At 38.2% G+C, this 72,089-nt stretch overlaps 3 protein-coding genes across 6 annotated transcripts in view; 1 reads left to right on the top strand and 2 right to left on the bottom strand.

Annotated features, from left to right (window-relative positions):
* SMAD9 (SMAD family member 9) overlaps positions 1 to 1,898 on the top strand; it is a 42,514-nt gene extending 40,616 nt beyond the window's left edge. For both annotated transcript variants that reach the window (XM_070749919.1, XM_070749920.1), the window contains one exon: positions 1 to 1,898. This exon is cut by the window's left edge and continues 1,187 nt beyond it. The gene's annotated coding sequence lies outside the window, so the exon portion shown is untranslated.
* A 5,299-nt stretch (positions 1,899 to 7,197) lies between these two features.
* On the bottom strand, positions 7,198 to 13,956 carry RFXAP (regulatory factor X associated protein). Of its 2 annotated transcripts, none has more exons than XM_070749916.1 (3): positions 13,175 to 13,956; positions 9,951 to 10,058; positions 7,198 to 8,451 (listed from the first exon to the last, which is right to left on the bottom strand). In XM_070749916.1, exons 1-3 carry the CDS (start codon positions 13,721 to 13,723, stop codon positions 8,344 to 8,346), a joined length of 765 nt encoding a protein of 254 aa, XP_070606017.1. In that variant the 5' UTR covers positions 13,724 to 13,956; the 3' UTR covers positions 7,198 to 8,343. The 2 variants fall into 2 exon arrangements, with proteins under 2 accessions (XP_070606017.1, XP_070606018.1); XM_070749917.1 differs by having other exon boundaries at positions 9,951 to 10,025; positions 13,175 to 13,917.
* Positions 13,957 to 32,866: 18,910 nt separating this feature from the next.
* SERTM1 (serine rich and transmembrane domain containing 1) lies at positions 32,867 to 50,807 on the bottom strand. Of its 2 annotated transcripts, XM_070751707.1 has the most exons (3): positions 50,730 to 50,793; positions 43,581 to 43,696; positions 32,867 to 34,657 (listed from the first exon to the last, which is right to left on the bottom strand). In XM_070751707.1, exon 3 carries the CDS (start codon positions 34,583 to 34,585, stop codon positions 34,181 to 34,183), a length of 405 nt encoding a protein of 134 aa, XP_070607808.1. In that variant the 5' UTR covers positions 34,586 to 34,657; positions 43,581 to 43,696; positions 50,730 to 50,793; the 3' UTR covers positions 32,867 to 34,180. The 2 variants fall into 2 exon arrangements, with proteins under 2 accessions (XP_070607808.1, XP_070607807.1); XM_070751706.1 differs by lacking the exon at positions 43,581 to 43,696 and having other exon boundaries at positions 50,730 to 50,807.
* Positions 50,808 to 72,089: the final 21,282 nt, after the last annotated feature.

Below are 72,089 nucleotides of genomic sequence, written 5' to 3'. Positions count from 1 at the left end.
CTCTTCCTCCCACATTATGTCTTAATCATTGATAAGCATAATAAATGAGAGCAATTGTTACCAACAATGAATCTGAGTGGAAGGTAATTAATATAATTGTTAATATGTACTAGCCTTTGCTTCAGTTTATATATTACTTATTTGATCAATCAATATTGAATGATTTTCAAAAAAATACACTGGAATAGCCCCAAAGTAGTAGTCAATGCAAAAGGGTTCAAGTTTAATAAGATGAAGTTTAATAACAAACCTGAAAATACATTTGCCACAAGAGAAAAATCATCTGATAGCACTTAAATATTTAAGTCTAAGTACAACATCTGTACAATTTTGCTTATCAGAACATTAGTTTGGTTATGTTTCTTGCTCTTGAATGTAGTATTACCAAGTTAATTTTTAAAAATTATTCTTACTTTGGGCTACCCATGTCCAAATCTGACCCTTTGACAGATTGATACCTCCCCTCAATTGTTAACATAGAAGCAAGTGGGTTAGAGAAAAAATGGTTCATGACATCAGATTGTACAATCAAACACCTGAAAGAATAAGAGTGGGACTTAGGTTTCCTGTTATGTATGGATTTCTGCAGGGTGTCTTTTGAAGAATTAAAGATTTGACAGGAGATATGCTTTGTAAAATTGATAAAGACTGTAGTTTCTATACTATCAGAAATGGGAATAAACATCTTAAAGACAAAATAATAAAATTACGAGAAAGTTACCAAGGGATGTTCTAGTTCACTTTGCAACCAAAATAACAAGGGATTAGGTTCTGGATTGCCAATTTAAGTACAGGTTGAAAATGGAAAATATAAATATTATTGTTTTGAAGGAAATTCCAGTCAGAATTTTGAGCAAAATACTGATATCCTGAAGCAGAGAAAATTTGTATTTCATTGGGATAATTGGATTGGAAAGGGTAATTGCTTACCTACTGTGAGCAAATATTTAGCCTGAATTCAATAGAGAAAGGTAAGGATTTTTAAAAATCAGATATACCGTAAGTTAATTCCAGATCCATGTGGAGAAAAGAAGTTAGTGGTCGGACAAGAAAACCCCCCCCCTTTAAAAAAAAGGGGTCAAGCAAGACCCTAAAGTTGGCATAGAAGAAAAAGACATGGCAGAGGGAAGAAAGAAAGATGAGGCCAAGGTAATTGTACAGGAATCTAGTATAGTGCTTAAAGATGGAGATTAAGTCTATCATATGGAATATTAATGGGGCATAAAAAATTATTTCACTATTTGAGGAAACTTAATTTGAACATAGTCTGTCATTAAGAAATACAAATTAAGAAACAAGACAAGAAATATTTATAAATAAACAATTAGAAGAAGAATTTATATCAGCTGGTGTAAAAAAAATTAATGGAGTTGTTTTACATATAAAATTCAAATTCAAACCTAAGCTACTTAGCAGATGATCATGGTAGATTTATAGCAGTGGAAATAGAAATTAATGGGATTAAAACAATAGTGGTGGGTGTACAGTATACAGGCCAAATGATGATAGAAGCAAATTTTTTGATCACGTAATGGATCAGTTGCTGCCTTTTTCGTATGGAAGGGATAAAACCAATTTAGGAAAAGAAGGGGAAATATATTTGTCATAAACTGCCTTTACATGACATACTGAACCACAAACTAGTTAGTCATATTTAGCCTAGTGAATTATGCAAATCTAGCCCACAATTTAGTTTAATGAATGTAAATATAAGAAATTTAGTTGTGTAAACTATGGGTAACTTTACCTCAGTGTTTTGTGTGAACACAGTCATAAAGTAATCGGTGAGTAATATATGTTAAGATATGCATTCATAGTAGTTCCTTTATACATTTGTGAACAATATATTTATAAACATATCAAACAGTGGTGTTTCAAATAAAAATCTCAGTGACATCTACTACAGTGTGATATTTTCAACCAATGTGGGACAGAGGTAGTTTAAATCCTTATTAATATATGATTGTTATGCCTATAAGCCCACTTTGTTTTTCTGGTGTGGTAAAAAATGAACTAATAAAATGGGCGGGGGATGGGGGTGGATAGCTAAAATATCAGAATACAGCCTATATAACATTTAAAAAAAACTGCCCTAGGGAGTGGGTAAACCTAGAGCCCCGAAACATGGAGAAATGCAATGGAAAAATATTTACTGCTAAATTGTATTTTGAAAAAAAATCATACAATTAAGACTGCCTGCATAAAACCGATCCTTTTAGATTTTTCAGTGTCCAATTGTTTTTGTACAACTATTAAAATTTGTAAATTTAAAGCTATTAAATGTGTTCATAAATATGCCATGCCTTGAAATAGTCTAATGGAAAATTTAAGTCATTTGGCAGAAAAACCATTTATCAGCAACTAAGTTTAGGGAGAAAACCTTTCTTAAAACTGGGGAACAATCTGGAAGTAATGACAAGCTGTATGATATTCAAGACTGCTTCACGGAAAACCAAACGGGTCTGTTATTTATTTATATGCAGACCAACTATTTCCTTATTAAGAAATCTATAAGGAAAAAATTGAGATAAGTTTTTATTGATTAAAAATTGAACCTTATTAAGGATTATGAGGCTTCTTTATAAACTCTTTTTTATCAGGCTTATTTTCCATTAGTTGCTGATGGAGGAAGTAAACCTATTATTCATGAACGATCCAGATGGTGGTATCAAAGAAGCTCTCAACATGAATGACCTATTTGGTGCATTGTATACGGGAAAATAATCCAATATTACAGTTAAAAGAAATCGAATCTTATAAAAAGGCAGTTATAAATAAGGTACTTGATGGTCCAATATAGTAGAGGAGCAATACTGTTAAAGATTGAGATTGGACTAGTTTTATTTAAAGCCAGATGAAAAGAAAGATATTGTCTTCCACTTGCCTTATTTATGGGTGTGCTTGCTTTCTGATTAGTTGCAGCAGAGCTGCATAAATTCTGCCTACCCAGGGAAGAATTGACCAGGAACATTAAAAAGCACATGGATCCTATAGATCTAAACCGTAACCCAATAATATTAGAATTTTAGCATTAAAGAAACCACATACAGTATGTCACAGAAGTGAGTACACCCCTTCACGTTTTGTAAATATTTAAGTATATCTTTTGATATGTAACACATGTTATACAGCTTGTATAACAGTGTAAATGTGCTGTCCCCTCAAAATAACACAGCCATTAATGTCTAAACTGCTGGCAACAAAGGTGAGTATACCCCAAGTCAGTGATGGCAAACCTATGGCACGGATGCCACAGATGGCACGCAAGATATATCTGCTGGCATGTGAGCCATTGCCCTTGCTCAGCTCCAATGTATATGCCAGCTAGCTGATTTTTGGCTTGCACAGAGGCTCTGGGAGGGTGTTTTTGGCTTCCAGAGAGCCTCCAGGGGATGGGGGAAGGCCTCCAGGGAAGCCTTTGGAGCCTGTGGAGGATGAGACACAAATCTACTGGGCCCACCAAAAGTTGGGAAACAGTCCGTTTCTGGCCTCCAGGGGATGGGAGAAACTGTTTTCACCTTCCCTGGGCATTGAATTATGGGTGTGGGCACTCGCGCATGCACAATAGCGCACAGGCATGCTCTTTCGGCACCCAAAGAAAAAAGGTTCACCATCACTACCCTAACTTATAATGTCAAATGGGGCTCAAGTAGCCATTTGAGAGTCTCCGGAGATGGGTTGCATACAAATCTAAATAATAATAATAATAATAATTTTACCTCTCGAATTGTGTGGCTCATTAGAGGTACAAAGCTCAGGTGTGAAGTGGGAGCAGGTGCGTTAAATTCCATGTTGTTTAATTCTCTTGATGATGGACTGGCCAAGCACGTCTCCAGACCTAAACCCTATTAAGCATCTGTGGGGCATTCTGAAACGGAAGGTGGAGGTGCACAAGGCTTCTAACTCCACCAGCTCCATGATGTCATAATGGAGGAGTAGAAGAGGATTCCAGTGACAACCTGTGAAGCTCTGGTGAACTCTATGCCCAAGCTTAAGGCAATGCTGGAAAATAATGGTGGCCACACAAAAGATTGTCACTTTGACCCCATTTGGACATTATCGCTTAAGGGTGTACTTACTTTTTTTGCCAGTTTCGAAATGGCCGTGTATTGCATTATTTTGAGGGGACAGCACATTTACACGTTATACAAGATGTATACTCACTACTTTACATTGTAGCCAAGTGTCATTTCTTCAGTGTTGTCACATCAAAAGATAAATATTTACAAAATGTGAGAGGGTATACTCACTTTTGAGTATAGGTACCATTGTAATTCTACTTGGATTTTTTGAAAGTGTGTTTCAGAGCACTGAATGATAACTGCAATACTATATAGGATCTCAACCTAAAAAAATCTGGGTAACATTACACATTTTCTCTGCTTTAAATGGCTAGAACTGTCTTAAAATACGTTGTATTTTTAAAAGATTTCAACCTCGATTCATAAATTGACATTTGAAAAGCAGAATTGGGAAATTAATAGTGACTTACTTGTATCATTTCCTTTGAGTGATGTCATACTTTCCACAAATTTCTAAGTACTGTACCAGCATATGTAAATATCCAAGCATCTGATGATAGAAATCAGTTTTCCCCCACATATTTCCCTATATTCAAGGATCCATATCATGAAAAACCATATCAAGGATTTTGTACATCTAAATATGTTTTTGCCTTGAGGTTGTTGCAATGTGGTCTGGTAGAGGAAATTAATATCAATCCATTGCTTTAGAGCAATGCTTTAGAGCAGAGGTCTCCAAATTGCTTTAGAGCAGAGGTCTCCAAACTTGGGAACTATGCTGGCTGGAGAATTCTGGGAGTTGAAGTCCACAAATCTTAAAGTTCCCAAGTTTGGAGACCCCTGCTTTAGAGTCACAGAGACCCTGATTGTTTTCAATGTGAAGGCATTCATCTGCTCCTTTGTGGGAAGGTGGAGTTTATTTGATTGATGTATCCGCAAGAACTGATGGGCTTAATGCAGTGGTTCTCAACCTGTGGGTCGCGACCCCTTTGGCAGTTGAATGACCCTTCACCTACGACTATCAGAAAACACATATTTCCAATGGTCTTAGTAACTGAGACTGCTCCTCTATCCGTCTCCGGGTGGGTCAACCCACATGCAAATTGACTACTGCTTTTAAAAAATATATCTGTACCATGGGAACTTCTGAGTATGCACAGAAGTCAGATTTCCTGCACTGCGCATACATCACCATCTGCAGGAGGAAGTGAAATGGCAGCAAGGTAAGCTAGAATCCATCCCTGAGTTTCCTAATAATGTTATTATTTTATGGTTGGGGGTCACCACAACATGAGGAATTGTATTGAAGGATGGCATTAGGAAGGTTGGGAATCGACAAGGACCTTGGCATTTTCCATGGGGACCCAATAGATATGTCAGTATTAGAAAGTGAGGACTTGGATTATATTGGCAATATGTGACCTCTTCTAATGCAGCAATCCTAGGGTGTGCTATGGATTGCTGAGATCAAGGGGGTGGAGTTATGCCCTTACCTGGATCATGCACATGGTCACTCATGCCCTCGTCGTTTTTTTGGTTGGATTACTGCAAAACGCTCTGCATGGGAGAATATTTGAAAGCTGCAGCTGGTGGGAACCTCTAGAGTTATATACCTTTATTGGTTACCAGTTTGCTTCCGAGTCCAATTCAAGGTGTTGGCTGTTACCTTTAAAGCCTTACATGGCACGGATCCAGGATATCTGAGGAGCCATCTCCCCCCAATGAGATAAGAACATGGGAAAAATATTTGGGACATCCTCATTAAAATAAGGGCAATGAAACATCAATATTCCTCTAACCTTATTACATCTGACTTGCTCAGCAAATCTCTTTAAGGTGTGACCAGGTCCCTTTTTGCATCTTAAGTAATTGAGCTAATGGGAATATTTCACGAAAATCTGAGATCAACCATCCCTTTAATTTCCTCTTGAATATTGGCTTCCTGGAACTTTTTTGTAGCTTATGGGTAGTACTCTACTTATAAACTGGTCACTTAGCAACTTTTCAAAGATATGACAGATCTCTCAAAGTGCCTCTTATTAGATTCCAAAGTTCCAATAGCTGCCAGTCCCCTGTGGTAACATGACTCCATATCAGGCAGTTGGCAACCAGCTCATTTGGAGCATTCTATGGTCACATGATCGCTTCTTACAATAGTTTTGCTGAAAACCAGAATTTACTCCTGATTTTCCTGAAAACCATTGGTTTGCCCATTGACTGCAGTTGTCACTTTACAATCATGGCGTTCACTTAGAAAAGGTAAAATCGTGTTAGTCAAGTAAGTTGACCTATTTTATGACCATTATAATGGCTGTGATGGGCAGACTCCATTATGATCATACGTCAAGGCTTGGTCTTGTTTCTTAATTAATTTCAACTGCATTGCAACTAGACATTCTCAGTTAACAAAGGTGGTCAGCTAGTAGTGTAAGAGTGGCTTGATCCGCTCTATAGCCATGGTGGCGAACCTATGGCACACGTGCCAGAGGTGGCATGCAGAGCCCTCTGCTGGTATGCATGCCATCGCTACAGGTCAGGCCCCCGTGGCATTTCTTTTGTGAGCTGTTTCCCTGCAAACAACAAGACAGAAGCTCACGAAAGATCTTACCTCTTGCAGCGCTGCTGGTGTTGGGATGGCCCGCCTCTCGCTGGCCAGCTGGTCTTCGGGTCTATGCTGTGTGTGCCCACATGTCCACGTATGCACATGTTTGTGCGTGTGGCTTCAAATTTGGCCACACACTTGTATGTAGTTTGGGCATTCGGTGTCTAAAAGGTTTGCCATTACTGCTCTATAGGCTTTGCAGCACCCAAATATATTCCATTATGGGTCAGATCCAGTGAAGGGCTACCAAAAGTTTTACTACCACACTGTGGATGTGGCTTATGTGGAACGCCCTGCATTTTCTTTCAACATCCTTTAGTGCAAATTGGGTGCTCTGGGGTGAAGCTCCATTTTTGCTATACCACTACGTACGTACGTCCCCTGTCCCCCCCGTCCAGGCAGTAGCCTACCCCTGGTCAGATCATATGTTTACAGAAACGGACAATGAAACAGAATGTTGAATATAAACAGCAACTGAATTGTAACTTAGTTAAAACAATATTGAAATACATTAACCAATTGTTCGTTAAAACATTTAATGTAAAAGGGAAATAAAAAAATCCACACTTTAAATTGGTGTTTCTTGACAGATTTTTTTTAATCCTGCATGTATTATTTCTATAAGGCAGACAATGTATCCAGTACTCATTTCCTATTTCCTCCAAAACAGCAACATTGAGGTGAGTTGGGCTGAGAGACAGAGTGACTGGCCCAAAGTCACCCACTAAGGTTTTTGCTGAGAAATACTAAGTAATGAGGATATGATAACATAGAAGACAATATCAATTATACACAATGGCTTTGATTCAGACTTATAGTTACAACAGTACCATGTAATGACTGAGCCCTTGTATTGATTCATTTTATTGATCTTAACATTGGAGTCAACCTAGTTTGTACAATTAGAAAATCCTTAAAAAGTCTGATGTAAAAAAATTAACTTAAATGACATTTTACAAAAAGTTTTCTGTAAAAAAACTGCATGTTCAGAAAGCGTTCAAAAATTACAAATATACAAAATGATGCTTTAAAATAGTCTTATATAAACTATGGGTGTTCCTTAGTACAAATAAGTCATTAAAATGCAACAATAATATAAATAAATTTAAATAAATGCCTCTCAATGAATCTTGGCAGTAATATACTGAAATACACTAAATAGTCAACCATGTGTACAAAATGTACATAACATTAATACAAACCTGGAACACATTATTTATAATGTAATATAAAATTATCAATTAGATTGCCTGGGAGACAAATCTAACAACAGTAATGGGACTGTGAGCCAAATCTTGCTACAGTCCCCCAGTTAGTAAAATAAACTCAGATGTGGCTTCCTGAACAAGAAGTTACTGGAGTGGCTCAAAATTCACTGTTTAAAACTTCCATAGAAAGTAACTATTGTTTTCTTCAATGAATGTCATAAAATAATAACTTTATGCAAGGTTAGTTTGCATAAAATAAAAAGCAGCTTATTGTTTATCAGTTTACCTTTCCCAAAATCATCAATATAACTTCCAAAATGAATCAATGGAAGTTTGTAATTGATGGGAGAAACTGCACAAAGCTCCTAAAAATAATTTAAAACGTCAATTTCAAATAAAACCAAGGAAAAAAGCAAAAGGGCAGTAGAGAAATGAAGCCAACCACAACAGTTACAGAAATTCAGTAGACCCCATTATAATAGTGTTTACTTCTGCTATGAAACTGTTGCTGTTACATTGGTGCTTCTGAAAACTGTTGTCTTTGTTCCAATGCTTGTTGACTTAGCAGTTGTTGTCGTTTTTGCAGAAATTGTACAACTTCAGGACTTCTCAGAAGTGACTAGATAAAAACAAGAATGTAAGTCCTCCTATTCTAATCCTGGAACTGCATTAAATACTGCATTAAAGAATCAACACATGGCCACATTAGACCCATTGTGTTCAGTGGGACAAACCAATTAAATAAAAAATATTTACCCATTAGCTAAGCTTTCCCCCCCTCATTTTAAATAGTTTGCCCTTATTTAGATCTCATATAATTATGAATTTAAGGGTTCCTGGGACACACTATGATCTGGATAAGCTTTATTCTATTTTATAGTTCAAGAGTTAACTATCCCTCATCTCTTCCAAGATACAAACAGTGATTTAAAACCCACAAAATTTGGGGGGCACATAATCTCTACTGCTACTCTAATGTCCATCTTCCTCCATTTCCATGCTGGGGGATGAGTTACAGAATGGCAGAAACAAATTATGAATAAACTTCCCAAGCCGGATTTTCATTGGTACCAATCCTGTTTACACCCGTGTCCTTGTTTTTGTTGGGACTACGACTAACTGAGAGGATTATAAAAACAACAGGCAACAATGGTAAGTCATGCATTGCTGCTGCAGAAAAATGAGTCATTTTAATTAGGAAAGAGAAAAAAATGAGTCATTTTAATTAGGAAATGGGACTGAGTCATTTATGTTTTGTAAATGGTCAACAACCATCTGAGAAACTGTTACCTTCCCTGCTTTCTCTTTGCCTTAGAAGTTTCAGCTTTTCCAATTTGAACAGAACATTTACAGAATGTATTAGGTTATTGACTGACAGGAGTTGAGTGTATCGTGATACCTTGTCTTACGAACTTATTTGGTTTCAGGATGAGGTTTGTAAGGTGAAAAGTTCGTAAGACGAAACATTTTTTCCCATAGGAATCAATGGAAAAACGATTAATGCGTACAAGCCCAAAATTCACCCCTTTTGCCAGCCGAAGTGCCCGTTTTTGTACTGGTGGGATTCCCCTGAGGCTCCCCTCCACGGGAAACCCCACCTCCGGATTTTGCGATGCTGCAGGGGAATCCCAGTCGGGGAATCCCACCAGCGCGAAAACGGGTGCTTTGGCTGGCAACGGTAGTCCAGAGATGGGGTTTCCCAGCGAGGGAAGCCTCAGCGAAATTGCAGCATCGCAAATGCGGCGGGTTCGTAAGGTGAAAATAGTTTGGAAGAAGAGGCAAAAAAATCTTAAACCCCGAGTTTGTATCTCAAAAGGTTCGTATGACGAGGGGTTCATAAGATGAGGTATCACTGTATATAGTTCAGCAACATTGGAAACCTGTAACTTTCAGGAACAACAACCTGCCTAGCCAGCAGTAAGTAGCAAAGGTTAAAAGTTACAGTGCAATAACATCCTGAAACTCAGGGTTTCTCAATTTTGGGCTAACAGTACATCACAAATATGGGTCTTATTTTAAAAGTTCTTATGAAAGAAATATAGCAGAATAGTTTTACTCTGTTTTACTAGAATATTCATCTCATAAAATAGCTTGTTAGAAATTATTCATAGTACTTACCAGCCTTTTCTGATTTAGCACCTGTTCCAAAAGTGTAGGTTTTGCAGGCCGATCTCCGATATTACCTGTTCTTTGCTTTGATACAGAAACGGAAGTTTCAGTGCAATCCTTAGCATATACACAAACACAAAAAAGAGGAAAAGTAAATTGTATTTGTTCCATCAGAAAAACATCAACATTTCTATAAGTGAACCACTTATTATTTGACTATTTCATTTCTCTCTATAGTAAAACATATTTTGAAAATAGAGCCAAATGAGTTTTCTTTATGAAGCAAGTAATAGTCTACCGAGTTTATGGAGAGGGGCGGCATACAAATCTAATACATAAATAACATAGAAGAATAGATACATGGCATAACTTTAGCTATAGCCTAATTTCAGACTTTGAAAATAAATATTAGAAACTAAGAGTTAATCTCTAGTAAAGATAAGTATCAAAGGATTCTTCCATGGGATATATTTTATACTTTAATCATCTGAAATCTATTTTAATTTTAAAGTCAGAAATATTTCTGAGAAATTAGGAAACACTGTAAATGTAAGAATCCTACATAATTATTTTTGTAAATAGCTTCTGCTCTAGCAGTGAGGCTGTAACTGCACTGACATATTCCATTATGAAACTTGATTGAAATTTGTTTTTAAAAAATTCTTATACAGTACTGATATCCCTGGCTTGTAAATTCACAAGTGAATGAAAGTTTTCCCAAGTGTTAAAAAATCAGACAAGTTTCATTTAAAAATTAACTTGAAAGCAATCGGAAACTGCAAGCTTCAACTAGAACTATTTTCTTGTTCATCCAGATGAGTGCTAAATGTTTCATCATAGGCAACTGAATAATAATAGTTGTGAGCTACCCATAATAGCCCCACTCTATGTAACATAGAGTGATGTGAATTTTGGATATAATAATTAAAGTACCCATATCAGTTCTGGTGATTTTTTTCTGGTTTATGTGCCAAAAGAGTGTGTGTATGTGTGCCAGCACGCACACACATGCCCACACCCATTCCCTCCCCCCTCAAGCATGAGCACCTACCTATGCTGCCCCTGCATATGCACAAAATCCCCTCTATTCCCGCACATGTGCACAGGCCTCACTGAAGCCTGGGATGATGAAAAAATGGCCAAATAGACAAACCAGAAGTTCGGAAAAGAGACTTCCAGTTTGGCTGTTGTGCTGTTTTTCGTACTCCGAAGCTTTCAGGGAAGCTTCCTGAAGCCCTGGAGTGAGCTTCAGGGAAGATTACCTTACTTGGGGGTGGGGGTGGGCGCAAAACGGCCTTCGCCAAGGCCAAAAATCAGCTGGCTAGTGTGTGCATGTGCTCTGGAGATGACAAAGGGCAACATCTTGTGTGCCTTCTGATATGACTCCGCATGCCGCCTGTGACACACATGCCATAGGTTCGCCATCACAGATCTATGTTGTTGAAAACTAACATAAGCTATTGCACCAGTTGAAACAAAGCGGAATTGCATTATGTACCTGAATAGCAGCACCAATATCACAATCAACAAACCTGGTGGATTAGTTTGGCTCTGATGGTAAAGAAATAAATGATATTGCAACAACAGCCTACAGGCTGCCATTTAGAAAAAGATGGTATATATTTTAAACTATACAGGATTCCTTCCAGGAACTTCTGGACCATCACTACAGTGTTAAATGGAACAGACAGGAAGCGACAGGCGGGGGTTGTTACTTACTGCTGGTACAGGTGTGATGTACGGGCAGCTTCAGGTCGCATGCGCAGAAGCAAAATATTGTTGAAATCTCTCTCATGCACATCCTCTCACAAGATGTTGCTTCCTGTGCATGCACAGAAGCAAAATCGCGCTGGGACGCACACGCGCAGCAGCAACCCAGAGCTGTGCATGCAGCTCCATTTTTGCTACTGGTGTGCAGTGTGGTGCGTACCGGGTAGCAACCTGAAACTGGGAAGTGATATCTAAAATAGGTTTTCCTTGCTGTAAATTGCTTTCAAAAATCATGCCTGTAAATACGGGAGAGGGGGGGGGGGAGAAGGGGTTATGGTTTACTGAAGAACCCACTTTCTGGTCTAGCCAGCCTGGGTAATCAATTGGCCTAACACCATAGCAGTGAAGGACTCCCTGTCACCGGTGCTACAGGTGCACTCCCGCTAACCAGCCTGGGCATGTGTGCACACCAGCATGTGATTCCGCTTCTGTGCATGTCTGGAGACCCCTGGCATAAAGAAGCCTATGGTGCAACATGCAGGGAAGCAAAAAAAACCCACCAAAAATAGGCAAAATCTCACATGCGCGAAATTTCATTTCCTGCGCATGCACAGAAGCTGAATCTCTTGCGGGCGTGCATATACACACGTCGGGGATGTGGAGATGGGTGCACATCTCCATTTTTCCTACCGGGACTGCATACCAGACCGTCCATGCAGCAGCCCATTACTGCCACCATGTCAGAAATAAGTGTATTTCTGGAGGTAATATTAGAATGCAAGCAAATGGTTTGTAACCATGGGAAAGGCTAATGTAAGCTATAATCAGTATGTAATCATGGGTTTGCTTAAATGTGCTGCAACCTGATTGGCTGTAAATAATAATAATAATAATAATAATGCTAGATTTCATATTTCATCAGCAGTCGGGCGCTTCCCAAGCACCTAGGATGTGTGATGTATAATAATAATAATAATAATAATAATAATAATAATAATAATAATAATAATAATAATAATTTTTAAAAAAATTAGATCTGTATGCCGCCCCTCTACCAGGACTAGGGGCAACACTCTTGCATGGGTGTGGTTAGTTAGAGTGGTTTGGTATAGAGTGGCTTTGTGCTGGGTGGTTTGTAGTTAGTGGTAGTTTATTTAGAGAAGCAGTTTGATAAAAGAGAAGTAGATTTAGATTTAATTGGATTTGTATGCCGCCCCTCTCCGAAAATATAAAAAAATATTTTTACAAGAAAGCCTGCTGCTGTGTTTCATTGAAGAAGACTTCAATTAAGTATACTGTAGTGGTTAACTGTGGCTACTTGGTGACTTAACTTCCGCCGGCGCCAAAACTCTCCCCCAACACACCATAGGCCTCCTTATGCCAGGGGCCTCAAGACCAAGCGTGGCCACTTTGAGGCTTGTGGAATTCTGGAAGTCGAAGTCCACAAGCCTCAAAGCGGCCAACCTCGGAGACCCCCTGCTTTATGCCGTTAAACCCAAGAACTGACCGTTCCTCCGCCTTACCTCAATACGCCCACCGCTCCCCGAAAGGGCAGCTCCGGCCGCCGCCGCCGCCGCCGCCGCCACAACCGCGGTAGCCGAGCAGGGGGTGTTCCCTCCTCCTCCTCCGCCTGTCCCCCCGCCGCCGCCGCCGCCACTTCCGAGGGCCTGGTCGCTCTTCTTGCGCTTGTACTTATCCTTATACATCTTGTTGCGGTGCCTCTTGCACATCCACGGCTTGCGCTGCTTGGCCACTTGGGTGGTGGTCTCGTTGCAACCCTCGTAGGTGCAGTTTTTGCAGCCTCCTCCTCCTCCCCCCGACTGGGCGCCGCTCTCATCCTCGTCGTCCAGATCTTCCAGGCCGCCGACTGGACTACACGCCCCGTCCGCGCCCGTGGCGGCCCCGGCGCCGGCTTCGCCGTCCCCTTCGGCGTCTCCCGCGGGGCCCAGCTCGTAAAAGAGCATGAGGCCGCCTTGGGCCGATGGCGCCTTGGAGACCGCCTGCGCGGGCTGCACCACGTGAGGCTGCAGCATAGCGCCCACCGCCTCTCCGTCCCCGCCGCAGGGCTGCATCACCAGCAAGGTGAGCGACTGCGGCGGGGATGGGGAAGGGGAGGAGGAGGAGGAGAAAGCGGCCGAGCTGCCGCTCGTGTTGCCCGGGGCCTCCGTCCTGCCCGAACGTTTCACAGCCAGGCCCACAAAGGCCACGGCTGCCACAGCAACGGCAAACTGAAAAAGACGCGAGCGTAATGACAGCTCGCCAGTTAAAGCGCAGGCGCGACGGCGGGCGCGCGTCACTTCCGCTTCTCCATACCGGATATCGGAGGGGGCGGGGCAGCACAAGCTCAAAAGTTCGCGGCGGATTGTCGCGTTGGTGACTTCGTTGATTGAGCGAGGCGCGTCGGATCCTGCCCGCGTGACCGCATGGGAAGCTCCAAGTGACAAAGCCATCGGCGGACTGCCTTCATTAGCGTTGCTCAGAATCTTTTCTTACCTTTTTTAAAAATCCATAAACTGTAGTAAATTTGGATTTTTTAAAAAAAATCTTTATCAATTTTTAAACAATTTCTTTTAAAAAATTACAATCATCCTTTTAGTATGTCTGCATTGTTACATTAAAAAAAAGAAAGTTTCATATTTATTTATCATCACGGCACTCTTACATAAACCTTATTCTTTTAATATACACTGCTCAAAAAAAAAAAAGAACACTCAAAAAACACATCCTAGATCTGAATAAATGAAATATTCTCATTGAATACTTTGTTCTGTACAAAGTTGAATGTGCTGACAACAAAATGAAATTGATTGTCAATTTCTGTGAAATCAAGCTTCCTAAATGGACATATTGATTTCACAGAAGTTTGATTTACTTGGAGTTATATTCTGTTGTTTAAAGCAGTGTTTTTCAACCAGTGTGCCGTGGCACACTAGTGTGCCGCGAGACATGGTCAGGTGTGCCGCGAAGCTCAGCAAGAGAGAGAAAGAGAAAAAAAGCAAGACAGAGAGAGAGAGAAAGAGAGAGAAAGCAAGACAGAGAGAAAGAAAGAGAGAAAGAAAGCAAGAGAGAGAGAGAAAGAGAGAGAGAGAGAGAAAGCAAGAGAGAGAAAGAGGCAGGGAAGGAGGGAGAGATAGAAAGAGAGCAAAAAAGAGAGTAAGGAAGGAAGTGAGAAAGAAAGGGATGGACAGAGAGGGGGAGGAAGGAAGAGAGAGAAAGAGGGAGAGAAATAGAGTGAAAGGGAGGAAGAGAGATAATTTTTTTGTCCAAACTTTTTTTAGCCCCCGCACTCCCCCCCCCCCGCTCAATGTGCCCCATGATTTTGTATATGTAAAAAATGTGCCGCAGCTCAAAAAAGGTTGAAAATCACTGGTTTAAAGTGTTCCCTTTATTTTTTTGAGCAGTAATCATTTCTTTTTACATACTCTGTTTTTAACAGCTGGACTGAGCAATATGTGTCCCATGTATGCTATACAGTATTAAACTTCAACGTCCAAAATATTCTTTAAATAAATATATACATATATATATAGTGAACTCCATCAAGTGAAGTCCGTGGTCAATTTTGGGAGGTATCAAATTGTTTGAAACAGTTGTATTGTTTGAAACTGGAATAGGGGAATATCCAATTAAAACTTTTGATAACAGAGTTTGGTACAAATGTCTAAAATTTATGAACTGCTGTGCAGATCAGAGTAGCTTTTAGATTACTCTAAATCTAATCAGTCATTTTATAAACAATGAGACCGTCCTATTGTCCTCTTTTATCATTATTTTTTACTTATGTTTATACATGCTACTACTATTCGATACATGTTTGACAAATAAAATAACAATAAACAAATGTGTGTTTCAAAGATGGGAAAAAAGAATGTTGGTAAAGAAGATATTTAACAATACCACTGTAATGAAAAGTTGGATATTCTATAGCTAATAGCCATAAGAAACATATTAAGCAAGTTTCTTGGGATCCTAAGATGTGAGTACTAAATATAATAATATCTACATTTACTGAAGATCTCAAGAGAATATAAATCTGATAAATAAATAAAAATAAAATATTTTAAAGGGCGACTAACAAGTTGATAATATTGGAAGTAAAAATTGTGTGAGGGGACATTTATTGATGCATTTTCCCTACTTTAAGATCTAGACATTTGTCAATATTTAATACAGTAATAATAATTTATTTAATAATTTAATAGACATCAAGTCAGGTGGCATATACATTTAATAATTAGTTATGCTTATTCTGCAATATTCAATACACATGATTTCTAGTAATTACCAAAGAGAAATAGAATAAAAACATAAAAGACAAATAATATAAGCAGCCATGAAGCAGTAAGTCTACTGGTTGCTGTTCATTTTCCAGAGACTTCCCTGGCATTAAAGGTTTTTGGAAGACTAACAATGAGAGTGCCACTCTAATCTCAAGTGGGATGGTATTCTCAAAAGAGGGGCTGCAACAGAAAAACATAACTGTTACAAGCATTCATTCAATGATTCTTCAAGGTTAAGGGGTTGAATAAGAGGGATTTACAACTGTTTGCAAAGTTGGGACCCACTGAGTGTCTCCACAATCACACAGTAAAATGAATTGGGGGCTTGGCTACTGCTTACAATTTCAATGGTTGCAGCATTCCGCAGTCACATAATTGCCATTTGTGACCTCCCCTGCTAGTTTCTAACAAATATAATCAATAGGGAAGGCAGAAGATTGCAAGTCAACCTTGCAGTTTTTCCATACACCTATCAGCACTCCATAGTGTTTGCCTGCAGCACCTGCGCATTTTCCATAGCAATTGCCCACAATGCCTACCTGCTCACAGCTCTCAGCTGTTTGTCAGGAATTCCTGCATCTTCCATGTAGTCACTTGAGGTCCTCAGTTAACAAGTTTTATTTATTTATTTTATTTTTTATTTATTTGTTTTGTCCAATACACAATAATACACAAGGAGGGTTATAGAGGCTATAATCAGGTAGAATGTATTAAAGGGGGAATAGAGGAGAAAATAAAGGAGTAAAATATAACTATGAGAGAATAGCAGGAAAAGATATAGGGATAGAAGAGAAGATATAGGAGATATAGGAGAGACAATAGGACAGGGGACAGTAGGCACTCTGGTGCACTTATGTATGCCCCTTACTGACCTCTTAGGAACTTGGAGAGATCAACCATGGATAGTCTAAGAGTAAAGTGTTGGGGGTTAGGGGATGATACTACAGAGTCCAATAGTGAATTCCACGCTTCGACAACTCGATTACTAAAGTCGTATTTTTTACAGTCTAGTTTGGAGCAGTTAATATTAAGCTTGTATCTGTTGTGGGCTCTTGTGTTGTTGTAGTTGAAGCTGAAGTAGTCTTTGACAGGCAGGACGTTGCAGCATATGATCTTGTGGGCAATACTTAGATCATGTTTGAGGCATCTTAGTTCTAAGATTTCTAGACCCAGGATTGTAAGTCTAGTTTCGTAGGGTGTTCTCTTACGGGTAGAGGAGTGAAGAGCTCTTCTGGTGAAGTATCTCTGGACATTTTCAAGGGTATTAATGTCAGAAATGAGGTATGGGTTCCAAGCAGATGAGCTATATTCTAGGATGGGTCTGGCAAAAGTTTTATAAGCTCTGGTAAGTAGTGTGAGATTGCCAGAGCAGAAGCTATGTAGGATTAGATTAACAACTCTTAAAGTTGTACAGCCTTAAGGTTACATCGGTAACAGAGACTGCAAGGATTGTGACCCAGTTGCGTGATATTGTCTTGAAATCATTGAGACTGTGTTGCTATAGTCAAATCTGAAGTCAAATCTGTCATGCCTTGAATCAGCTGGAGTTGTGGTGCCTTTGTTGAAGCCATCAAAGCCAAACTGCCTTCCCAATGACCTGGAGTATGGGGAGTTGTGGTTCCTTTTGTTTGGCTTGCAATTGGCAGTTGCTGTTACCCTGCTTGTTCTTGGAGTTCACTGATTCCTTGCTGTCATCTACTGGAAGTCCCTTGACTCTCCTTGCCGTTGTCCTATCTGGAGTTCTTAATTCACCTTACTGCCATTGCCCTCGGGCCTTAGTCATGGAAGAGAGTGTGGCTTGTCTCGCACCCATTACTTTTGTTACATGAGGTTAGTATTTTCTGGAGAGGTCATCGAAACTGAGTATAAAGACAGCACCTGCAGAGTTGGGTCATGCAGAATGGGGGATTACTATGTGGTTGCCTGTGTGTAATGAACATACTTAACCCTGCTCGTACTATTTGTGTGTATGTGTGTACTGGGACAGGACATCAATATTTATTGCTTGCTAGTCCCAATGAGCAAAGGAAAACATAACTGTTATAGGTACTTAAGATTATAATCAAAATATTCAAAGGAGGAACAGTTACCGTGAACGGAGAAGAACCCAAATAACCTATGGCAGCAAAAAAAGTTAGAAAACAAGAAAGAATATAAAATATCTTTAAAAATGATAGTATATTTAGTTAGAAATAGCAACCAAATATGAAGCAGGCTCACAGATTTGAATCAATCTGACCCTGCAACAGAGCCACCAGATATTGGGCAAATACACTGCTCAAAAAAATAAAGGGAACACTTCAACAACACAATATAACTCCAAGTAAATTAAACTTCTGTGAAATCAAACTGTCCACTTAGGAAGCAACACTGATTGACAATCAATTTCACATGCGGTTGTGCACATTCAACAAAGTATTCAATGAGAATATTTCATTCATTCAGATCTAAGATGTGCTATTTGAGTGTTCCCTTTATTTTTTTGAGCAGTATATAACCAGTTCATATGAACGGGTGGCTCAATCTCCTCTTGAGCACCTCTCATTTAAAAATAAAAAATAATTATATACCATTAGATGGGAAGAAAAGGCAGACAATTAGCATTTGTGAAAGAAATGTTGATAATTATATACCAAGGTGGCAATTGTTATTAAAATTGCTTCCATCTGTTCCCTTTGGTGCTAACTGTAAAACTAGAACTTTGAATAATGATAGTTAATTATTTTCTTTTTAAAGAAATAAAACATAGAAACATAGAAGTCTGACGGCAGAAAAAGACCTCCTGGTCCATCTAGTCTGCCCTTATACTATTTTCTGTATTTTATCTTAGGATGGATATGTGTTTATCCCAGGCATGTTTAAATTCAGTTACTGTGGATTTATCAACCATGTCTGCTGGAAGTTTGTTCCAAGGATCTACTACTCTTTCAGTAAAATAATATTTTCTCATGTTGCTTTTGATCTTTCCCCCAACTAACTTCAGATTGTGTCCCCTTGTTCTTGTTCTTGTGTTCTTGCTGGTGGGCATGCACTAAAATTGGTACTATAATATTTGTCCAGCTATACTAGTGCTTTAACAACAGCCCATTCACACTGATGAAATATTCCCCATTTTTAGGATTTATTGAAAAATATGAGATGGTTAAAAGATGCTTCATAATATTTTACCTTGTACATTAGTTCATTTTGTTTAGTGTAAGAAAACAATACATACTATTGACTTCATTGGCTGAATTTCTCTCTTTTTTTGTTTATGTTTTCCATTTGGTTAAAGACAAGTTATCTGTACATTTTTAGAAGTTTAATATGAAGCCGTATCATTGGGCTCCAGCTACCCACTCTGGATGACATCTTCACATCTCGCTGTTCTAGGAAGGTGCATACCATTCTCAAAGACTCTTCTCATCCTGCTTTGAACTGTTGCCTTCTGGCAGAAGATACAGAATAACTAGAACTCGGACCACACATTTCCTGAATAGTTTTTATCCCAGAGCTATACTCGCACTTAACAACGAACTAAAGGGTCACCATCAGTGAACTGTTGGACAATATTACTCGGTTTGTCATGTAGATGGTTGAGCGGCTCAGGGTGGGGAATTTGTAGTGGGTGGGACATTTTATTTTATTTTTTATTCTATTTTAAAATTTACCTTTTCTGATTTTATGTATGGTGGGACTGGTCTCTGGGTGTTACATGACTTTCGTTGCCAATGACAATTCGTTGTTTTGACAATGACAATAAATTTTTTATTATTATTATTATTATTATTATTATTATTATTATTATTATATGCAAATGTTTAACTTGTGGTGAAATGGTTTCTTCAGGACCTACTTTATTGTCAAATTTTAACTCCAGTTTAAAGTATGAATGTGTGTTGTGTGCGGTGTGTATAAGTAATTTGACTGTGGTAACATCACATGAACATTCCTAATATGGACCTATTCAACATACCTAGGAATCCAAACAAAAGATTTTCAGGGTCCTATAGTTTTCCTAGGATTGTGAAAGATGCACAGTCACAAACCATCTTTTTTATAATTCTATTATTATTATTATTTTTAAAAAATGAAATTCAGAAACTTGTGAATAAATCCTACTCAATCAGCCAAACATATCACCAAATAAACATGAAAAGCTCTGATAATGAAACTCAAGGAACACAGTAAAAAATGATTAAGATAAAAATAAATTTACAAAAAGAAACCCGATGACAAGAGGGACAGCAACCATCCTTAGAATAGACAACGAAGACCTTGATGTGATAGATAGATTCTGCTTTTTTAGGATTGACTATCCATAGTAAAGGAACTGACAACCAAGAATACACCAGAGATTAATACTTGATAGGATAGCAATGAAAGTCATGGAAAAGATATTGAGATCCCATGATGTGCCGATGCTTATAAAGATCAGAGTCAATCAGAAAATGGCTTTTCCTATGGTGCTGTATGAAAGTAAGATGTGGTTTTTGAAAGAAGATACATTATTGATGGTTTTAAACTTTGGTGTTAGAGATAACTGCTGAGAATATGACTAGCCAAGAAAAACAAACAAATGAATTACAGTATATCAGTCCAAAATTCTCAGTCAAAATATTTTCAAATGGCTTGAATTATCATATTTTGGATACATTATATTAAGATCCTGTTCCGTTCTGAAGACCATAGTGCAATAGAAGAACATGACCAGCAGGATGGTGAGTGTACTTAGTCACAACAGCGATGGGTGCATTATTGGCAGACCTGAAAGATCTAATAAGATAAAGATCCTCCTGGATAAATCTGTCTTAAGGAGTTGCTAAAAGTCTAGACTGGCTTTACAGTCCATAAGCAGTCAAACATAAAGAGAAGATCAAACAGCACACCTGTGGCTAGAAATTCCAGTTATGATTATGTTCTGCTCTAGGGTGTTTATTCTCAAAATTATGTTTTGTGATTATGTAACCCTTATATGAAAGGGGTTCTGGAATGCAGCTGCCACCAACAGGATGTTCTTATGAATATTTCAATGATTGCTTATTCTGATGGTAGATCATAATCATTCACTCTTAGCTTTTCTTTTAAGTGCCTCAGTAGGATATGATATGATTCTGCTGAGATTATTTGTAATATCATGGAAAATTAAAATTGTCTCCTTAAATATTCATCTCACGCACAGACGATAGCCTCTCGTTTCATAGGCAAGGAAATGCTTCTAAGCCAATACTTAACCCTCAGAAGACTTGTTTTCTTCCAAATCCTTTGCTGGATCAAACCTTTCATTATCAAAAGCAGTCTGTTTCACTGCCATTGAACATCCCAAGATTCTGAACGAATGTCACAGTTGAGTCAAGTCAAATTAGTTGCTGATTGGACACAGATTGATAAATAGAGACTTAAAGGATTAGCTCAGGTTTTGTTTTTATTCTAGCAATTCAGAAATAAATGGATGTACTCAAGGTGGCATGTGGCAGGTTACCATCTAAATACGGGGAGAAGACAGTAGCAACTAATAATTTTTAAGTAGAAGAATTTGTTCCTAATTAAGCTTAACATCAGAGGATGTTTCCCATCAGAGGATGCAAAAAAATACACATATCTCTTCAATAAGTCTATACTGGTACAGTGGTACCTCTACTTAGGAACGCCTCTACTTAAGAACTTTTCTAGATAAGAGCTGGGTGTTCAAGATTTTTTTTGCCTCTTCTTAAGAGCCATTTTCTACTTAAGAACCCAAGCCCGGAAAAATTTCCCAAGAAATTTGAGAGAGGCACGAAGTCCGGCCAGTTTCCTGCCATTCCCCCTTTAATCTCAGCAATCTCTGGCTTTTCCGGGCTGCCAGAGGAGCTTTCGGTGGCACTTAAAGAGGCTTTGGCAGCCCAGAGCAAACAGAGCATTTTCCTTTCTCTGGGCACTTAGAGAGAGAATAAACCACTTCACTATGGTTCCTCCCATACACACCTGGCACGAGGTTGCCTCCCGGAGCATCTGGGCACAGAAAGGCAAAAGGGGGTGCTTTGCCCCAGCTAGATCAACTTGGCTTCAGCCAATTCGAGGAGTCAACACAGTGAAGCAAAGGCACCAACTACAAAGCAAACGACGAGAGGAGAGCCCTTCAGCGTGGGAAGGAAGAGGCAGCAGCAGCAGCTGCATTTCGGTCAAAGGAGCGAGAGGTTCCCCCCTCTCACCCGCCTAGGTTTCTCTCTCTGGTGCAATGTATGGGAGGCAGCCTCGCACTGGGTGTATGGGAGGCGCATGCTCCTCCTTGCCGCCTCAGAGTCCCTCTTTTTTTTTAGCCTTAAAGTTTTGGGGTTTTTTGATTCCCCTCACCTCATCTTCTTCCTTCAGCAGCGACTGTCCTCCTCCTCTTCTTCCTCCTCCTCCTCCCACCCAAATTCCAAACTTTTATTTCTTTCCTAATGGGTTTGCACGCATTACATTTGCTTTTACATTGATTCCTATGGGAAAAATTGTTTCTACTTAAGAACGTTTCTACTTAAGAACCTGATCACAGAACGAATTAAGTTGACCTATAAAGCCCTTCATGGCATCGGACCAGAATATCTCCGGGACTGCCTTCTGCCGCATGAATCCCAGCGATCGATTAGGTCCCAAAGAGTTGGCCTTCTCCGGGTCCCGTCGACTAAACAATGTCATTTGGCGGGTCCCAGGGGAAGAGCCTTCTCTGTGGCGGCCCCGACCCTCTGGAACCAACTCCCCCCTGAGATTAGAACTGCCCCCACCCTCCTTGCCTTTCGCAAACTCCTTAAAACCCACCTCTGCCATCAGGCATGGGGGAACTGAAATATCTTCCCCAGGCCTATACTGTTTATGTATGGTATGTTGTGTGCATGTTTTTTAAATTATGGGTTTTTAGCTTTCTAATTATTGAATTTGTATTACATATTGTTTTCTGTTGCTGTTGTGAGCCGCCCCGAGTCTGCGGAGAGGGGCGGCATACAAATTTAATAAATAAATAAATAAAGCTACCTTGAGCTCTGGGAAGAGAATGAGATGCAACACTCAAGACAACATTATGATGTCTTTTTAATGTTCCTTATGTTATAATGAACTTCCATAGGGTCCTTTAGTGACTCTTTTATAATGTACATCTACTATTGGGGTATAATTTAATTTAATTTAATTCATTTGACTTCTATGCTGCCCAATCCCTTGGGGCTCAGGGCAGCTTACAACAATAAAAATGTGACACAATGTTACAAAAGTCAAATACTAATTAATAAAAACAATAAAACCCCATTATAAAACAGTAGAACCCCGTTATAAAACCATAACCAACTATCCAATCAAATACCCATACATAACAAATCAGTCACAATTTGGCCGTGAATAGATGTTACATTCACGGCTCCCAAGCCTGCTGGCAGAGCCAGGTCTTTTTTTATTTATTTATTTATTTATTTATTTATTTATTTATTTATTTATTTATTTATTTATTTATTTATTTATTTATTTTATTTGATTTGATTTGATTTGATTTGATTTGATTTGGATTTGATTTGTATGCCGCCCCTCTCCGTAGACTTGGGGCGGCTCACAACATGTAATAAAACAATTCACAACAAGTCTAATAAATTTAAAAAATTAAAAAAACCCATTATTAAACCAGACACACACACAGACATACCATACATAAATTGTATAGGCCCGGGGGAGGGGGGGAATGCCTCAATTCCCCCATGCCTGACGGCAGAGGTCAGTTTTAAGGAGTTTACAGAAGGCAAGGAGGGTGGGGGCAGTTCTAATCTCCGGGGGGATCTGGTTCCAGAGAGTTGGGGCCGCCACAGAGAAGGCTCTTCCCCTGGGACCCGCCAGACGACATTGTTTACTCGACGGGACCCGGAGAAGGCCAACTCTGTGGGACCTAATCGGTCGCTGGGATTCGTGTGGCAGAAGGCGGTTCCGGAGATATTCTGGTCCGATGCCATGAAGGGCTTTATAAGTCATAACCAACACCTTGAATTGTGACCGGAAATTGATCAGCAACCAATGCAGACTGTGGAGTGTTGGTGTAACATGGGTATACCTAGGGAAGCCCATGATTGCTCTTGCAGCTGCATTCTGCATGATCTGAAGTTTCTGAACACTTTTCAAAGGTAGCCCCATGTAGAGAGCATTACAGTAGTCGAATCTCGAAGTGATGAGGGCATGAATGATTGTGAGCAGTGAGTCCCGGTCCAAATAGAGCCGCAACTAGTGCACCAGGCAAACCTGGGCAAACATCCCCCTCGCCACAGCTGAAAGATGTTTCTCTAATGTGCGCTGTGGATCGAGGACGCCCAAGTTGCGGACCCTCTCTGAGGGGGGTCAGTGATTCCCCCCCCCTAGGGTAATGGACAGATGGAATTGCCCTTGGGAGGCAGAACCCACAGCCACTCCGTCTTATCCGGGTTGAGTTTGAGTCTGTTGTCTTATAACCCTGATGTAAGGCTGTCTTGAATGAGAATATAATTAAATGCAAATAATATAAAACGAAAGAGAAGTGGTTGAGCAGCAGCAAAATGAGTGGACTCATTGCATGGTGCTGGGTGACCTCAAAGACCTGATTTGGGACAGATTGTCATGGAGAGAATCTACAGGATCTAGAGGTCAGAATAATAGTTTTGATAGCACTAGTGACATTTGTTTGCATATTTTCAGGAGAGCAAACTGTTATTTCAGCTTCACTAAATATAAATGAGAAAGCAATGCATGAGGGAAATCATGACATTTGTAAATAGAGATGAAAACATTTGTATCTACTGCAGATTTTGATAAAAAAAATTCATTTGCCATATGTTGCCCTCCTCTGACAGGATTTGGGGCAGCTGATTAACCTTGCAGCAGTTGAAAAAAAATTACATGAATATAGGAGATATAGGAGAGCATGTTATCTCTCCTATATTATAGAAACATAGAAGATTGACGGCAGAAAAAGACCTCCTAGTCCATCTAGTCTGCCTTGAGCCAGGGAATTTATTTATTTTGTTTTTATGTACAGTGGTACCTCATCATACGAACTTAATTGGTTCCAGGAGGAGGTTCGTAAGGTGAAAAGTTCGTAAGATGAAACAATGTTTCCCATAGGAATGAATGTAAAAGCAAATAATGCGTGCAAATCCTTCAGGAAAATCCCAAACTTTAGAAGGGAGGCGAACAGAGGGCAGGGAGGAGCAGCTAAAGGGGGCGGGTGGAAGAAGCAAGGCTAGGCTAAAGGGTGAGTGGGAAGGAAGAAAGGCAAGGGGGGGGCGCCCCTCCATTTTCTTTCTTCAAAAGACACCGTTTCAGTGCCTCTGCAAGCAAGCTGTTCTCTGCAAAATCTTCCTTCCTCCAAGCCGCCCCTCCCTTTTCTTTCTTCAAAAGACACCCTTTCAGTGCCTCTGCATGCAAGCTGTTCTCTGCAAAATCTTTCCTTCTCCAAGCTGCCCCTCCTTTTTCTTTCTTCAAAAAAAGGGGGGGGAAGAAACCCCTTCATCCCAGCAGCAGCTGCTTGGGTTCGTAAGGTGAAAATAGTTCAGAAGAAGAGGCAAAAAAATCTTAAACACCGCGTTCGTATCTTGAAAAGTTCGTTAGAAGAGGCGTTCGTAAGATGAGGTACCACTGTATTTGTTTTGTCAAGTACGTATTATCTCTCCTATATCTCAATTATCTCTCCTATATCTCCTATATCTTTTCTTACATTCATATATCTCTCCCTCTTTTCTTCATCGACGTATTTTATTCTCATATCTCTTCTTTTCCTTGATATATTTTACTACATGTATATTCTCTTCAACCTTCGTTTTGTATTGGACTAACTAACTAACTAACTAACTAACTAACTACATACATACATACATACATACATACATACATACATACATACATACATAGAAACATAGAAACATAGAAGTCTGACGGCAGAAAAAGACCTCATGGTCCATCTAGTCTGCCCTTATACTATTTTCTGTATTTTATCTTAGGATGGATATATGTTTATCCCAGGCATGTTTAAATTCAGTTACTGTGGATTTATCTACCACATCTGCTGGAAGTTTGTTCCAAGGATCTACTACTCTTTCAGTAAAATAATATTTTCTCATGTTGCTTTTGATCTTTCCCCCAACTAACTTCAGATTGTGTCCCCTTGTTCTTGTGTTCACTTTCCTATTAAAAACACTTCCCTCCTGGACCTTATTTAACCCTTTAATATATTTAAATGTTTCGATCATGTCCCCCCTTTTCCTTCTGTCCTCCAGACTATACAGATTGAGTTCATGAAGTCTTTCCTGATACGTTTTATGCTTAAGACCTTCCACCATTCTTGTAGCCCGTCTTTGGACCCTTTCAATTTTGTCAATATCTTTTTGTTGGTGAGGTCTCCAGAACTGAACACAGTATTCCAAATGTGGTCTCACCAGCATTCTATATAGTGGGATCATAATCTCCCTCTTCCTGCTTGTTATACCTCTAGCTATGCAGCCAAGCATCCTACTTGCTTTCCCTACCGCCTGACTGCACTGTTCACCCATTTTGAGACTGTCAGAAATCACTACCCCTAAATCCTTTTCTTTTGAAGTATTTGCCAACACTGAACTGCCAATACAATACTCAGATTGAGGATTCATACATACATACATAAAATAAACTGTAGAGATAACGTTGGGTTTATAAATTCTTTTGGGAGGGGTATACATTTTTTATTGTTTTTCATACCTTTCATACCTTGTCAATAGATTCCAATTGACATTCGTCAAATTAAAATATAATACAATACAATATCAAATGCCAATGTCTTAGTCAAATTAATCAATTTTTTCTAATTATTTTTGGTATATATATCATTCCTCCTGTGCTACCTCCTTTCCAAATGCTATCGTGGAATTCACTACTGGACTCTGTAGTATCATCTCCTAACCCCCAACACTTTACCCTTAGAATATCCACGGTTGACCTCACCAAGTTCCTAAGAGGTCAGTAAGGGGCATACATAAGTGCACCAGAGTGTCTGCCGTCCCCTGTCCTATTGTCCCTCCTATATCTCCTATATCTTCTCTTCTATACCTATATCTTTTTCTGCTATTCTCTCATAGTTATATTCCACTCCTTTCTTTTCTCCTCTATTCCCCCTTTAATACATTCTACCTGATTATATCCTCTATAACCTTCATTGTGTATTATTGTGTATTGGACAAAACAAACAAATAAACAAATAAATAAATAAATAAATAAATAACTTATAGTGTTTCACATAAAGGAAGCAGAACATACCCCTAGAGCAGCAGGAGTATGAAAAGTTCTTTTGCTACTCATGCTTCATACTTTCCAAAGAACTGCTGAGAGCTAGTTTGATATAGATGCCAGGCTAGAAATAGAGAATTCTACTCCATTCTTAAGTAAACAGTAGTTAGATCACTAACAACTGTAACAACATTGCCAAAAAAGCATTAAGGGTTATCAATCTAATCTTATGTAGCTTCTTCTCTGGTAACATCGAACTGCTAACCAGAGCTTACAAAACATTTGTCAGACCAATTCTAGAATACAGCTCACCTGTATGGAACCCACATTGCATATCAGACATTAATACAATTGGGAATCCAGAAATATTTAACAAAAAGAGTCCTTCACTCCTCCTCCCACAACAAAATACCTTACTCTACCAGACTTGAAATACTGAAATTAGACAATTTACAACTACGTCGCCTCCGAACTGATCTAACCATAGTTCACAAAATCATATACAGTGGTACCTCGGTTCTCGACCACAATTCGTTCCAGAAGTGTGGCCGAGAACCGATTTGGTCGAGTACCGAATTAATTTATCCCATAGGAAATAATGGAAATGGATTTAATTGGTTCCCAGCCCCTGTTGACTAGCTGGGAACCAATTAAATCTATTTTCTTTATTTCCTATGGGATAAAAAATCTGAGGAGCTCTATAAGCGCTCCAAGCTGCAGGAAAGGTGGGGGCGGCTGCAATCCCGGCAGCTTCAGGGGGCTCCTTTCCTCAGTGCTTCGTCTTGCTACCTGTTGGCAGCTGCACCAACTTTCTCCTTCCCGGAGGCGGCAATGGCATCGGCTTCCCTTCGAGTAGCAACAGAGCCGGGAACGTCACGTAATGAAGGGAAGCTACTGGAGTGGCGGCAACTGCTGAGATGGCTCCAGCTCAAGCCAAACTAGCTGGCTAGACGTACTTGCACTGCCTTCTTCAAAATGGAGGCATAGTTTTCAGCTGATCTTCTTGCCCTTACTGGCACTGCTCTAATCCAAACAAAGAGTGTTTAAGAGTAATGAGAAAGATAAGATTTGTTGGACTTTGTGAAAGAAATTCAGCTTATAACTACGTCGCCTAGAACATGATCTAAGCATAGCCCATAAAATGATGTGCTACAGCATCCTTCCTGTCAACGACTACTTCAGCTTCAACCTCAACAACACACAAGCACACAACAGATTCAAACGTAATGTAAACGGCTCCAAACGCGACTGCAAAAAGTATGACTTTAGTAATCGAGTGGTCGAAGCATGGAACTCACTACCAGATTCTGTAGGGTCATTTCCTAACGCCCAAAACTTTACCCTTAGACTGTCCACTGTTGACCTCTCCAGATTCCTAAGAGGTCAGTAAGGAGTGTGCATAAGCCCCTGTCCTATTGTCTTTTTATGTTTTACTAGCATCATGTATATGAATACTATCATTTCTAATGTTTTCTCTAATCTTTTATTCATGTACCAGAAATTTGGAAACCAGCCTTAAACAAAAAAAACACTTCATAAAAATCACCATGTCAATCCTTCTAATAATTATGATTTTGGAATTTTGAAATTTGAAAACCAGCCTTAAACAAAAAACACTTCATAAAAATCACCATGTCAATCCTTCTAATAATTATGATTACACCAACCAATCAGATCACTGAAACATAATCACCCAATCTATTTGCTACATTCAAACCAAATCTCCACCCCCACACTATATACTAGGAAGAAATGACAGTTGCAAACATTCCATTTTACAACAACACGAAGCTTACAACTTCAGCCTGATGATGGTGAATGAGATTTCACCGAAACGTCGCATAGACATGCAAAATATTACACAGGGCAAAACCCGAACTCAGAACAATCTACATACATATACCCGTGAAAATTTACGAAAACTAATATGATTATATCTCCACATATCTACATTATGTACTTGACAAAAGAAACAAATAGATAAATAAATATTCAAAGGAAGAAAAAAGTTCAAAAGAAAGGGCAAATTGGGGACAGTGAAATGGTATAAGCATAATCTCAAACTCTTCCAATGAAAACTGAAAATGACAGTTAAACAAGTGCAGCTGCATCGACAGTGCTCCTTGAGGAGTTAGTTGAGCCTAAAGGAAAGTATTTGTAGGCAATTGACAGAGAACTACGTAAGCACAAAGTCATACAAAATGAAAGAAAATAGTACAAAAATGCTAACAATATGTTCACTCTTGCTCAAATGACAGGATAGAAACCATAAGACAGAGAAGCAAACCTATACTAAAATTTAGGAATACTGTACCTGCCAACTAAGTAGTAAAACTTTTTAGCACCAGAAAATAGTTTTTTTTTAAAAAAAAATTCTGGTTTTGCAAAGCGATTAAATAGCATTTGTCATGATACAGAATGCTGCTTTATGCAGAGAATGGCAGCAGTTGACCTTCAAGGTATTTTATAATTTTAAATTAAAATACAAGGTAAACCTGTTAGCTTTGTTCCTATCTGTGAAAAGTGAACTCAGAAGTGTCAAACTGACAGGCCAGATGCGTCATATGAAGACTATGCCCACCCAGCTACATGAAGGGAAAACTGTCACGATATGTGACATGATGCAGCAAATTTGTAAGTGGTAGGACAAGTAACCAAAGAACCTCTTAGTCTTTGGGGATACTAATAGGAAGACTTTTCCTATGGTCAATTATTTTAATTTATTTATTTTCTAGGTTTATATACATTTCCAAGTACAGTGGTACCTCTGCTTACAAACTTAATTCGTTCCATGACCAGGTTCTTAAATAGAAAAGTTTGTAAGAAGCAGCAACTTTTCCCATAGGAATCAATGTAAAAGCAAATAATGCGTGCGATTGGGGAAAACATAGGGAGGGTGGAGGCCGTTTCCTCCTAGGAGATTCCTAGAGAGGCCCCACAGAGGCTTCTCCCTGCCTTTTCCGGCCCTTTTTCCTCCCAGGAGATTCCTACAGAGGCCCCACAGAGGCTTCTCTCTGCCTTTTCCGGTCCTGTTTCCTCCCAGGAGATTCCTAGAGAGGCCCCACAGAGGTTTCTCCCTACCTTTTCCGGTCCCGTTTACTCCCAGGAGATTCATAGAGAGGCCCCACAGAGGCTTCTCTCTGCCTTTTCAGGTCCTGTTTCCTCCCAGGAGATTCCTAGAGAGACCCCACGGAGGCTTCGCCCTGCCTTTTCTGGTTACAGTTTCAGTGGCTCCGGTTTGTAAGTGGAAAATGATTCTTCAGAAGAGGCAAAAAATATTGAACACCTGGTTCTTATCTAGAAAGGTTCGTAAGTATAGGCGTTTGTAGGTAGAGGTACCACTGTACTCCCATTTTAGAGGCTTACATATCTCATCCTGATAGCAAGGTTAAAAATGCTAAAAACAGCACCACTCAGTTAACATTCCACTTCTGTACAAAGGCCAACAGAATTCAGTTAAAAATAAATACCCTAAACCCCCGAGGGAATGTATGTAAGAGTTGGGATCATACAGATCTCAGGATGACAAAGTTCCAAAGAAAGGGGCATTGATTAAAAAGACTGACTTTTGAAGTTCCTGCTAACATTCTTTGATTTGATTGCAGGAACAATTTGGAGAAAATTGTTTGAGGATGCTTAGGTCTTGAGCTCTGCAAGGACATATGAGCCATGGAGGTTTAAATGCTTGCTCCTTGCCTGGAAATATTTTCCCAGTCTTCTTTCTTTGCTTTATATTGCATTAGGAGGTACAATTATCCTCTATAAATGTTTTTTTGTTTTCTTGTAAACAAATTAAGCAACATCTGCTCTTTTGAAGTTTTCTTACAAGGAGCAGGAACAGATTATAGGAAATTCAATCTTACTTCTAAATGCTACCAGTATTGTTCTTTTCATTGTTTTAACTTCTCTCTATAATATTGTTCCTCACAAGTGGCATTTGCCGTTTCATTTTTGACCAAGAAAGTATTTACAGTTCATGAAATTCAACAAAAAACAGCGGAACTCATTAACATATTTTATTTTTAATACATAAAATTTCAATTGGAATATTTAAGAGATTGGAATTAATACATTCATTCTCAATGCATAACATTTCTAATGGCATATCCCAAAGTTATTTATGTAGTGTTAGCTCATAGCAGTATATGAAAGTAGGGTATAAATTAAGATATAAAAATAATTTTAAAATCTTTGAAGCATCTTCATTAGAATTTTCATCTGGAGGGTAGGATTCCAAATGATTTTCTAAATTTATTTCTTTAATGTATATGGCTGGCCATGTCATACAAGTGACTGGGTAGCTATCAATTAAAACAGAATTTTAAAAACCCAATAAAAATAATTGAAGTCATAAACAAATATAAATAGCACAAAATAGCAGCAGAGAACAGTCGTAACATTGCACACTCCAAATAACTACGAAATGGGTTCGTCCACAGTATTAGAGCCTCAAGCTTGATGGCAATGATGACAAAATCAAATTTTTAATGCCTTGCAAAAGGCCAGCAGGGCTAGGTCAAGTCTGATGGGGGCTGAGTATAATGATGTTCCCATTAGTCCAATCTATGCTTAAATGTCTCGGTATAAGAAATCTGCTTTGCTCTTGGATAGCTCTTTGTATTAGGTAGCTTTTCTGAATGTTCAGCTTCAGAGCCTGCTTCTCTGCAGGTTATATCCTGCTCACTGAAGCAATATAGCTTCTGCTCTGCTTGCAGAAGCAACAAAGAATAGTGAGTTTCCATTTTTTTACAGTCTTTCACATAAAGATATTTACAAGAACCCTCAAGCTTCTTTCTTCATATTTTCTCCAACCAAATAGAACCAGATTTTTCAGTTGCTCCTCCAGGACTTCCTTGCCATCCTTGTACACTCATCTTAGGATCATAGGTATCCAATATAAATTTTAATTAAAAAAGAGGAAGATGCAAACCTTGGCCTTTTATACATGTATATCAACATTGAGTACAAGTACTTAAGTCATGGGAAGGGAATGTTGTGATGTAACAACAGCACACTCCATAACTTGGCCAATTTTGAACCCAACCAAAACACCTATGTTTAAGGTATTTTCTAGTTCGTCATTATCAACCTGGGTGCCCTCCATACCTGTAGACTTCAGTTCCCATAATTCCTCAGCCAGGATCATCTTTGCGGAGAATCCTGAAAATTGAAGTCCACATGTTTGGGAATTGGGCTCGGGCAACCAACAAAAACAACAATGGCAGCTTGTCCTCAAGTCCATTCAGAAAGATAAAATTGTACTTAGATTAATAGTTCATTGATGTAAAATTAAACCTTTTGTCTTGGCCTATTCTAAAACATGTCTTCATGGCACTTTTAATATAACAAACACAAAGGAAGTTTGAAGTTTCAATAAAGATTTCTTTAATAAATAATTGCTCATAATTGTTCATGAGTTTCAGTCTTATTTTTTTTCTGATAAAAGGGCCTCAACTCAAAATTTGTTGGAAATTGCATTTTTTTAATTATACATAAATATATTTTTTTATATTTATTGGGGCCAGGCATCTACATGGGTTTTTTTTTTTTGAAAAAGTCAAGATAATAGCCCTGCCCCCTATAAATGTACATTATGTATGTACAGTCTATAGCAGTGTTTCCCAACCTTGGCAACTTGAAGATATTTGGACTTCAACTCCCAGAATTCCCCAGCCAGCATTTGCTGGCTGGAGAATTCTGGGAGTTGAAGTCCAAATATCTTCAAGTTGCCAAGGTTGGGAAACACTGGTCTATCGGTAATCCTTGACTTATGGCCATTCATTTAGCAACTGTTTGAAGTTGCAACAGACATATGACAAATCTTTACACTTACAACTATTGTAGCACAGTGATCAGAATTTGGAAATTTGGCAGCTAGAAAACATTTGACAGGCGAGTATCCCAGGTTCACCTTCCCAGCGAACGTTCGAAATCCCAGCAAGCAAAATCAACAGAAAAGCTAGATAAACAATGATTCACTTAAAATTACAGTGGTTCAATTAACAATTGACAAAAAGGTCATAAAATCAAGTGTGACTCACTTAACAACTGCTTTGCATAGTAACAAATTCTGGTCCCAATTGTGGCCGCAAATCAAGGACTACCTATGCTGGCATGGTTTTTAACATCTCTTTCTGCAGGACCACTGTCTGGGATATTGTTGGAAACACCAATTTCACATTAGGTTACCTTCCCTTCCCGTTCCTTCTTTTTTCTTTCTTTCTTTTTTGAAAACAAAATTAAATAGATCAGTGAGTGGTGATCATCACAAAACATATTAAAAAGGATATTAGATTGGGGATGCATAATCTAGAAAATTATGTAATTCCACAAATCCAACAAATGCAGTAAGCCTGAAGTGATGAATACATACATTAATTATAATTGCTCTGCTAAAATATAAAGATCAGGCAGCGCAGGGGAAATATGGTTATTAACTAGATTTTATATTAGTTGTCTTTGTTTTCACATTTACAGGAAAATTGTCTTTTCTTGTGTTGCAGAATGGTCTTGGTATGGAATACAATTAAAGATACTTGAGCTTTGACATCGGCAAACAGAAGCAAGAAGCCAAATATTCCCACATACAGTTTAAATAGTTTTATCTCCTTTATGGCAGGTGGTAGCACCTTTAAAACTTAGATAATCTTGAAATCCTAAATAGAATTTAACCTGGGTAGTACTTTGATGAGACCACCAAAAATCATAACCTAGGGCTGGGAAGTTGGAAAAAAAAATCTTGGAACAGGTCAAAGGCAAACAGTTTTTTAAACGTTATTGAAAAAAACAACAGATACTTTCTTATAATCATTTCAGCAGCAGATTGACTTGAGAAAGAATGTACTTTTCATTATTTTTCAGACGGGACTGGGAAAAACTACAAAACCCTAAGTCTATTAGAGACATAGCTCCATATATGATCTTAAGCGGAAAAGTTCAGCTATTGTCTCTTCTCTGAAAAATCTTGCATGCCTTAGTCTTCCGACCATGTTGAAGACCTTGCCTGAGATGCTATTCCATGGAGAATAGATTTCCTTCCTTGGTTTCTCATGATGAAAGGTTTGAAAAAGCTGATCTCTGGGAAGAAATGCTACAGACTTCTAAATTTGTGAAGGAACTTCCAGCATCACTGGTATATTCTGGATAGGAGGAACTAGAGGAGATGATGTTTTTCAATCTCTGAAGTGCAATAATTAAGAGCAAAAGAAGGAATGCCAAGAGGCTAAGGAAGATTGAAACATAAACATAGACGTTTGACATGCGATTGGAAGGTGAATCCATAGATGTTGAGAGGGAGGTGGGGTATAGCTCCAAAAAAGTTCCATTTTCAATATTGGCTATTAATCCAGATGTGGAGTTGAGTTCTGACATTTTTTTTAAACAAAATATTAATGTGTGTGTTGAGTAACACAATGGAAAAGACTTATTAGTCAAAAAAATTCTGTAAAACATGTGGCATCTTGAGCCATTTTAGTGGTGATTAAATCCTGATAGCAGATTTTAGCAGCATGTTATGTCTTGGTGCTGTAAAAAGATAAAAATTGAAGGAGACAATGAAGCAATAGCATTTAAATATCAATTTCTGTTGACAGTTTCTTTCAATATTATTTTGAAATGATACATTGTTATACAGTATATAGAAAACAATTTCTATTTCATGTAGATTAAAATGAAAAAAAAACCCCCAAGCTATGGATATTTTGAATACATATTTTACATTTACAACCATGGAAGTAATTTAATAGATAATAAAGAGTGAGAATCAGAGCTCTGCAGCCTGCTGTATGTCTTGCAATTAACCCACGGTAAATTAATTTCTATAATGCTATTATTTAGTACTGATCTGGGTGTTTTTTTTTGTTAAATATAAATACAGAACTACAAATCAATTAGCACATTTCTTTGAGATATTTGAGAATTGCCTTTTTGATCAAAGAAATGGTAATTCAATACATAGGTTTATGATTTGGAAGCTACATTATTTTTTCTTGTTCCAAACATGATTTTGCTCTTCAAATCTTTGTCTACAACGCTCATCGTCATATTAGAATGATAGAAATAATATCTTCGGTTGAGAGAGATTTTAAAGGAAAAATATACATGGAAACAGACAGACCCAAGGATCACAAAGATTAACAGGACCGTATCAAATTAATTTCACTTATAAAACACAAAAAATAACTAAAATAGCCTTTGGCTTTGGCATAACCCCAAATAAGAACTTTATTTTTATTTTTCTTCCCAGAGTTGTTTTCATGGAGATAATCTGCATGGAAATAGATGGCTGATCTATAAGCACAAAATGCAGTATAGGACTTTTTGCTTTTATGTAGAGGGCGTCTTAATTCTCTTAAATGTAAATGTTTTAATTTAAGCAAAGGTTTCATATGTAACTGGTCTCTTGCTGCGAAAGTTGACAAAACGTTGGTTTCTTTGTGGTCTTTTATAGTTAGGTTTGGGTTGGAGTTTTTATAATGCTTTTCATTGTGTTTTTAATTACACTTCTCTTTGGTTTCTTTAAATACTATGTACTGGTTCTTAAAAAGCATGTAATCTTTAACAAGAGGTGATAATAACATGCCAAATTTGCATTGAAACGATGTATTCAGAGAGACAAGAAAACATTCACTTAAAAACCCTAATTGTTTTGTATGTTTTGGGACTTTAGGGAAGTACAGTATAGTTATTGTAATATGTATGTATGTATGTATGTATGTATGTATGTATGTATGTATGTATGTATTTATATTGATTGATTGATTGATTGATTGTGATTGATTGATTTCCCGTGTGGGAAGCTGGGAGAAATAATGGCAACTACACTACATCATTCCTTAATGGCAGCATGGCATTCACTTAACAATGGCAAATAGCGCCAAAAGTTCTGTGATCAAGTGACACAATCACGTGACATCATGCTTTATGATCCTGTAACTTAGTAACAGAAGTTCCAGTCCCAATTGTGTCATTAACAAAGGGCCACTTGCACTCTAATATTTGATTTAAATGTACTGTAAGTTGAAAGATCTGGGCCTATTTCACACTAAAGAAACAAAACTGAATGAGGCTTATGATCTCTTTTCAAATACTGGAAGAATGTAAACCCAAAAGAAAATTAAGACTTCAGAGTATAATATAGGGAATGACTTATTCTACAGATTGCAGCTGAATACTAGGAAAAACGTCCTAATAGCAAACAGTAGTTTAAACTAAAATTTAAAGGTTGTTGACTATCTATAATGGCAGGAATGGGAAACACTGCATTTGGGAAGTCAGTAGGGATATGGTATCCATGATTTACCATATGGAATTCTGGATTGGTTGGAGAATGCTCCATTGCCCCTGTATTTGTTACTATTTATTTATCCAATTTTCCAATCAACAATTGAAACTAAGCAATAAAATGGTTCTCCTTGTGTTATATACAGTTGATACTACGTCATATCTACTTGGTAATGTTTTGCTTTATTTTATTTTTATGCTACCCTGATGAATCTTATCCACAAAATATGAAATGACAAGGCAATAAAAATTATTTATTTTTAAGTGGCAACCTTCTCCTTGTGATAGCCCAGGAAGGTAATTTAAACAATTACATGCAACCATACTATGAATTGCATAGATTTCAATACCTATACTGTATATTAAGGCAAAATTGAGCAAACATATTCAAAGAATGCAGGTGAAATTGAATTTTTCATTTAATACATTTAAAGAGGATAACTAGCATTTAATAATTAAATATGACCCAGATATGAGAATCTGAAATAAGATTCTGATAGGATTATGCCACTCTTCTACTACTGCAATAAATTGGATGTTCATACAGATAACTTTGTCTGTAGAGTGATATAAACTCTCTTACGTTTTTAGTTTCATTCATTCCTATCTCCATAATTTGATTCCCTTTATTTATCCACCTGTTTCTGTGAAAACACAACTTACAACTTAGTGATTTGCAAAGCTTGTCCACAAATTGTGTGCTGAAATACAGTACAATTTGGGACTTTGCCTGGAAAAGAAGTTCTCAATGCAAGTAATTTGCTATACCATCAGGTCTTGCTCTATCACCTTCCAATCAGGATCAGACTAAAATCTGATGAATCTACTGGAGAATTCTATCAATATTCTTTTTTTCCCTAACAGTTAAAACTGCTTAGTTGCATTTTGGAGCAAATCTGCATTAAAACTAAGTAACTTTGGTCCTCCAGGATAAGCTTTAAAAATAAAAAAACAAATTAAGTATTGAATCTAGGAACACCCCAAGCTATATGATCATGCACCGCATAAGATAAGTCTAGCAATCCCAGTGGTAACATTTCCTCTAAGCAGAGTAGCATGTGCCAATTCAATGTCTCTAGAGATTCTCAGTCATCCAAGTCATGGTTGTCCCAAAGGTGCTTTTTTCAGGAGGATACTGGACTTTGTTTTTGTCTTCAAAAGAAAAATGTCTCCAAGAAAAAAGAAAGTCCAGTTGCCTCCTGAAAAAGCACCTGCGGGCTGGCTAATGTTTAGTAGATCCCAAATTACATAAGCCATCTTTAGTTAATAACAGAACAGATTTTCCAATGAGATGGTGGGATCTATTTCATTGGTTATATTTAAGAAAAATCTAGCCAGCCATCTGTTCTGGCATACAACCAAGAACTGAACATTAGTCTAAATGACTCCTTACAGTCCCTGGTTTTACAATTATATGAAATAAAATTTCTTGGCTTCTTATTAAATTCAGAAATGAACCATGTCTATTTGAGTTTTACACAAGTTTTTAAATTCTCTGTATAAGAAGCGCCAGTGGCCTGATTGACGTTTGCAGAATTTGCACAACAGCTACTATAAATTTTTAATTAACTTTGGGAATTTAGCAAGACAGATGAAGAGACTCTCTGCCTGAATTTTGAACAATGTATATATTTATCCTTTTAGCAATTTTCAAGCATTCAGTAAACAAAAGCTATAAATTCATGCATCTTTAATGAAAATTGGGGACATCTTCTGATGTCATGAGAACAAAAAGCAATATTCACAATGAAGGAGAATTGGTGATACATATGAAGCACATGCTCCAAAGATCCTTGATTGTGGATATCCATTAAGATATGGGAGGTAATTTTTCATGTCACATAGAAGCATAAATGTCCCTAATGTAAACATTATATCTTTACTGCAGAGTGTAAATCTCATTACCCCCAGGCAAATTGATCAGCAAACAAGTTATCTGAGAATGATATGCTGATGTTCAATATGAGTAAGGACACAGATTCTTGACAGGTTTATAGGACAGGAAATTCTGTTGAAAACCAGATCCTGGAGTGAGAGTTAGAGGTACAATGTACGTCGACTAGTATTTTTCAACTTAGCCACTTTAAGATGTGTGGTTCTCGATGCTGGTTGGGGGATTCTGGGAAGTGAATTCCACACACCTTAAATTTGCCAAGATATAGGCATATCTTATATGAAATGACAATATTTGAGTGTAGGGAAGATCAACTCATAAATCAGTCTATAGATTTTTCTTCCAAATTTCCTGGTAGAATCTCTTTAAGCTGTAATGGTTTATTCTGTAAACATATTTAGAATCAGATAACAATTATCTGGGGCTAGATTTGAATCCCTTGTTATGTCGCTTTTATCCCTTTTTGTCTTGGAATTGCTTAACCCTAAAACTGCCCCAAATGTAATAAAGAAAAATATCTGGTGTAACAAGAGCTACTGCATAATACATCATTCATATCGAACACTCTGGATAATTGCATTTATTAGTACAGAGTACCATTCCAAAAAATTAAAGATAATGGAACTCAACTCACCCTCTGTTTTAGAACTGGGAACTGATGATACTTTCAAGTTTAATTATGAAAGCCTTACTTCATATAATAGAAAACTACAATTCATCATGCACACAATATACACGCAATCTACTCCCCAGATGCTTCAAATCATTTCCCAACCCACTTCCAGTTTTCACTTCATTGTTTCTATTTTCAACCAATGAAATTCATTAAGAATGAACGTGTGCATCATTGTCACTATATGAAAAAAATTAATATAATTTTTTCCCCTTTGCTTCTTTTCTTCTTCATGCCCTATAAGTCGTTTTAACAAATTCTTTTCACATGCTACACTGCATTTGAATATTTGTTTCCAACACTGAAAGTAGCATGGCAGTTTTCAATCGCAGCTGAGACAACAATTGCGTGAATGATTACATGAGCTGGTCCGGGAATACAAAATGAAAACCGAAAACAAAACCATGCAGCAACATACTTTGGGATAAACATTTCTTCATTCATTCTAGTTAAAATGAAATGTATAGAATTATTTTAGCAGAACACTCTGAAAAGCAGTTGGATTATGTTGGAGAAGCAAACCCAAATCAAAGTTAATGGGAATACCTACAATTTGTCAAAGGTTGGATAAGATATCTAATACAGTACACTATTTATCTGACATATAATTCAAATAAATAGATGGATGGATAGATGGATAGATAGATAGATAGATAGATAGATAGATAGATAGATAGATAGATAGATAGATAAAGTCGCACATTATGCGGAAAGATGGGCCTTTTGTCAAACTCTATAAGTGTTTGGCTTTTGTAATAATACAGGACACTGTTTTTTAAGAGCCTTGGAATTTAGAAGAGCTGAGTTTACCTATACCATTGAATTATGTATCTAAAGTATGTGTAACTTCAACAGAAAATAACCTAGTAGCATACATCCTGGAAAATCCTAAATCCACAATTTTTCAGGGAAAGTTTATCACACATCCTAAAGTAAAATGTATTAATCTAGCTTCTGATTAAAGGGCTTGCAACACAATTTTTACCATACTTTATTGTCTGATTCTCCTAGCCACCATTCTCTTGCATCTTTTAATCCTTCTGTAAAAATATAAGTCACATCTTCTCAAAATGCCATATTGCTCTACTCAAAAGCAGAATATGGACTGTTTCTCTAAGAAGCTTCATTATATATAGTTCCTTCGTTTTCCAAAGATTACAGTTATCTGTCTAGCTATAGAGTCCTTCGTGGTCTCTGAGCTTGGTTATTTGCTTGCAGACATTTTATTATGTCTAACTAGGTAACATGAAGGTACCAATGACACCACAGTTCAACCCTAAAGTACACATATTCTATTTTATTGGAATTTGCGTGTTAAGCAGAGGTTATGCTGATGGCAACAGACATGGGGATTATTTCACTACATTTTTAGAAAACTATAAATGACTTACTGCTACAAAACCAGAAACCATTTTATAGTAGTGTTAATTTTTAATATTATTTTGATACATGTTAATATTAGGTTGAATACAGATTTAAAATTTAGAATCTTATCCCCTTAAATTAGAAAGTTAATATACAGAGTGTCATTGAATTTCTCACTGCATAGAAAGAAACTGTTGGGAACATTCACAAATGTTTGTGTACAGTTTATGGAGAATCTGCAGTCAACAGAAGTACGGTTAGTCGCTGGGCACAGAGGGTGAGGCCATTACAGTGCAGAAATGGCTTGGTGACCAGAACAAAGACTAGTTCCGACAGGGCATTCACGTCCTCGTGTCTCGCTGGAGCAAGGGCTATAGAACGGGATGGAGATTACATGGAAAAATAGAGAGTGTGGAAGAAACATCATTCTTTCTTGTGTGTAAGTTTCATTGTGTTCAATAAATAATTGTTGAAGAAAAAAAATGTGGTGCATTACTTTCTGGGCGACCCTCATAAATGTGACAAAAAAAGATCATAAAATTGTGTGCTCACTTAGCAACTGGAAGACAACAGGAGTTCATAGTTCCCTCTAAGCTGAGCAGTGAGCAATCGCTCACTTAAAAATCATCATCAACTCAGAGTTTTCCAAACCTGCCCAGAAGCCGAGAGGGAAAGAGTGAGAGGGAAGGAGAGAGAGAGGAAGAGAGAGAAACAGATAGAAAAAAAAGAGGAAGGAAAAGAGAAAGAAAAAGAATGGGAGTAAGGAAGAGAGAAAGAAAATCAAAATCTAGTTTGAAACTAGCTCAACTATTTAAGTGGCATTTTGATATTGATAGAGTTGCCCTATTATGAGCTCACTGTTATAGACACACAGTACAGTATTTTATTTTGAAATTCTCTGAGGCAAAACAGGGTGGGTTTTTTATTTGTTTGTTTGTTTGTTTGTTTGTTTGTTTGTTTATTTATTATTTCTGTGCCGCCCAGTCCTGAAGGGACTGCTGCTCAGACACTATACTTTTCCGCCTACCCCCCCCAAAAAAAAATTAGAGGGAACACTGCAACAGTTAACTTACATTTCTTAACAAACACCCCACTTCAAGAATTATCTGTAGTAAAGAAGGAAAGTCAATCCCTTTGAAGCAGCAACACAAGAATGCATTTTATGTGGGAATTACTACACGTGAAAGGATTTGACCTTCATGGTCCTTTCCAACTCAATGAGTCTGTCTTATTTCCAGCATTGAAACTGTGTCATTCTAAATGTTCAGACTGGCATGGAGTGGTAGCATATAATTTGACACATGATGAAGCATTCGGATATCCTATTCACCTGTGGCACAAAATGCATCATAAATAATTCTGGCACTTTCCTAACAGGGGCCATTAATTTTTCTCCTTGCCGTGTAAAATGTAGATATTTCAGATTTATCCATGAGATTTCTGTGCTACTGCATGACATTTAAGGCATTATAAAAAATACTATAAGGACAGCTAATGCAACTAATATTTCAATAACGTAACATTTGAAAAGACATATGCAAAGGGAAAATATGTAACAGGCAAAAAATGCACATTTAATTAAACTGAATGTTTAAATGAAAGTACAGTGGTACATCTACTTAAGAATGCATCTACTTAAGAACTTTTGTAGATAAGAACCGGGTGTTCAAGATTTTTTTGCCTCTTCTCAAGAACCGTATTCTACTTAAGAACCTGAGCCTGGAAAAATTTCTCAGGAAATTTGAGAGCGGCACGAAGGCCCGGCCAGTTTCCTGCCATTTCTCTCTCTGGCGCAGTATATGGGAGGCAGCCTCATGCCGAGTATATGGGAGGTGTGTGCTCCTCCTCACCTCCTCAGAGTCCTTCTCTTTTTTTAAGCCTTAAAGTTTTGGAAATTTTTTAATTCCCCTCACCTCATCTTCTTCCTTCGGCAGCAACTGTCCTCCTCCTTTTCTTCTTCCTCCTCCTCCCACCCAAATTCCAAGGTTTTATTTCTTTCCTAATTGGTTTGCACGTGCAAATGGGAAAAATTGCTTCTTCTTAAGAACTTTTCTACTTAAGAACCTGGTCACAGAACGAATTAAGTTCTTAAGTAGAGGTACTTAAGTAGAATGCAGCTGCAAGAGCAATCATGGGCTTCTCAAGGTATGCCCATGTTACACCAACACTCCGCAGTCTGCATTGGTTGCCGATCAATTTCCAGTCACAATTCAAAGTGTTGGTTTTGACCTATAAAGCCCTTCATGGCATCGGACCAGAATATCTCCGAGACCGCCTTCTGCCACACGAATCCCAGCGACCTATTAGGTCCCACAGAGTTGGCCTTCTCCGGGTCTCGTCGACTAAACAATGTCATTTGGCGGGTCCCAGGGGAAGAGCCTTCTCTGTGGTGGCCCCGACCCTCTGGAACCAGCTCCCCCCTGAGATTAGAACTGCCCCCACCCTCCTTGCCTTTCGTAAACTCCTTAAAACCCACCTCTGCCATCAGGCATGGGGGAACTGAGATCACTTCCCCAGGCCTATACTGTTTATGTATGGTATGTTGTGTGCATGTTTTTTAAATTATGGGTTTTTAGCTTTCTAATTATTGAATTTGTATTATACAGTGGTACCTCATCTTACGAACGCCTCTTCTAACGAACTTTTAAAGATACGAACCCGGTGTTTAAATTTTTTTGCCTCTTCTTCCGAACTATTTTCACCTTACGAACCCAAGCAGCTGCTGCAGGGATGAAGGGGTTTCTTTTTTCCCCTTTTTTGAAGAAAGAAAAGGGAGGGGCTGCTTGGAGTAGGAAAATTTCACCAAGAACAAGGTGCTTGCAAAGGAATTGAAAGGGTGTCTTTTTAAGAAAGAAAAGGGAGGAGGGAGGGGCTGCTTGGAGTAGGAAAATTTCGCCGAGAACAAGGTGTTTGCGAAGGAATTGAAAGGGTGTCTTTTTAAGAAGGATTTGCAAGCATTACTTGCTTTTACATTGATTCCTATGGGAAACATTGTTTCATCTTACGAACTTTTCACCTTACGAACCTCCTCCTGGAACCAATTAAGTTCGTATGATGAGGTACCACTGTATATTGTTTTCTGTTGCTGTTGTGAGCCGCCCCGAGTCTGCGGAGAGGGGCGGCATACAAATTTAATAAATAATAATAATAATACCACTGTACATGTGTTTTAAAAAGGCAGTAAAGAAGATGAAATGTCAGGGAAGCTCTTTCATTGAGTTAAACCATTCTACCATCTAGTCCAGTTCCGATGACACTGAATGCCAGCAGCTCCGAATGATTTCAAAGATGCATTCCTCCAAGCTGCCTGGAGACATCAGAAGTTGAACCTTGGCCTCTGCTGTGCAGCCTAAAGACACAAATCACACAGTAAAACTAGCTGAAAGATGGAACAATTCAACAAGCTGAGAAAACGAACTCATCTTCATTTGATGCCAAGAGGCAGGCATTTAAAGAGGACATTCGGTAGCTGGGACACTAAATACCACTACTATGATGATAACAACAACAGCTAGCTTCTCTCCTGCAATAGTGTCATATTCATTTGGTAAAAATACCCAGAAAAAGCTTCTACATCATTTAATGATTGGATTTAATGAAATAAATTAATCTTATTGTTGTACTTGGAATGGAACCAAAATGTCAAAGAATAGTGTATTACAGCATCAGAAAATGGATGGCTTAAGAAAAGTATTTCATGCCCAGTTTACTAGCCTAAGATGAGATTCTTGATTCTACGGTGTAGAGACCCCCTTTATCTTCAATGATACAGATGGATCAGTGATTTCAAATCAACTCCATTGTTGGCCAAAATCCCATAATGGGTTCCTTCTCTTATGAAAAGATTTCTAGATCCTCAAACAGCAAAAGCAGGAGACCACAAATATCATGTTAACTACATACTATTTGAATACCGGGAATGCTGAATGAACTGTAACTACACTGCTCAAAAAAAATAAAGGGAACACTCAAACACGAATCCCAGCGACCAGTTAGGTCCCACAGAGTGGATCTTCTCCGGGTCCCGTCAACTAAACAATGTTGTTTGGCGGGACCCAGGGGAAGAGCCTTCTCTGTGTTGGCCCCGGCCCTCTGGAACCAACTCCCCCCAAAGATTAGAATTGCCCCCACCCTCCTTGCCTTGCGTAAGCTACTTAAAACCCACCTCTGCCGTCAGGCATGGGGGAATTGAGATCCTCTTTCCCCCTAGGCCTTTACAGTTCTATGCATGGTATGTATGTATGTTTGGTTTTTACATTAATGGGGTTTTAATCGTTTTTAGTATTGAATTACTATTGTACACTGTTTTATTGTTGCTGTTAGCCGCCCCGAGTCTCCGGAGAGGGGCGGCATACAAATCCAATAAATAAATAAATAAATAAAATAAAATAACACACCCTAGATCTGAATGAATGAAATATTCTCATTGAATACTTTGTTCTGTACAAAGTTGAAGGTGCTGACAACAAAATGAAATTGACTGTCAATCAGTGTTGCTTCCTAAGTGGACAATTTGATTTCACAGAAGTTTGATTTACTTGGAGTTATATTGTGTTGTTTTATAAGTGTTCCCTTTATTTATTTATTTTTTGTGCAGTATAAAATGTCCCACGGGAAAATTGAAATAAGAGGCTTGGTAGCTCCACAGACTGGGCCTATCTATCTCTATTACCTCTCAAGTCTGCTAGTTGTTTCCCTCCCTCATCAAATTTCTCCTTATGGCCACCAAGATTGATTCAGATTTTGTCGCCTTTATACCATGCTAAGCCATTACTTCTTTAATTGTGTTTCCCTGAAAGAAAACACAACAGCTGGCTTTTCATAACATGTTCATCCTACACCATACAAACATTATGAGTTACGTGAAATGTCCATGCTCCAGCTCCAATACAATAAATAAATTCCACCTCTAGAAATACTCATGGGCCATCCGTCCACCAGCAACACATTGCTGACTTTGCTTCCTGTGATTTCTAATGCAATTAAACATTCCCCTATAGTCATTATACAAACAGCAGCCTAGTGGCTCAGTTAAGACACTGGGCTTGTTGGCCTGAAAGCCGGCAGCCGAGGTTTGAGACCCAAGCACTATTATTATTATTATTTATTTATTATTTATTGGATTTGAATGCCGCCCCTCTCCGCAGACTCAGGGCGGCTAACAACAGTGGTAAAACAACATGAACAATCCAATTAATAAAAACAACTAAAAAACCCTTATTATAAAAAAACCAAACATACACACAAGCATACCATGCACAACTTGTAATAGCCTAGGGGGAAAGGATAACTTAACTCCCCCATGCCTGGCGACAAAGGTGGATCTTAAGTAATTTGCGAAAGACAAGGAGGGCGGGGGCCGTTCTAATCTCTGGGGGGAGTTGATTCCAGAGGGCCGGGGCAGCCACAGAGAAGGCTCTTCCCCTGGGGCCCGCCAAACGACATTGTTTGGTCGACGGGACCCGGAGAAGGCCAACTCTGTGGGACCTTATCGGCCACTGGGATTCGTGCGGTAGAAGGCGGTTCCGGATGTATTCTGGCCCAATGCCATGTAGGGCTTTAAAGGTCATTACCAACACTTTGAATTGTGAATGCGATGGCGTGAGCTCCTGTCTTTCCTCCAGTTCCTGCCAACCCAGAATACAAATGTGAGTAGATAAATAGGTACACTTTGGTGGGAAGGTAATAATGCTCTGGCCACATGACCACAGAAATGTCTTCGGAGAATGCTGGCTCAATGGCCTTGAAATGGAAATGAACACAGCTCCCTGTAGTCAGCAATGACTAGCATAATAAAATCTGCAGGGACTTCTTTATCTTTATACAAACTGCCTTTATCATCTTGCTATTAGCCGTTTTTGGAAAACTTTATGCAAATATTTGACAGCTCCTTTGAGAAACGTGTGGCATTTTTGTCGTGTTTTTGTTTATTTGCATAGTAACTATGGTTGAAAATGTTTGCATTAATTATTTGCAAGTTAGCTTAGAATCAGAACAATGTATATTGATGAGAGAATTGGCTCGTATGGAAGCAGTTTTCCTACTAATACCCACTTGTCCTATCCCACTTTGTACAATAACAGCCAACAACTGTAAATTCCGTTTATTGCCTGCTATTATCTTTTGACCTTTTAAATCTGGATAAATTATGGCAGACAAATGCTTTACAGAAAAAGGATCGTTGCTTAATTAGACTAATTAGAGTTCTTTATCAAGATCTTATTATGAGGACAATCCTAAATGAAGTTTCAATAGACCAAATCAGCTGCGCCAGAATTTCTGGGAAGTTTTGCTTAGCCACTGTGCAATTCTGCTGAGTATAAATAATATACTAAAAACAGTCTGAGAAGTTGTTTTCTAGAAAACTGAAATATAAAGATTTTCCTTATACAGAATGAAAATGTCATGATCCTTCCTGTCACAATGCAGAAATTATAGTGATACGTGTTCCATAAATTCTCTTGTTGTTAGAAAACAAGAATGCAGCAATGCTTCTGGCAAAATGCAATGAAAACATCTTAAATGACATTCCAATCTTTTTAAATCTTTTACTTTTCTCTCCCTTTCTACCAATTTTCTTCCAAAATAAGTTGGAAATGCCAGCTGGATTAAATCAAGAAGCTCAGAAGCTACATAAATATATTACAGAAGAAATAGTGAGTAAGTAGCCAAAACAATGATAACTTTTTAATAATACCACCTTATTAGTGTATTTTATTATTTTAAAATACTACTTGGTTCCTTTTTCTTTTTCAACATACATTTGTAATGTAGAAACAGAATCATTTGTGATGTGAAGACAAGAATCTTCTAATTTATGATTGGCTTAAATTGATAAGACTCTAATTTAACAAGTTTAAGAAAATTAAAACACAAATACTGAAAATCTACAAAGGATTTTTATATATATCCATAGTACTGATGAATTAAAAAGTATATTTTTCAGTGCAGCAGTAGTGTAATCTCAAATGTTTCCTAGAGTATTTTTAATCTTGCAATCTGTTATAAATTATAATTATAAAAAGACTGTCAGGTATTCGCAGCCACAGGAAACTCATACGTATGTATCAGTTACAATCTAATTCATATTTGAGCTTGAAGAACACATATTGTTTAGGATAAAACAAGGAGAACTTTGTGTATACCTTTTAGTATGGTTGTAAATATTACCTGATATGTTAAGTTTGGGGGTGATTGTCAAAAATACTGATACTGATAAAATTTCTTAGAATGACAAGATCTGCCATAAAAGCATAAATATTCAAAAGCTTTTTATACTTTAAGCAATGTCATTTATATTATGCCCTGTAGTCAAAACAATAACCTGATTCATATAACGTAATATAATTTATGTAACACTCTTAACTCTGATTAGAACAATGTAAAAAATACTGAAATAAAACAGCTGTTCCCTTCCACCGCCACTGTTTTCAGAGTTCACGCTCTCCACTCTATGTAAGTGCATGAAGCATGTTTAAGAAACTTAAATGAGATCTGAGATATCAAAAATATTATTTCAAAATTCATCATATTTTTCTTTCTGAGATCTTTTTAACTAATCTAGTGTACTCCTAATTACATAATTGAAAATAAGAATGAAAGATCAATGTTTTAATATTGATCTTTATGCTTTTATCTATTGGAAATACGGCTCCCTGTAAGAGAAGTTTCCACATTTATATTCAATAGAAACATAGAAACATAGAAGTCTGACGGCAGAAAAAGACCTCCTGGTCCATCTAGTCTGCCCTTATACTATTTTCTGTATTTTATCTTAGGATGGATATGTGTTTATCTCAGGCATGTTTGAATTCAGTTACTGTGGATTTATCTACCACGTCTGCTGGAAGTTTGTTCCAAGGATCTACTACTCTTTCAGTAAAATAATATTTTCTCATGTTGCTTTTGATCTTTCCCCCAACTAACTTCAGATTGTGTCCCCTTGTTCTTGTGTTCACTTTCCTATTAAAAACACTTCCCTCCTGGACCTTATTTAACCCTTTAACATATTTAAATGTTTCGATCATGTCCCCCCTTTTCCTTCTGTCCTCCAGACTATACAGATTGAGTTCATTAAGTCTTTCCTGATACGTTTTATGCTTAAGACCTTCCACCATTCTTGTAGCCCGTCTTTGGACCCGTTCAATTTTGTCAATATCTTTTTGTAAGTGAGGTCTCCAGAACTGAACACAGTATTCCAAATGTGGTCTCACCAGCATTCTATATAGCGGGATCATAATCTCCCTCTTCCTGCTTGTTATACCTCTAGCTATGCAGCCAAGCATCCTACTTGCTTTCCCTACCGCCTGACTGCACTGTTCACCCATTTTGAGACTGTCAGAAATCAGTACCCCTAAATCCTTTTCTTCTGAAGTATTTGCTAACACAGAACTGCCAATACAATACTCAGATTGAGGATTCCTTTGTTGGATAAATGCAGGATCATGCTGTAGCACTGATGATGCTCATGTGTGAAACAACCTTCGCAAGTTGAGGATGACCAAATTTACTTATGAATCGCTTAACAAAATCTCCAGCAGTTAAATACAAGGCAGTTCATGCTGCTACCAAATGAAGTTTTTTAAATTTAATTTAATACATAATCTGCTTTAAAATAGGTGCAGCTAAGCGTAAGGATGCTAAATCTTAGATACAAGATGACAGATGTCGGTGTAAGGACTGTATATTCCAATACATTTTTTAAATAGAATAGACATTTCCACTTAGGTGAGCATAGGTTGCTACTGCAAATGATGCATATCTCTTTCAACGCATGAGAGCAACAGACAGCTAAAAGTAAATACTTCACTCATCTTTTTTTTTTTTTAAGCATGCTAATTAATACAGAGTGGCTTCTGAGAAACCAGGACAGACCAGCTCTAAAACTGCATACTGAGTTTTGAAATGAAATGGTTATGATATAGAACTGGCTGTAACAGATAACAGAGCCCAATCTGTTTAGCCACCGCAAGTGAGAAATTTTTCCACGCTGTGGAAAACAATGCTGATGGCTTTGGAATTGCTGGTACATGTGTGCGAGAGAGACAGATGGCAACGGAGAGTCGTCCGTCTTTCCACACCCGCTCCCTAACATGTTGGGCATGTTGCAGTTGGTACAAAAAATCACTGGCAGAACCCTTTGCCCTCTAGACGTCAGCCAGAGGGCAAATCGCATGGCTGCTTCCTCTCTGGAGCTTGGCTTTTTTTTTGGGGGGGGGGGGGGGACCCAGATGGTGTCCTGAACTAGACCAACAGGTAACATCAAAATAAGGAAAACCTGGATCCATAGGCTAGGTGGCTTTTGCAGGTGCAGATAGAAAGATGGGCAACAGTGGGATTTCAAATCCTATTAAATATTTCAAAGCCAACATTCTCCACATTGCATATATATATACCTACATACACACATGTATATGTGTGTGTGTATATATACTGTATATGTTAATTTTCAAATTCAGCAAAAACATGACATTCATATATATACAGAGACCTCGGAGAGGGGACTCTCTCTCTCTCTCTCTCTCTCTCTCTCTGTGTGTGTGTGTATGTATATATATATATATATATATATATATATATATATATATATATATATATATATGTCTCTCTCTCTATATATATATATACTATACATACCTACATACACACAAGTATATGTGTGTGTGTGTATATATGTTAATTTTCAAATTCAGCAAAAATGTGACATTCATATATATAGAGTCCTCGGAGAGGGGCGGCATACAAATCTAATTATTATTATTATTATTATTATTATTATTATTATTATTATTATTATTATTATTATTATTATTATTAACGTGTGTGTATGTATGTATGTATGTATGTGTATATAAATATATGTTTATATGTTTATGTATCACATCCGAGAGAAAAAACATATATGTTTATATATATATATACTGTATGTATGTATATACAGTATATATATATACAGTATATAGAAACCAGGGAAAATAAAAAGAAAAGGATGGGAGACCACACCGAAACGAAATAATTAATTTCCCATCTAAAAGATGCTACACACCGAATGAGGAATCGACTCCCCCGCTGAACATCCCGGAGCATTTTTCATTTTATTTTATTTTGCGAAGTATTAAAATTAGCGCCCCATATTTCCTATCCCGATCAGCACTTGAGAATAAATTGCAAAGGAAGAAATCGGCCAATTTTATTAGGGTCCCGCGCGGGGTGGAGAAACGCTAAGCCGGCTTTCTCGGCCACCCCGGGAAGGGACCGTTATTGAGGGAAAAAAGATGCCGTCGGAGGTCATTTCGTTCCCAAGACCCTTTTTGCCCCCAAGCCCGCCCCGCAACGCCTGTTCAAGGGAAGAGGAGAAAAGGAAGGGGCCGCTCCTCACTGACCTGACGGCAGGGACCCTCTGGCGCTTTCTCCGTCCAGGACGGAGCTCGCTTCCCGGAGAGCCGCCGACAAGCTCCGCGAGCAAGAAGCTGGCAAAGCCGGCGGGGCGGGGCGCGGCGGGGCGGGTACGGAGCAACGAGCCTTTCCCTGGGCGGAGCCAATCCCGCCGCTTCCAGCCAATCAGACGCCTTGCGCCGGCCGCCACCGGCTCGGGAATGGCGAGCCGAAGGCAGAACTGTGAGGCGCCGATTTGCTTTGCTGCCCGCGTTTCGTTTTAGGCTCCGCATAGGAATGTGACCCGGAGATATGGTAGCTTTGCGCCGCTTGGGGGTTTTGAACCCGGCTTTTCGTGCATACTTTATTTTTAATTTATTTCTTTTTAAAATTTATGTATTTATTGGTCAAGCATGTATAGTAGTAAGTAACGTAAGTAAATAGTAACAATAAAAGAGGACAGGGTCATATAGTCGTAAGTGGGAGGAGATGGGTGATAGGAATGATGAGGAAAAATTTGTAATAGTAGTTGCACACTTAGTAAGTAGTTTGACAGTGTTGAGGGAATTATTTGTTTAGCAGAGTGATGGCGTTTGGGGAAAAAACTGTTCTTGTGGTCTAGTTGCCTTGGTGTGCAGTGCTCTGTAGCGACGTTTTGAGGGTAGGAGTTATTTTATTTTATTTATTTATTTTTATTTATTTTGTCCAATACACAAAGAGGGTTTTTAGTGGGTATATATGTATATACACATAGTAAAATACATGATAGAGGTTATAGAGGAGATACTCATAGTAAAATATATCTAAGAAAGAATAGAAAAGATATAGTAATAGAACATATCAATTAAAGAATAGAAGAAGAGATATAGGAATAGAAGAAAGGAATAGGAGATAGGAATAGGAGAGCAATAGGACAGAGGACGGAAGGCACTTTAGTGCACTTGTACTCGCCCCTTACTGACCTCTTAGGAATATGGATAGGTCAACCGTAGATAATCTAAGGGTAAAGTGTTGGGGGTTTGGGGATGACACTATAGAGTGCGGTAATGAGTTCCACTCTTCGACAACTCGGTTACTGAAGTCATATTTTTTACAGTCAAGTTGAAACAATTGATGTCCAGGATGCGAGGGATCAGTAAATATTTTCATCGTCCCCTTTTTGACTTGTGCAGTATACAAGTCCTCAATGGAAGGCAGGTTGGCAGCAATTGTTTTTTCTGCAGTTCTGATTCTCCTCTGAAGTCTGTGTCGATCTTGTTGGGTTGCAGAACCAAACCAGACAGTTACAGAGGTGCAGATGACAGACTCAATGATTCCTCTGTAGAACTGTATCAGCAGCTCCTTGGGAACTGAAAGCAGAAATTCGGCACCACTCATCAAACTGGCAGTGATGACCAGCAGTCCACAATCCTAAACCGATCCTCTAGTCACTGTGAATTGCAAAAAAAATTCCTGTTTGTGCATGTGCAAAAGCTTCTGTGCAGAAGCACATGCATGAGTGAAGCGAGTGCTCGCATACAAAACATGCACTTATGTCATGATACGAACCGGTGGGGAAGATAAGTAGAACCCACTCCTGCTACAGTGATATAATTATAGAGGTTAAAAAATAGAACAGAAATATATAATCACGTTAAGATCTCTACAGAATGCACTATGAAATGGCAAGAGTAAGATTGTGTAGCCTCTTACATGAGATTTAATGCCTTCTCTCAAACTCACCCAGTAATGCAATTTGTGGTACCAGCCGAGAATGAAACAATAATAAAGTTTGTATCTATTCTTGAGATTGCATTGTATATTGCACTCTCCCCTGATTATTTATATTTTATATAAAATATAAATAATTTTATATTATAAATATAAATATTTATATTATGATTATAAGTATTTGCTGACCCCTCGTATCCTGGACACAACCTGTTTCAACTCCTACCCTCAAAACGTCGCTACAGAGCACTGCACACCAAAAAAACTAGACACAAGAACAGTTATTTCCCGAATGCCATCACTTTACTAAACAAATAATTCCCTCAACACTGTCAGACTTTTTACTAAATCTGCACTTCTATTTCTACTAGTTTTTCTCATCATTCCTATCATCCTTTTCCTCCCACTTAGGCCTCTATGACTGTAACTTGTTTATTATTTATTTATTTATTTATTTATTACTTAGATTTGTATGCCGCCCCTCTCCGAAGACTCGGGGCGGCATACAAATCTTGTATCCTAAGATTTTTATTAATATTGATTGTTTCTTCATTGCTTATTTGACCCCTATGGCAATTATTAAGTGTTGTACCACATGATTCTTGACAAATGTATCTTTTTCTTTTATGTACGTTGAGAGCATATGCACCAAGACAAATTATTTGTGTGTCCAATCACACTTGGCCAATAAAATTCTATTCTATTCTATTCTATTTAAGAGGATTCTGAATTTCCATACAGATTCAAAATCTTAAAAACCCTATATTTACTAATAATAGAAGTTTTTGTGGGTGTGCTGTATGCTGTGGGAAATAATGCTCCAAGAGAAGTGTACAAATTGACAATGTATCACAAACAACTCTGGGAAAGAGGTATTCATCATTTGGATAATGTTTTCCTGGTATTTTAATTAGACTTCTATAAAGCTTTAGTTAAGCATGATTTAATACTTTCTTCTAGTTCTAAATATACAGCTCCTGCTTCGTGCTTTCCAATTTCATTAGCATCCAAGCTGTATTAATTGATTATTCAATAACTACAGAATGCTTGAGATTCCATATACATGTTGTCTTCGCTTACGGAAGTCTTGTGCAGCAAACTGTTCAAGGTTACAATTTGGGCTCTTTGCAATTGGTACACATGTACAAAGTTCATAGTGCCACAGTCACATGATCACCATATAAGACCTTCACAGCTGGCTACCAACAAGCAAACTCAATGGAGAAATTAGCAAAAAGTTACACGTAGTGGTCATATGATAACATACTTTAGTTGTTCAGTGCTTAATGATCAGTGATAGACTTAATGACGGATGTAAGTATGATCTGATCATTTGATATTTCATTTAGTCTGTGTCACTCAGCAACAGAGTTGCCTGCCCTATTTTATTTTTTATTTTATTTCATTTTATTTTATTTTATTTTATTTTATTTTTTCGCTTTTTATGCCGCCCTTCTCTTTAGACTCAGGGTGGCTTACAACATGTTAGGAATAGCACTTTTTTTTAACAGAGCCAGCCTATTGCCTCCACAATCCGGGTCCTCATTTTACCCACCTCAGAAGGATGGAAGGCTGAGTCAACCTTGAGCCGGTGATGAGATTTGAACCGCTGACCTTCAGATCTACAGTCAGCTTCAGTGGCCTGCAGTACAGCACTCTGCCTGCTGCGCCACCCCGGTCACTCAATGAGAACTTTCTGCACATAGCAATTGGTATTTAAAATTTTGCACACTAAGCAAAGAAGAATGGAAGATGATCTAAATATATTGGTCCAGTATGATTTCTGAAGGAAAAAACTAAATAAGACTGATCTTGAAAAGCTGCAAACAGATTAAAGGTCCAGATACATTTAGAATTAGATTTTAGAATTAATTATGAAGACTTTTTCCTGTGGAAAATATGTTTGGTTATTTCTCAGGATATACTAAAGGTAATTAATGTTAAAAATTTAATACTAAAGGGAACTAACAAGGGTGCCAGCCAGATTAGGGGAGGCTGGTAATTACATTTTCATTATAGAAACATAGAGGACTGACGGCAGAAAAAGACCCCATGGTCCATCTAGTCTGCCCTTATACTATTTTCTGTATTTTATCTTAGGATGGATATATGTTTATCCCAGGCATGTTTAAATTCAGTTACTGTGGATTTATCTACCACGTCTGCTGGAAGTTTGTTCCAAGGATCTACTACTCTTTCAGTAAAATAATATTTTCTCATGTTGCTTTTGATCTTTCCCCCAACTAACCTCAGATTGTGTCCCCTTGTTCTTGTGTTCACTTTCCTATTAAAAACACTTCCCTCCTGGACCTTATTTAACCCTTTAATATATTTAAATGTTTCGATCATGTCCCCCCTTTTCCTTCTGTCCTCCAGACTATACAGATTGAGTTCATTAAGTCTTTCCTGATACGTTTTATGCTTAAGACCTTCCACCATTCTTGTAGCCCGTCTTTGGACCCGTTCAATTTTGTCAATATCTTTTTGTAGGTGAGGTCTCCAGAACTGAACACAGTATTCCAAATGTGGTCTCACCAGCATTCTATATAGCGGGATCATAATCTCCCTCTTCCTGCTTGTTATACCTCTAGCTATGCAGCCAAGCATCCTACTTATCTCTAGCGCCCATAGGATTTTAAAAAAGATTTCTCCATGTCCCTTACTCTCTTGATACATTGTAGGTGAATTTCAAGGATCGTAAAATGTCTGCTTTCATCTTTTTTATTAGAGAAGGAATAGAATATTTTTACCAATAATTCATAGCTAGAGCCTGGTACTGTATATATATATTTTTTTAAAGTGCTTAGAATTATAGTATTACAAATCACAGTGCAATCTATGAATCCAGGTCAACTTTCTGCTGTCCACTCCTACTCGATGCTATTTAAAAACATCATCCTCTTCATTTTCATAAAGTGGGATATGAATTTTCTTTTTATTTCTTTCCTCACTCTGTCAGCCCCGTTTTCTCAATTCGGTACCACTTAAATATGTGGCTCTCCGGATTTTCTAGCAATTATTTTTTTAGATTTTAAATTATTTGATGCTACTATTGGTATGTATGTATGTATGTATATATGTATGCATGCATGCATGCATGTATGTACATTAAAAGGATCTGCTAAAAAACACTAAACAAGAAGTCAATTAAAATGGAAGGAAGCTATTTTCCAGGCTAGCTTTCTACAACACTCTGTGGCCTGCATTGGCTGCCGATCAGTTTCCGGTCACAATTCAAAGTGTTGGTCATGACCTTTAAAGCCCTACATGGCATTGGACCAGAATATCTCCGGAACCGCCTACTACCGCACGAATCCCAGCGGCCAATAAGGTCCCACAGAGTCGGCCTTCTCCGGGTCCCGTCGACTAAACAATGTCGTCTGGCGGGCCCCAGGGGAAGAGCCTTCTCTGTGGCGGCCCCGGCCCTCTGGAATCAACTCCCCCCAGAGATTAGAACTGCTCCCACCCTCTTTGTCTTCCGTAAACTACTTAAGACCCATCTATACCGCCAGGCATGGGGGATTTGAGACACCTTTCCCCCAGGCTTATTATAATTTATGTTTGGTATGTATGTGTTGTTTGGTTTTTTAAATTGATAGGGTTTTTAGTTTTTTCTTAATATTAGATTTGTGCCTGTACAATATTGTTTTATCGCTTGTTGTGAGCCGCCCCGAGTCTTCGGAGAGGGGCGGCATACAAATCTAATAAATTATTATTATTATTATTATTATTATTATTATTATTATTATTTACATACTTTTGATCAGATGCAATATTTTCTGCATATAGGCTGTTTTCAAATATCGCCATCAAAGTTTACTTATTGTTATTAAACTGATTCATGTCGGAACCACCCACCAAGCTGCTTGTTCGGTGTCCTAAATTACCGCCGGACCTATACAATTCTTTAATATTATTCATTAGTGTGTTCAATGTGAGCATGCTTTTCACTGATTATATTGTCATCATTAGTTGTTTTCCTTTCCTATTAAACACACTCTTGATGAAAGAAGCAAGCTTACATAAGATGCAATTGCCGGGCATGTTTAGCTCTAATTGAAACTGTTTATGTCTTTCAGTCCATGATTGCTGACAATTTGCACAGCTCAGTAAATTAAAAATCTGTTTTATTTATTTTTAAAAATATATGTACTATGTATTATATTAGGTTCTCTTATCACAAGGCTGTTTTTGGGTGCTGAAACATTTCAGTACCCCCAAACAGAAGTAGAATCTGGGAAGCCAAGCTCTGTTTCAAAATTTGGATAACAGTGGTGATCTACTAGGGTCGCCCAGAAAGTAATGCACCACATTTTTTTTCTTCAACAATTATTTATTGAACACAATGAAACTCACGCAGAAGAAAGAATGATGTTTCTTCTATACTCTCTATTTTTCCATGTAATCTCCGTCCTGTTCTATAACCTTCCTCCAGCGAGACACAAGGGCCTGTATGCCTTGTATGCCTTATTGGTACCACTCCTTGTTCTGGTCACAAAGCCATTTCTGCACTGTGCGAATCACCTCTTCGTCATCCTCAAAATGTCTCCCATGAATGGCATCCTTTAATGGCCCAAACAAGTGGACATCTAAGGGAACTAGGTCAGGGTTGTAGGGTGGATGGAGTAACACTGTCCAACCTGTTTAGCGATGCTTGTAACATACATCACTTACAGACACAAAATTTACACACGCACTATTGACAATTCAAATAATGTATCTAAAGTTTCACATTCGTACCATTTCTGTAGGCTGAAAAAAAAAGTGGTACATTACTTTCTGGGCAACCGTCATATAATGGCTGGATTTTTCATGACTCCTTGTCTTACTTATTTTATCTTGCTTAATGCACAGTAAACAAGGGTGGCAATTTTTTGGTGTAGCAGCCAGGTTAATGAGGAGAGAAGATGGTTTTATTTTTATTTATTGTTTTGATGCAATAATGTTAAGATTATTTTAGCTTTTAGAGTATCATTTCTATGTATATCCAACTATTGATTTTTGGTAAATTGGCAAATTATTTATTTTGCATGGCATTGGACCAGAGTACCTCCGGAACCACTGCTACTGCACAAATCCCAGCGACCGATAAGGTCCCACAGAGTTGGCCTTCTCCGGGTCCCGTCGACTAAACAATGTCCTTTGGCGGGCCCCAGGGGAAGAGCCTTCTCTGTGGCGGCCCCGGCCCTCTGGAATCAACTCCCCCGGAGATTAGAACTGCCCCCACCCTCCTTGTCTTTCGTAAATTACTCAAGACCCATCTATACCGTCAGGCATGGGGGAATTGAGACACCTTTCCCCCAGGCTCTTTTATATTTATGTTTGGATATGTATGTGTTGTTTGGTTTTTAAATATGATAGGGTTTTTATGTGCTTTTTTAATATTCGATTTGTTTTCGCTAGAATATTGTTTTTATTGTTGTTGTGAACCGCCCTGAGTCTTCGGAGAGGGGCGGCATACAAATCTAATAAATAATAATAATAATAATAATAATAATAATAATAATAATAATAAAAAATATTATAATTTTATTTGTTCATTCAAAAGACTTAAACAACCACCCCAGGGGCGGATTGCTCTTACATGCTGCTACCAATGTGCTGCAGCGTGAGAAGTCTCTCATGCGTGCATGCGCAGGAAGCAAAAACGCACCAAAATCTTGTGAGAGGACACGCATGTGATAGAGATTTTGATGGTTTGTTTGCTTCCGCGCATGCGCACTCACTGAAATAACTCACTGAGTCCCCTCATGAGATTTTGCTTCTGTGCATGCCTTTTGCAAACTCCTCAAAACCCATCTCTGTCGTCAGGCATGGGGAAATTGATTCGCCTGGGCCGTTTCCGCTTTATGTATGGTCTGTATGAGATGTATGATTGTTTTTTATATTAAGGGTTTTAAATTGTTTTAATATATTGGATTTGTACTGTTTCTTGTTGTGAGCTGCTACGAGTCTCCGAAGAGGGGCGGCATACAAATCTAATCTAATCTAATCTAATCTAATCTAGCCAAATATAACCTAACCTAACCTAATCTAATCCAAATATAACCTAACCTAACCTAATCTAATCCAAATATAACCTAACCTAACCTAATCTAATCTAATCTAATCTAATCATATCTAATCATATCTAATCTAATCTATCAATAAATAAGCAAAAAATACCAAAAATTAAAGAAAAAAGATAGCAGCGCCCGAAGGACTGACACCAGCGGTCGTGTGCAAATTGCACAATCTGGTTGCCGCTACCAGTGTGCAGTCACTTACTGCACTGGTAGCAACCCATCACTGAACCACCCATCTTACAAAACACTACTCTGGGCAGCTCTGAGGGTTTTGTGTGTCCCCTGGATCTTTTTTGTGCTTCACAAAATGCATACGTTTGGCTTGTTTTGAAGGCTCATGACATTTTGTAATAGTTACGTTCATTTACAATTTGAAAAGGTCAATATTGCTTGGGACATGGTTTCATGGTTTCAGACATCGACTACCAAATTCTTTAGCCCGTGTCATTTTTTCAGAGTTCACCAAACCATAGGTGTGTGGGGGTGGGTGTACATGCACATTGTACTTCTAGAGTATTGGCAGCTTGTTCTTCAAAATGCTTTCAAATTTGACAGCCTTTATTTTTTTAACTAGATTTTAAAAGCCCAGATGGTGTAAAAACATATTGTTATGGGGCTGCCATAAAATACATGGCTTTGTTAATTTCTAGCCATTTAAAAAAAAAATAATGATGATTTTGAATCATTATTGACTAATGTATTATTTAATAGAAAAGGTTTTACATGCTTACAATACAGGTTTGGAAAGAGTTTGGAAACTAAAATATTATTAGAATGAGATTAAACTTTGGTTTTTATATAGCATCATATCAAAACCTTTATTAATGTCATAGATCCACATAGAAAAATAAAAAAAAACTATTAGTAATTAAATATTTTAATTAAATAAATTAGTAATTAAAAATAAAATATAATATTTATATATTATATATATAATATAATATAATACATAAGATTGGAAACATTTAAAAAGTATACACATGTTGTACACACACACACACTCCAAAAAAGGAAAACATAAAAGTGAATATATAGCTGGCTAATCTGTAATATACAATACAGTGTTAACTAGCAAACTAAATGCTCATATAAAAGCTGTTTGAGGCAAAAGTCATCATTTAATCGTTTTTAATCCTTCTTCTCATGCCATATTCATCATTGGATATTGGCGATCATGTTGGCAATCCTATTTTTATCAATAGCTGCACAAAAAATTGCTATTGAGTTTTGACCAAACCAGTTGCTTAAATTTTGAAGCCATTATGTTCTTCCACCTGGATCTTATTTACCTTCGATTTCTCTTTGAAGGATTAAGTAAAGTATGCTGTATATTTCTGGATGTAGCATCACATGTCCAAAATATTCTAATTTTAACTTTATTAAAATATTCCAACTTCTAACTGATGATTTCAGGCAACATTGTATATGGTAGTAGGATTATTGCCTGAAAACAGCAGAATAGCATAAAATTATACTTAGTATTCAAACCTTTTTTTAAATTTAGCATATGGCTAATACATGGACTTATAGTATTTCAAATGTTAATGGCCAGACCACCCAGCCATTAAAGGATAGGGTGGCTTATGTTGAAAAGATCAGACATTGGGTTTTATATTCTCCCTTCATTGCCAGACAATTTCCAGTTTTCAAGCTTTCTCCTTGTTTTGAACATTGTTATTGAATTGTATTTGAAAATAACGTAACAATAGCTATGAAAACCAGCAAAGGGTATGGGGAGGAATAATCATTATATTTTAAAATATATATCAATTGTAAATTGTAAAATATATATCAATTGTACAGGGAAAGACTTCAGCTCAGACATAATGCTACTTATAAGTAGCATTATGTCTGAGCTGAAGTCTTCCCCTGTACAATTAATATATATTTTACAATTTACAATTGATATATGTTTTAAAATACAGTGGTACCTCAAGATACGAACCCCTCGTCTTACGAACAACTCAAGATACGAACCCGGGGTTCAGAAAAAATTTGCCTCTTCTTATGAACTTTTTTCGTGTTATGAACGCCAAACCCGAACTTCCGGGTTTGGCGTTCGGAGGCTGCTGGGAAGCCGCACGGCTGTTTTAAAAGGTGACAGCCGGGCTGGGGGGCTTCCCAGCAGCCTCCGAACGCCGAACGCAGAAGTTCGGGTTTGGCATTCGGCTTCGGGAGGCTGCTGGGAAGCCCCCCAGCCTGGCTGTCCCCTTTTAAAACAGCCGCGCGGCTTCCCAGCAGCCTCCGAATGCCAAACCCGGAAGTTCGGGTTTGGCGTTCGTAACACGAAAAAAGTTCATAAGAAGAGGCAAATTTTTTCTGAACCGTTCGGAGGCTGCTGGGAAGCCGCGCAGCTGTTTTAAAAGGTGACAGCCGGGCGGCGGGGCTTCCCAGCAGCCTCCGAACGCCGAACGCGGAAGTTTGGATTTGGTGTTCGGCTTCGGGAGACGGCTGGGAAGCCGCGCGGCTGTTTTAAAAGGTCACAGCCGGGCGGCAGCGGTTTTTTTGCGGGTTTTTTTTTTGGTTGCACGGATTAATTGACTTTACATTGTTTCCTATGGGAAGCAATGTTTCATCTTACGAACCTTTTGTCTTACGAACCTCCCCCTGGAACCAATTAGGTTCATAAGACGAGGTATGACTGTAGAGTGATTATTCTTCCCCATACCCTTTGCTGGTTTTCAAAGCTATTGTTACATTTCTTCATCACATTGAAAGGCCCCAATCTGAAGATGGAATTCTTACATTAATTTCCTGTTTCAATATGATCAATGCCAGAACTTTCTGTGCTGAAATACACTGACACCTGATCATTCAAGAGAGACTTCTATGAAGCTCACTCATTCTGCCATTCAACGTTGTGTTTGAGTATATTGCCTGTGAGGATCAGCATATTCCTGAAAGTTTTTAAAAGATAATGTAGTTCCACAGTCACTGTCTGTTTTATTTCTTTTGGAACACAAGGACAAGCATGGAAGTCACAGACCAGCATAAAGAAAGATCAAGGAAGAAAGATAGGATATAGTCTAATAATCTGTAATCTAGCAAAGAAAGAAAAATCCTTCATCCGTTTCAAAAGCGTTGTTTACAAGTCTTTTAAAAGACCACCCTCTATTGTTTCAAACTTTCCAGACTCAGACACAATTCATTATACACTGACACACAAACTTGAAATGTACAATTTGATTAAATACTTTGGAACAAATTCGCTCTGTTTTCTATATTTCTTCTTCATTAAGCCCTTGTGACAGATTTTTAACTTGCCAGCTGGATTATTTGCATACGTTTCTCTTGGCTGGCCACAGACGCTTTGCAAAATGCATGGTTTGTGTAGCATATTTGCTGGAGACATTTGGTTTAGTGCAGGCAGCTTGCTTTAAAAAAAAAAAATCATGGCTGATCACCCTATTAAAATATTGAGCATACTGTACAGTCAAAAGAAGATGAGCTACACAGCCAAATGATCAGCTAAAGGCTTCTGAAAACTATAGCCTCCACTCTTGTCTATTATAGTAGAAATCTTTGCATATATTCTGTATTTTTGTTTTGCTTTACTAGTTCAGCAAAATTCAGTTTGAAATGATGAACCAAACTCATTTTTCCTTCTTGCATTGTTTATCCAATGAAAACTGTCCATCAGAACGTATTTATATATTTTTTGCAACAGCGAGGTTGTTACATCAGTAGCAACTTTTATTTTGACTACCATACTGTAATGGAATTGGAGTAGCAACCTTTGGCAACAGTAGTTGATCTTTAATTCTTATCATCATCCACTACTGTCAGTACGTCCTAGGAAAAATGGGAAAGAATATTTCAATTCTTATGCACCACGGCTGGTGGCTGCTAAATAACAAAACAAATATTTAAGATGATTATTTTTGTCTTGTGCATTTCCAACAACCTGAAGTATTTATCTATACAAATGCCCAAACATTAGCTATACATGTAATGCAGCCTGATTTTGCCTGGCTAATTTAACTGCAATTTACTGTATCTTAGGTCAATTTTCTAGATTTACATGGCATGAAATTGAACCATAAATTAACAACACAAGCAGGGTACATATAACAGATAGGGTAAAGTGTGAGTTCACTAGTTTGTGGCTATCTATTAGAAAAGTACTTTTATCTCTGGAATTAGGTGACTAATAAATATAAACAAACAAATAAATTTTAGTTAACCTCTGTAGACTATGATACTTGAGCCGGGGTGGCACAGGGGTTAGAGTGCAGAATTGCATGCTACTACAGCTAACTGTTAGCTGTAGTTAGCAGTTCAAATCTCACCACCGGCTCAAGGTTGACTCAGCCTTCCATCCTTTTGAGGTGGGTAAAATGAGGACTCAGATTGTTGGGGGCAATATGCTGATTCTGTAAACCGCTTAGAGAAGGCTGTAAAAACACTATGAAGTGGTATAAGTCCAAATGCTATAGCTACTCTGTCAAGAGTCTTCTGTTTCTGGGTAAGGAAGATGCTTCCAATTTCTCTTTCAATTTGCAACATAACATAATAGATTTCTTTCAGTTGCTTTGCTTGGTTATATCTTGGCACTCCCTTTTATCTTGATAACATAATATTAATCAGCATAAGATAATCATCCATATCACCTACTTGCATCTCACATATTAAATAGGTCTCATTTTTTACCTTGGGGAAACCCCTAAGAAAGAAGCATTTAGTTTATTTCTTACTTTAGGCTATTATTTTTTGTAACTTGAACATAAGACTTTATGGTTGTTGCCTTTATATTTCATTCCTCGGGATATCTTCATATCAAGATGTTATGCAACATGCTTGCTAAGAAGAATTCAGATGGAAATGTGCTTCAATACTGGCACAAGGGTTTCAACATTATCGTCCATGCTTTGGGCAAATCCTTGGCAACCCAACTTGATTTGATAGCATTGAATACCTCCTCTTGCATCTCATTTAAAGTGAGAAATTGATTACAGTACATCCAATCTGTCCATGAAAAGGAAAGGCCCTTGGTACTTATTTTCCTGGTAAAAATGTGAAGGGCAGAGAAGACAAGGAATACATTAATCAGGGATTGTAGTAAGATCGATTTCAGTAGAATACCAAGTTATCATTATGATCAAAGCAAAGGAGTGGATGCCTTAATTGTTATTTCCTGCTGATTTATATATGGGAGTCAAGCAACTTAGACTACAATGCAGAAAAAGTATTCCTTCCTTCTTTCCTTCTTTCTTTCCTTCCTTCCTTCTTTCCTTTCTTCCTTCTTTCCTTCTTTCCTTCCTTCTTTCCTTCTTTCTTTCCTTCCTTCCTTCTTTCCTTCTTTCTTTCTTTCTTTCCTTCCTTCCTTCTTTCTTTCCTTCTTTCTTTCCTTCCTTCTTTCCTTCCTTCCTTCCTTCTTTCTTTCCTTCCTTCCTTCCTTCCTTCCTTCTTTCCTTCCTTCCTTCTTTCCTTCCTTCCATCCTTCCTTCCTTCCTTGTGTGATAGTTCAACTTTCTCTTTTAAAAGGTAAATAAAATATATTTTGAAAAATCATCTGCATATTTGAGGAAAATAATATTTCTTCCAGAAATCTGTAGAGTACGGGTGTCAAACTCACCGCATCACTTGCTATCATGTGACATTTCATGATGTTTTTTCCCACTCACGGAACCGGGGTGCACATGGCCTGTGCATGATGCATCCAGTCCGTGGGCGACCCTGTAAAAACACCTCAAAGGCTCTTTTGTATCATGACCCAGGACTCAGACTCTGACTTTGGAAAAAGCTGCTCTAACAGAACTTCTGGAATGTCAGTCTCAAAAGACACCAGCCCCAAATCACCTGGATCTGATCAAACACAGGCATCATTAAGACAGCTGGAGCAGTCAGATGTTGAAGTACAGCCTCCAAACCCTCAGACTTGGCAGGTGGTATGGAAAGGAGATCAAAGATGCTGGGTGAGGCTTCTTGCCAACTAAGGGAGTAACTTATCTTAATTAAAGACAGATGACTGCGGCCTGATTTAAGATGCAGCTCTTAAATATGGCATGACAGGTCACCAAGTATTTTTATTGGTTTAGTTGAGATTATCTCTTGAAGAAGGAAGATATAATATATCAGAGTTTTTAAAATATCATTGGATAGCCTAAAGTCACCCATATGTGAGTTGGGCAGTCATATTAATTTAATAAATAATTTATCATCTATGTTTATTTGGCACGTGAATTTAATACATGGCATAGGACCAGACTATCTCCAAGACCGCCTTCTGCCGCATGAATCCCAGTGACCGGTGAGGTCCCACAGAGTTGGTCTCCTTAGGGTCCCGTCGACCAAACAATGTTGGCTGGCAGGACCTAGGGGAAGAGCCTTCTCTGTAGGGGCCCCGGCCCTCTGGAATCATCTCCTCCCGGAGATTCGTACTGCCCCCACCCTCCTCATCTTACGAAAAAGTTTTAAAACTCATCTTTGCGGCCAGGCCTGGGGTTCCTTAGATCTTCCCCCCTGACCAATGAATGCTTTAGTTTGACTGTTGAATGAATGATATTGATAGTTTTATAATTAGAATTTTAAGATTGTTTTTTTATTGTATTAATTGGATTGTTATTATTGTTTCCTGTTGTTCTGTACATGCTGTGAGCCGCCCCGAGTCCTCGGAGAGGGGCGGCATACAAATCCAATTAAATCTAAATTTAAATCTAATTGAATATCAGCCTTTATGTTTTTTTCTGGCAAATTATTACTTATACCTGTGAAGATCCTGGCAATGATTTGTGTCATTATATAGCAAGAAAACCTGTTGGAATTTTGAATATACAATATATCAAAAATTAGAAAATATGTTTAAACTTGACTTATTGATGACTCATAAAATAAACAGAATATTAATGGATTGAAGTCCTTAAAAATAATAAATTTGCTTTTTTGGATCTAAAGTTGAAATTAATCCATCAAAGCTTTTCATCCATTAGAGTCTAAAGCTACAAAAGGATGTAGGGGGGTTTTGCTGATGATTTTAAAAATTTGAGGAAATTTTGAAACCCTAACCCTAATTTATATGCTGTGGTCATACCCAGTTTTGGAGGTTGTTCTGAAGAAATGTTATAAGTAGATGTCTGAATAAATGTTTTTAAATTAAAAATGTTTAATTTAAAATATTATAATTATTTTGAATTATATTGCATGATTGCAGAATCTGATTTTTGAGGAGTATTGGATATATCCAGGGGTGGGTTCCAACTTACTTCACTGCTAGTTCACTTCCTTCCACGCCATGTGGCTACGCTTCATGGGCATATGCGTGCTTTGCGCATCTGCCCATGTGCAGTACAAACCCTCCCCCAATTTTTAAAAGTGGAAAACAAAATGGTTGTGCATATGCTGTGCTGGAGACTCAACTTCTGCGCATGGGCAGAAGAAAAAATAAAATAAATCCCCCCAAAAATTCAAAAAAAAGATGGCGGCATCCAGGAACCAGCACTGACTAATACAGTTCGGTGATGTCATCACAGGTCACTATCAGTTTGGGCAAACCGGTCTAAACCAGCAGGAATCCACCTCTGGTTACATCAGATGTGAGGAACAGACAAAAGAAGAATCAGAAAATTATTACACCCATATATAAAAGACTTAATTCAATAAATCTGTTACTTATCCATTTTTAAAGTTGATGGGCTTTTTTCTACTAATAAAAAAGGTACAATGTGTTTGCTTTTGGCATAGATTTCATGATATTTTACAAGAACAAAAACATTTGTTTGCACTATTTGCTGTTAATTTTAGCAAAGCTATTTATTTTATTTTGTTAATTATTTTGACTGGGAAGGGTGTCTGAGTCAGTTTTGACTCCTGGTGACTGCCTGGACAATCCATGTTTTTTTTTTTACAAGATTTTGGGGAAGTGGTTTGCCATTGACTCCTCCTTAGGGCTGAAAGTACAGTGGTACCTCTACCTAAGAACGCCTCTACTTACAAACTTTTCTAGATAAGAACCGGGTGTTCAACATTTTTTTGCCTCTTCTCAAGAACCATTTTCCACTTACAAACCTGAGCCTCCGAAACTGTAACCAGAAAAGGTGGGGAGAAGTCTTTGTGGGGCCTCTCTAGGAATCTCCTGGGAGGAAACAGGTCCGGATATGGTGGGGAGAAGCCTCTGTGGGGCCTCTCGATGAATCTCCTGGGAGGAAACAGGGCCTCCACCCTCCCTGTGGTTTCCCCAATCGCACACATTATTTGCTTTTACATTGATTCCTATGGGAAAAATTGCTTCTTCTTACAAACTTTTCTGCTTAAGTACCTGGTCACGGAACGAATTAAGTTCATAAATAGAGGTACCACTGTACTGGCTAATAGGCTTCATGTCTAAAATGGGACTTGAGCTCACAAATTCATGGTTTCCAGTATGGTACCTTAACCACTACACTGAACTGGCTCTCTCATTTTGTTATTATACTTTTTCAATTTGTTGTATTCTTTTAAATTATTTTTGTATGTTTTTTCTGTATTTCTCTTAAAAATTTCAATAACAATTATTTTGAGAAATATATTTACCCAGTTCTTATATAAGTTAATTTTGAACTGACACTGCAAACAATTTGCCTTGCAATGCATAATCTGAGTTTTACAAGATTTATTTTTTGCACTCAAACTCAAAACATTTTGGTGCTGCAGAAAATTAATAATTCATTTATTTACCTCGGGCAGATTGTGGAACAGACCAAATTTAGCCACTCCTGACAGTTGTTACATCTTGTCCCAGTCTTTTTACCATCCCTAGGACCAGTGTATTGTATGCCTTTAAATATTTTGCAAGCTTTATTATGCAACCTGTAATATGAGGGCATGGTCTTTTGCCAAAATTACATTCTCAAGCTTTCTGATATTTTCCATGTAATTTATATGAATATGCAAATTGATATGCTTGGCTTTCTTGTTTCTAACATTCAGAATGCATGTCCAACAGCATTTTCAACAGGATTACATTCTGTAGTTTGTATTATTCGGCAGCTGAGATAAATCTGCCCTGTCACTGATCACAACTTAACTAATGCTCATCCAAGTGAAATGCAATGGTCCCTCTACTTACGAACTTAATTCGTTCAGTGACTACCCTATTTCCCCAAAAATAAGACGTACCCCAAAAGTAAGGCATGTCAGAGGTTTTGCAGAATTTGCTAATATAAGGCACCCCTTGAAAATAAGGCGTAGTCAAGTTTACATACGGTATGGTGGAAAAACATACGGTACCATTCAAAGCTGTTCATAGCGGTACCATAATAATATGGTGTCCCCTGCTGGCCCCTTCCATCGCTTTGTACTGTCCAGTACAGCAGACACAGTCTGCTGCTGTCTCACCGCCATTACAGTCTCCACTACAGTGCGTAGACTGTAGTTCCTCTGGTGGCTGGAAGCTGCAATAGCGGGAGTATACTGTTGTACCATATAAGTGCTGTCGTTTGTGTGTGTGGGTGCCATACTGACAGGTACCGTACCATAATCAGTGTACTATACGGTACACTTTCTTTGGGGGTGTCAGCTTTTCTGCCTGTGAATTTGTCTTATTTGAGAAATATAAGGCACCCACCCTCCCGAAATATAAGGCACCCCCCCCCCCGAAAGTAAGACATAGCACAACTTTTGGAGCAAAAATTAATATAAGACAGTGTCTTATTTTCGGGGAAACACGGTAGGTTCTTTAAGTAGGAAAGTTTGTAAGTAGAAGTAATTTTTCCCAAAGGAATCAATGTAAAAGCAAATAATGCATGCAAACCCATTAAGAAAGAAATAAAAGCTCGGAATTTGGGTGGGAGGAGGAGGAGGAAGAAGAGGTGGAGGACAGTCGCTGCTGAAGAAAGAAAGTGAGGTGAGGGGAATTTTAAAAAATCCAAAACTTTAAGGCTTTAAAACAAAAGAGGGACTCTAAGGCGGCAAGGAGGAGGACACGCCACCCATACACCCGGCGTGAGGCTGCCTCCCATACACTGCGCCAGAGAGAGAAACCCAGGGGGAATGGCCTTCGCGCCACTCTCAGATTTCCTGGGAATTTTTTCCGGGCTCGGGTTCTCAAGTAGAAAATGGTTCTTAAGAAGAGGCAAAAAAATCTTGAACACCTGGATCTTATCTAGAAAAGTTCATAAGTAGAGGTGTTCTTAAGTAGAGGTACCACTGTACTAACTTTTATTGGGGGCATTTATGTCACAGCAATTCATTAACATAGAATGGGCGTGTCAAACTGGCAGTCCCCAGGCCAGATGTGTCATAGGCAGGCCATGCCCACTCCAGCTCCACAATGTGAAAAAACATTGCAAAACATCGTGATGGCAACGTGATGCCATGAATTTGATACCCATGACATAGAGCCATGATGGTGAACCTACAGCATGCCTGCCACCGGTGACACACAGAGCCAGCACACCAGCACTTGCTCTAGTTCAGCTCCAGCTCACATCTGTGCACTGGCCACTTCATTTTTGGCTTGTGCAGAGGTTCTGGGAGGGTGTTTTTAGCCTCTGGGAAGTGGGGGGGTTACCCTCCCCAGACTCCAAGAAAGCCTACTGGGCCCACTGGAAGTCTTTCCTGACTTCTAGTGGGCCCAGGAGAGCAGGGGGGTCATGCAAATGGGACAGGCAGCATGGGAGCATCAACCACACATGCAGGGGTGGATGGGGAGCAGGGTGGTGTTGAATTATGGGTGTGGGAACACATCAGTGATGGGCTACGAGCCAGAATGCTAAATTGCGCTCGCCGCCGCGGCTCATAAGTTCCTGCGGGACCAGTGCGATTTTGCTGCTGCACCTGTGGAGGTAGCAAAATTGCGCCCGTGTTTCAGCGAGGTTTTACCTGCGGCCCCATGCTCGATTTTGCTACCTTCACAGGTGCAGCAGCAAAATCGCACTGGTCCCGCAAGAACTTATGAGCCGCGGTGGCGAGCACAATTTAGCGTTCCGGCTTGTAGCCCACCCCTGGAACACATGGACAAGCGATAGCGCATGGGCGCATGCTTTTGGCACCTGAGAAAAAAAAGGTTCACAATCACTGACATAGACGGTCACAGTATCATCAACTATGAGACATCCTATTGTACTTGCTTAGATTTTCAGGACTGTTACCACTTCCAGTTCTGTTGGTATTAATTAATTAATTAATTATTTAGTTAGTTAGTTAGTTAGTTAGTTAGTTACTTAGTTACTTAGTTACTTAGTCCAATAACAATGAGGGTTTTAGTAGTAATAATTTAGTGAAAATTATCAAAATTATTTTGTTATAATCAAAATGTAGAGATTCCTACATTAAGATTTCTCTATTTTTTTGCTGAGAGTGGCCAATTAGTTAAGGTTGAGATGGGTTCAGATCCAGAAAAATTGATCTTCCAACATAAAATATATATTGCTTTATGTTCCACCATTTAGTAAGGATTGCTAAAGGTGTAACAAAAGGCTTCAAAAGTAGAATGGATAGACACCTTCAAATGAGCTTGCCTGGCTCTCATTAGTTCTAAAAGCCTTTAAAGTAGCGAATGGAACTGCTTAATGCAGGCCCTCTTTCTCACTCACTTTTTCAGAAACACAACAATACTATGTCATTAAAAGAGCTAAGTAAATAATTACTGTGGAGGTTTATAAAAGATAATTGCATATGCTGAATTATAATAGTCCCTAACAGTTGGGTTCTCGTGTCATTTAAATACCGGTATACAGTATTTATTTTTGATGATGATTCCAAGAGGTAAGGTTTTGTTTTCATTTTGCTATGTCTCTGATGTTCATTTATCTGAAGCCAAGATTCTCCCCCCCCCCCTTGGTTTCTCTCCTTCTTGCATCTATTGGGAATCTATGATTGGGTTTGTTATTCTATTTTTGCTTTTCAAATTATGGGGGCAGGGTGGGAGGAATTAGCAGCAGATTAATTTATCACTAATAGTGTCAGAAGAAAATTCATAGGAATGTCTGCAAAAGGAAACATTTTACTTTAGGGACACTCTGGTGTTGTTTTATAGGCAGTGGTCTAGCAATCATTTGGCAATCATCACTTGATAATGTATTTATTATAACTTTTAAGCTACCTGTTGGGAGAAGCAGGTGAAGGGAATTAGTTGCATTTTTCTTTATATGTCAGAGTGACATTTATGTCTTTAATTTCATGCAGACTGCTCCTATTACATCTTGTCCTAGAAAATAAGTTTTGGCTTTTCTACTTGTTTCATGGAAGCAATTTCTTACTGCAGCAGGGCAACTGGCTTTAAATGGGCAGTTTAAAGACCAATAGCATCACAGACCAATAGCATCACAGTTGAGGAATAAGTAATATTTTCTAATGAGGCCATGATAGGAAACATCATTAATATTAATTAATGCCTATTTTCCTGCATTCTTCAACTTGCTGCTATTTTTTGATTTACAAACCTAGTACAATGAGTCGGAAGTAGAAACAACAAGGATGCTCAATAAACCCAATAAAATAAATGGACGTTGTGTGGAAATTAACTCCTACAACCCTAAACTTAGACTGACACCAAAAACATGACATCACTGTAACCCAGAATTGCAGTACAACTTTTGCCTGTTCTTTGGGTAAAGTTTTCCTGTTTCAATTCCAGAAGTCTCTGGAAATTCCGTGGTAGCAATTTTCTTACATCTACATCACATTTAAAAAGATGTTTACTCAGATGTTTATATTCTAACAGGATACATTTCGGAATGGCAATCAAGTTGAATCTGCCAAAGGTTTGACCTGATTTGACCAGGCTGCCTATCCAAAGATCATTCTAAACATCCTTGCATCTTTATATATTTACAGAGCAGAAGCCAATTACCAATTTACAGAGCAAGAAGCCCATTTTGCTCAGGACCTTAAAAAAGTTTCTGCAAACATTTGTCACAGCATTGAGATTTGTCTCCAGATGTGACAGTTGAAGCCAACACCTCCCGCTCTGCGACTGTGAGAGCTTTCATTCAGCCTAATATTGGTACTTTGGGGGAATCGTGTACCACTTCTTTTCTCCCATCTGTCAAACTTATTTACAATTGACGTGTCTTTTCTCTTGCCTAGGCTGCAAAACTGGTTGACTGAATGCAGTCTTAATTATGCTAATCTGAACTAAGACCTTGAGCTGAATAATAAAAACTGCTGCCCTTCATGTGTCTTTGTGAGCATAACTGTTCACTATCAGAGGTTCTTTATAAATTCTACAAGATACCATCATATTTCATTAACTTATTTCCATCAGAGCATTTGTTGGGGTAGTGAGACAGTGAGAAAAGAGATAACTAAGAGAATATATTTGACAGGATTCCGACAGGATAAGGTTCCAAGATAAATTCCAAAGTGCAGCATGGAAATGTAAAATAAGCATTGGGGGCGGGGAGGGGGGGCGAGTCTTCGGAGAGGGGCGGCATACAAATCTAAGTAATAAATAAATAAATAAAATGTTTTTAGTTCTGTAATCAAGAGTGCTAATGCATCCTGATGGGTTGCTTTTACATTTTAGTAGAATGATGTTCCCAGTTTAGCAACGTACAGTGGTACCTCTATTTACGAACTTAATTTGTTCCGTGATCAGGTTCTTAAGTAGAAAAGCTTGAAAGTAGAAGCAATTTTTCCCATAGGAATCAATGTAAAAGCAAATAATGCGTGTAA

Source organism: Erythrolamprus reginae, chromosome 4 (genome assembly GCF_031021105.1).
Source record: "Erythrolamprus reginae isolate rEryReg1 chromosome 4, rEryReg1.hap1, whole genome shotgun sequence".
NCBI classification, from domain to species: Eukaryota; Metazoa; Chordata; class Lepidosauria; order Squamata; family Dipsadidae; genus Erythrolamprus; species Erythrolamprus reginae.
This window is presented reverse-complemented; position numbering and strand designations above follow the sequence as displayed.

Bases quoted from the DNA above. Each gene is read 5' to 3' on its own strand.
- RFXAP (XM_070749916.1), bottom strand. From the start codon at position 13,723: ATGCAGCCCTGCGGCGGGGACGGAGAGGCGGTGGGCGCTATGCTGCAG. The intron at 10,059-13,174 runs GTAAGGCGGAGG...GTATATGCTAAG, and splicing joins GGAGCGGTGGGCGTATTGAG to GATTGCACTGAAACTTCCGT. The intron at 8,452-9,950 runs GTAAGTACTATG...GTTTTTATCTAG, and splicing joins TGCTAAATCAGAAAAGGCTG to TCACTTCTGAGAAGTCCTGA.
- SERTM1 (XM_070751706.1), bottom strand. From the start codon at position 34,585: ATGTTTTACAGAATTTTTTTGACTAATAAGTCTTTTCCATTGTGTTAC.